This window comes from Staurois parvus, unplaced genomic scaffold (assembly GCF_062004578.1).
Source record: "Staurois parvus isolate SC_StPar_1 unplaced genomic scaffold, SC_StPar_1.0 ptg000673l, whole genome shotgun sequence".
In the NCBI taxonomy this organism is placed as follows: domain Eukaryota; kingdom Metazoa; phylum Chordata; class Amphibia; order Anura; family Ranidae; genus Staurois; species Staurois parvus.
The window spans coordinates 714,510-775,457 of record NW_028318469.1 but is presented as its reverse complement, the minus strand read 5'-3'; the positions used below and the strand labels follow the sequence as shown (position 1 = coordinate 775,457).

The 60,948-nt window shown below is 39.5% G+C and overlaps 2 protein-coding genes across 3 annotated transcripts in view; one reads left to right on the top strand and one right to left on the bottom strand.

Annotated features, from left to right (window-relative positions):
• Positions 1–3,931: 3,931 nt before the first annotated feature.
• Positions 3,932–34,462, top strand: SELENOM (selenoprotein M). Its single transcript, XM_089652205.1, has 5 exons — positions 3,932–4,130; positions 4,362–4,397; positions 24,808–24,842; positions 26,802–26,880; positions 33,252–34,462. The coding sequence occupies exons 1-5, from the start codon at positions 4,032–4,034 to the stop codon at positions 33,444–33,446; spliced, it is 444 nt and encodes a 147-aa protein (XP_089508331.1). The 5' UTR covers positions 3,932–4,031; the 3' UTR covers positions 33,447–34,462.
• A 15,320-nt stretch (positions 34,463–49,782) lies between these two features.
• SMTN (smoothelin) overlaps positions 49,783–60,948 on the bottom strand; it is a 188,172-nt gene continuing 177,006 nt past the window's right edge. The window contains exon 19 of one of the 2 annotated variants that reach the window (XM_089652203.1): positions 49,783–54,722. In XM_089652203.1, the coding sequence (XP_089508329.1) occupies positions 54,572–54,722 (151 nt within the window). In that variant the 3' untranslated portion in view covers positions 49,783–54,571. The remainder of the gene's footprint in view (positions 54,723–60,948) is intronic. The other variant, XM_089652204.1, reaches the window with a different exon arrangement.

The window sequence follows — 60,948 nt, the reverse complement described above, 5'->3', positions numbered from 1 at the left end:
CTCACCATAATTGCGATTTCCTATCAAGTGTGGATAGGCTACGATATCTGGTGAGTGCCACTGAACTGGGGGAGGTCTTTCCTCTGGAGCATGTGGTGATACCTGAGTGAAGTTATCCTTGCACTTTATTCAATCAACTATTGTCATTCTCTCCCGTGGTGATTTCAGCGGATTAGAAAGACTTTTGCACTTTATCACAATTTTTAATTGTCTTTTGGGTGGACTTATTTTGAAGTATTTGTGCATTTGATGAATTGGAATTTTATTTTATTGATCTGTTTCACATATTCATATTCATTTGCTTTCAGCTTAATAGTTCTTTGTTCATCAATTTTTTTGTCACTGTGTTATATATAATATTTTTTCTTTTGCGCTGCTTTCACTTGTTATTATAAAGATTCATGGGGTGATTATTGTTATATTCACTATTTAAGACAGCAGCATTTATATACATTTTATTTACTCATTTATTTATGTGAGGTGTTCACTACACTCTAAAAAATAACTCAAGCGACCTGTTACCACCACTTAATTAAATGTGTATTTCCAAGATAAAAATCCTAATTTATTGGTTTAAATAAACTTTTTCATTTAAAAACCTACTTTCATGAGTTGTGTTGAAATGATAATGTTGGAAATTACATCAACTTAATATTGTATGTCATGTACAGTTACATTTCTGCATTCATTGTTGTACAATTAAATTTAAGTTAAGGTACCTTAATAAATTTGACTTGGTAACTTAATTTTGCTCTACATTGAGAGCTGCATTGCAAGTCTCCACCCCCATTCATTTAACACAAATCAAGTCTCAGTTGTTTCAAAAACTGTTCCTTGAACTTGATGGACTGAAAGCCAGTGCTAAAGTAATGGGTCTCAAGTACAGTATTCTCTGAAGAACGTATGTGTTCCATAGCACAGTCATACTCAGATGACATTTTTCACTTTTATTTCAGTTCACAAAATGGTTGTCGCAGGGTAATGCGGAAAGAATATAGCAAATTGTAAGAAAGCTCACAAAATATCAACTTTCAATATCCTCCAATAGCTTCACTATATTGCCACAATTTGTTGCACAATATAGCAAAGGTCTTGTAGAGAAACACTTTCTGCACCAGACAGACAATATTAAAAAAATCATAATGCAAAGTGCTTACTCATTCATCAGTACAACTTTTAGGATTTGATTTTGGTGTGCAAAAAATGTCAATTGTTTAACAATTGGATTGTTGGGCCTTGGTTCACACAATGAAGTGCATGTGAATCACAAAGGAACTGCAACACATTCCTGTGCAATTCACATGTGGTTCAGTGTAATGCAATTTGAGCCCATTCATTTTGAATGAGCTCAAATCACACCACATCGCACCAAAGACATGCATGCACCAATTTTTGAACCACAGTGCAACCAGATTGCATGTTTTGTTTTGTAACATGCAATCTGGTGCCGGCAAATGCACTGTGTTTGCAACACTGACATCCACTGCAGACTGCAAGGGTAGTGCGATTTGAATGCGGTGCGCGAAATGCACACAGATTGCGGGGTTTCTGCAACACATTCTAGTGTAAGCCTAAACTGATTAATTCATTTTTGAAAGCTAGTATAAAAAAAACAAAGCTAAAAACTAATACAGAAAATCAATTTGGATCAACTTGATTTTTAACTGCTTTTTAACTTTAAAAAACTTGCTCATAATTGTAGCAGTTAAGTACACGTGACTTGAAGGTTTCTTATAAAAACTGGAAAAACTATTTGAATTAACTTAATATGTTTAAGTACTCAACTTAAAAACATGTGTTTATAATGCCAGTAATTAAGTTGGCGGAAAATAAAAATGCATTCATTTCTATCAGAAAAGCTAATTACCTCAATGCAATGTAGTTTGTTGCTTCAACTTAATTTCACCAGACAATGATAAATGGTTTTCAACATTTTTTACAAACAAATATCTGAAATTTGTGGCGTGCATTTGTATTCAGCCCTCTTTACTCTGATACCCCTAACTAAAAATTAGTGGAACCAATTGCCTTCAGAAGTCACCTAATTAGTAAATAGAGTCCACCTGTGTGCAATTTAATCTCAGTATAAATACAGCTGTTCTGTGAAGCCCTCAGAGGTCTGTTAGAGAACATTAGTGAACAAACAGCATCATGAAGGCCAAGGAACACACCAGACAAGTCAGGGATAAGTTAAGAAGAAGACTAAAGTAGGGTTAGGTTATAAAAAAATATCTCAAGCTTTGAACATCTCACGGAGCACTGTTCAATCCATCATTCGAAAATGGAAAGAGTACGGCACAACTGCAAACCTACCAAGACATGGCCATCCACCTACACTGACTGGCCAGGCAAGGAGAGCATTAATCAGAGAAGCAGCCAAGAGGCCCATGGTAACTCTGGAGGAGCTGCAGAGATCCACAGCTCAGGTGGGACAATCTGTCCACAGGACAACTATTAGTCATGCACTCCACAAATCTGGCCTTTATGGAAGAGTGGCAAGAACAAAAGCCATTGTTGAAGGAAAGCCATAAGAAGTCTCACTTACAGGTTGCGAGAAAGCATGTGGGGGACACAGCAAACATTTGGAAGAAGGTGCTCTGGTCAGACGAGACCAAAACTGAATGTTTTGGTGTAAAATCAAAACGCTAAATGTGTGGAAAACTAATACTTCACATCACCCTGAACACACCATCCCCACCATGAAACGTGGTGGCAGCATCATGTTGTGGGGATGCTTTTCTTCAGCAGGGACAGGGAAGCTGGTCAGAATTGATGGGAAGATACAGGGCAATCTTAGAAGAAAACGTTTTAGAGTCTGCAAAAGACTTGAGACTGAGGCGGAGGTTCACCTTCCAGCACGACAACGTCCCTAAAATACAGCCAGAGCTACAATGGAATGGTTTAGATGAAAGCATATTCATGTGTTAGAAGTCCAGACCTAAATCCAATTCAGAATCTGTGGCAAGACTTGAAAATTGCTGTTCACAGAAGCTCTAAATATAATCTGAGCTTGAGCTATTTTGCAAAGAAGAATGGACAAAAATGTCACTCTCTAGATGTGCAAAGCTGGTAGAGACATCCCCAGAAAGACTTGCAGCTGTAATTGCAGCGAAAGGTGGTCCTACAAAGTATTGACTCAAACCATTTATCATTTTCCTTCCACTTCACAATTATGTGCCACTTTGTGTTGTTCTATCACATAATATCCCAATAAAATACATTTATGTTTTTAGTTGTAACATGACAAAATGTGGAAAATTTCAAGGGGTATGAATACTTTTTCAAGGCACTGTATATCATATGCACTGGTTAGCACATACATGGTCTACCTGCACTCTAAAATAATGCTCTAAAACAAGTTCTGGTAAAGAAGTCCAGGCATAGATATGAGTCCAAAAACAGTATCTGATGCTTGTAACATACCCCCAACTTTCTGAAAGAATAAAGAGGGACACCTTTTAGCACACAGTATGCAGGCAAAGGACACATCCCTGCTATGGCCACAGTTACACGTCCACATCCAAGATCTAATATACAGAAAATAACAAATGCAGTAATATAGAGGTTGGATAGAAAATTTAGTGCAGAATAACACTTTTGGTAGTAAATTGGTACATTTTGTATTGAGATGTGCACATCAAATCAAATAGAAGAACAATTGAGGCTGCACAAGAGACAGAGGGATTTGGTTTGAAAAGAGGGACAGTCCCTCCAAATGAAGGACAATTGGGAAATCTGTTGTAATAATATGCAGTGGGCTGCCGGCTCCTGCAATGTGTACTTCTCTATTGCAGCTGACAGCTGTGACTCCAGAAAACATAGTCCTGTGGGGATGCACAGTGTTAATGATATGTTCCTTCCCAGGGGGGTATAGAAAGAGATGTAGGGGATTGCATCTCCTCCCCTCCATGTCCCCTCCTCATTCAGTAGTCTATGTGACGTGGCACACACACAAACATACACACAATCTGCTCTACTTCCTCGTCTGCCTGCTTTCTCCTCTCTAGCAAAGCAGAAATCTGACTCCACCAATGTGGCTTCCATTGCTGCTGTTTGGCCTCTTTCAGCCCTTGCTGGGCTATGAAATTGACTGGAAAAAGTTAGAAAAGGTGGCACGGGGAAAGGTGGAGGTGAGTTCTGTCAAATGATAATGTGAGATGGGCTGTGGGCCCTGCAGGCTGGCATTGTGCCTTCCAAACTCTTGTAGAGAAAGCAGCCCACAGGCTAGCATGGCTTAACCAGTCACTGCCTGACATCTCTGCAAACATCTGTCAGTGAAAGTGTCTGATTTCTCTGACTGTCAATGAATAACCCAGGGAGTGGCTGCAATGGGATCTAACATATCTGTCTTTCCTTTACAGACATGTGGTGGATGACAGCTCAACAGGATGAAAGAGGTAAGATGAAAACATATTGGGGGTTATGAACAGAATCAAATTTGTGTAATAAACAATAACTGATAGTTTTCTAGTTGTCTTGCTGCTGCGATTGTTATGACACTGATGACCCAGGGTTGGATGATGCCTCAAAGCTAATGCTAATGCATGCTGGATGTTCCAGCTGTTACGCTTGGAGGACATGTGGCCTGTCTGAGCTCTGTCATGTTGTAGCAGGATGATGACCATGCATGTCAACAATGTGGTGGGTACATATAACTGGTTGGAATGATCAAGCAGTGATGAAAAACAATCACAAATCATGTTACAGATCTGTGCTTTTTAAAAAAAACTAATACCTGGACCTGGGAGAAAATGATGTTCATGGAGCTATGCACCTTATATGTCAGTGGAGTCAATTCAATCAGCATAAGGCTGCAGTATTTTCATTACTGGGCATTTCCTTTTTTTTTTTAATTATATTTTTATTTGCTAAATGTTATATTGTACTAACCAGTTTACTGTACCGCATGCATTTTTATATTGTTTATGGTGGTACTTTTAAATGTTAGCCAATTCATAAAAGTTATCACAGGAGTGATATCTTGGATGCAATGGGGGGTTTTTTACTAAAAGGTAATTGGCTGTTTGCAAGCCACTTTGCAAGGGAATTTGTAATTGTAAAGGGAATTTTCACTTAGAGAATGAGGTGACTTACATTAGCCAAACACATACAAGCAAAAATGCAGTTTTTTTTTCCTTGCTCATGTTTGGATATTCTTTGCAATATGGCTTTTCACCACATTCACTAAACTAAAGGAGAATTCCCTTTCAAAGTACAAACTCCCTTGCCAAGTGAGCAGGCTGTTTACCTTTAGTAAATCAGCTCCAGCATACCAAGTGTCCAAAGCTGGCCATACACTGTTCAAATTTTGCTCAGTGCACGGGGGTTATTTACTAAAGCTGGAGAGTGCAAAATCTGGTGCAGCTCTGCACAGAAACCAATCAGCTTCCACATTTTATTGTCAAAGCTTAATTGAATAAGCTCTGTCGAGCAGGGCCCTCTGTTTCCTCTTGTAACTGTAATGTCTACCTTCATTTTGTAAAGGGCTGCGCAAGCTGTTGGCGCTATATAAATCCCGTACAGGGGTGGACTGACCATTTAGAAACTCGGGCACTGCCCGAGGGCCCGGGGTCAGTAGGGGGCCCCATGAGATACCACTGGTACCTTTTTCATAGGCTTTTTTGAGATTGGGCAAGAACACAGGAGCCCCATGATCCCCTATTGCCTGGGGGCCCGATGAGTTGTCAGTCCACCCCTGATCCTGTATAATAATATAATAATAATAAGCTGAAGTCAGACGCTGATTGGCTATCATTCACAGCTGCACCAGATTTTGAGTGCTCCAGTTTTAATAAATCTCCCCCAGTGTGTGGCCATTCCTTCTTCACAAAAGCTGATTGATTGACTGTTGTCAAAGGGACATGTTGGAAAATGTTTCTCGATCAGCTGACAGAGCTGTCAAAATACAATGTCCTAGTTGGGGGGGGGGGGGTTCTTCCCTCTTTGTGTGGATGGAAGAATCTGTTAGTTAGGCGTCATTCTCACAGACATTAAGCCATGGTGTAAATTCCAGCGGCAGGAATCCTCTGTTCCTTCTGCTGCGTTTGACAGCTGTGTGCAGATAGCTGTGGCCGCTGAGCCCATACACTGCAATGACAGGTAGTCAGTGGCCACCACTATTCGTGGCTGTTCTCACAGCCAGCGATTACCTGCTGTGATCATGGCTGGATGCACTTTGTGTGGCTTGGCAGCCGCAGCTAGCTGCTCACAGCTGTCAAACCCAGCAGCAGGAATCAGTAGATTCATACCGCTGGGATTTGCATTGTTGCTAATCTTCTGTGCAAATGCAGCTTAACAGTGTGTTGCCACCCTAAGTGGTCCTAATTGTAAGGTTCTGTAGCAGGTAGGATGAACAAGAGCTGCTTTTGAAGGGTAAAAAAAATAACACTAGAAAAATAATAATTTATGAGAATAAAAGCTTGCCTCGTTAAATTATTTGATGTGAAACAGAAACAATTGCTCACTTATGCGTAGGTTAAGTACGTACATTGAACATTTTGATAAGACAACAATTATGAGATTACATAAAAACACAAATATAAAACCTCATACAGCAAGGAAACAGGTGTCTCGAAATCTATGGTGCCTGTTTCTAAAGCTACGAATTGAAATCTAATGGGTTGCAATGGTACATAGATAGTTCCCTTTTTCTGACACATACACAATCTATGGTACCTGTTTCTAAAGCTACGAATTGAAATCTAATGGGTTGCAATGGTACATAGATAGTTCCCTTTTTCTGACACATACACAATCTATGGTACCTGTTTCTAAAGCTACGAATTGAAATCTAATGGGTTGCAATGGTACATAGATAGTTCCCTTTTTCTGACACATACACAATCTATGGTGCCTGTTTCTAAAGCTACAAATTGAAATCTAATGGGTTGCAATGGTACATAGATAGTTCCCTTTTTCTGACACATACACAATCTATGGTGCCTGTTTCTAAAGCTACAAATTGAAATCTAATGGGTTGCAATGGTACATAGATACAGTCATGGCCGAAATTGTTGGCACCCTTGATATTTCTCCAGGAAATCATGTATTTCTCACGAAACGTATTGCATTAACACATGTTTTGCTATACACATGTTTATTCCCTTTGTGTGTATTGGGACAAAACAAAAAAAGGGAGGAAAGAAAGCAAATTCGACATAATGTCACACAAACCTCCAAAAATGGGCTGGACAAAAGTATTGGCACCCTTTCACAACTGCGGATAAATAAGAATGTTACAAGCATGTGATGCTCCTGTAAACTCACCTGGGGCAAGTAACAGGTGTGGGCAATATAGAAATCACACCTGAAAGCAGATAAAAAGGAGAGACGTTCACTTAACCTTTGCATTGTGTGTCTGTCTGTGCCACACTAAGCATGGACAACAGAAAGAGGAGACGAGAACTGTCTGAGGACCTGAGAACCAAAATTGTGGCAAAATATCAACAATCTCAAGGTTACAAGTCCATCTCCAGAGAACTAGATTTGCCTTTGTCCACAGTGCGCAACATTATCAAGAAGTTTGCAACCCATGGCACTGTAGCTAATCTCCCTGGTCGTGGACGGATGAGGAAAATTGATGAAAGATTGCAACGCAGAATAGTCCGGATGGTGGATAAGCAGCCCCAAACATGTTCCAAAGACATTCAAGCTGTCCTGCAGGCTCAGGGAGCATCAGTGTCAGCGCGAACTATCCGTCGACATTTAAATGAAATGAAACGCTATGGCAGGAGACCCAGGAGGACCCCACTGCTGACACAGAGACATAAAAAAGCAAGACTACAGTTTGCCAAAATGTACTTGAGTAAGCCAAAAGCCTTCTGGGAAAACGTCTTGTGGACAGATGAGACCAAGATAGAGCTTTTCGGTAAAGCACATCATTCTACTGTTTACCGAAAACGGAATGAGGCCTACAAAGAACAAAACACAGTACCTACGGTAAAATATGGTGGAGGTTCAATGATGTTTTGGGGTTGTTTTGCTGCCTCTGGCACTGGGTGCCTTGACTGTGTGCAAGGCATCATGAAATCTGAGGATTACCAAAGGATTTTGGGTCGCACTGTAGGGCCCAGTGTCAGAAAGCTGGGTTTGCGTCCAAGATCCTGGGTCTTCCAGCAGGACAATGACCCCAAACATACGTCAAAAAGCACTCAGAAATGGATGGCAAAGAAGCGCTGGAGAGTTCTGAAGTGGCCAGCAATGAGCCCAGATCTAAATCCCATTGAACACCTGTGGAGAGATCTTAAAATTGCTGTTGGGAAAAGGTGTCCTTCCAATAAGAGAGACCTGGAGCTGTTTGCAAAGGAAGAGTGGTCCAAAATTCCGGGTGAGAGGTGTCAGAAGCTTATTGATGGTTATAGGAAGCGACTGATTTCAGTTATGTTTTCCAAAGGGTGTGCAACCAAATATTAAGTTAAGGGTGCCAATACTTTTGTCCAGCCCATTTTTGGGGTTTTGTGTGACATTATGTCATATTTGCTTTTCTGCCTCTGTTTTATATTTGTTCCAATACATACAAAGGGAATAAACATGTGTATAGCAAAACATGTGTTAATGCAATACCTTTTTTGTGTGAAATACTTGATTTTCAGGAAAAATATCAAGGGTGCCAACAATTTCGGCCATGACTGTAGTTCCCTTTTTCTGACACATACATGAGACCTTATCTATTTGGTCAGGAAAGTTATGAAAGAAGGTGTATGTGTATACACATACATACACATCTGTAGATGCAAGCTGTTCTGTTCCGATTTAATGGAAGATAACGCTTAATGCTATTAACTGTTTTATAAACACATCAATAAATTTAAAGTTATACATTAATATTATACATTAATACAGAAATCAGGTATAGTTCTAGAAGAGCCATGCAGAATTTAGGGCTTGTGAAAGGGAGCATAATCTCTGAGTTCTGCATTTGTTTTTGAATTCTGTGCTACCCAGACACTTGGGACTGCTCCAAATTCACTATATGGGTTTGTGTTCAATGGTTTTTAGTGAAAGTTGAAGCATACATACAAGTGAACAATCACCTATATTATTATCATTATTACAGGTACTTATATAGCGCCGACAATTTACAGAGCACTTTACATATATATATATTGTACATTCACATCAGTCCCTGCCCTCAAGGAGCTTACAATCTAAGGTCCCTATCTCACATACACAGACTAGGGCCAATTTAGACAGAAGCCAATTAACTTGCCAGCATGTCTTTGAAGTGTGAGAGGAAACTGGAGTACCCGGAGGAAACCCATGCAGGCACAGGGAGAACATGCAAACTCCAGCCAGGTAGTGTTGCATTTCTGAATACAGTATATTACACAGAAGAGTACAACATAGCGTGGAACCTCATAGAGAGAAACAGCTACTATATTGAGATTGCAATGTTTAGTCAAGGAGGTTCAGCAGTAGATGTAGTGCTCAAATCCTGAACTATTCAAATTCACCTGGAAGGGAATAATTAAAGCTGGCCATACACTAGCTGATTTTAGAGTGAACAGTTGTACGAAAATTCTCAGTACATTGGAATGCCGTTTTATGGTACTTTGCTTTTAACATTTGAGTTTGGAATTAATGGACTTTCCCAAATGAAAACCACATTCACTGTTAGAGATTTGTTAATTCAAGAACGTTTTTCCATCCTGCTCCTTCATATCTAATTGTCTGATCTGCATTTTGGAGAACTTTCAAAGCAGCAAGAATGAATGTCAGTTGGACTTTGCAATACAAAGAAGGTTAAATGCTGCTTTGAAATGGTTATCCACGGTACACAATCACAGTAAATAGATATCTACAGACTTGGGCTTCATGCACACTGGGCGTTAATAGTTGAAGTAAAAACGCAAGTTTTTCAGCTTTTTTTTCAGTAGCATTTAGCTGCGTTTTTTCCATGTTTGCGTTTTTTTACACACACAAAAAATTTTGCTTAAAAAAAGTAAAAAAATTTAGTTTTACCGCATTTTACTGCATTTTTCAGTGTTAGAGTATTTTTACAGCTGAAAAAACACCTCTAGAAACCCACTAGTTCTGGGATTTTTTCCAGCCCAAAAAACGCTGGTTAAAACCTACGTGTGCATGGACACATAGGATAACATGCTGGGGAGTTTACTGGCTGTAGAAAAAAAACGTCAAAAGCCAAAAACAGCAGCTGTGAAAATGTCCAGTGTGCATGAGGACTGATATTAAAACATGCTTCAAGCCCACAATAGATGTGGAAAAACAAAGCCCATCTACTGTAGCCCTTAATATGTGGTAAACTGTAAACATATGGAAGCTCAGCATACATCCTGGTGGACTATAGAATGAGGAAGATTACGTTACTCTGAGCATATGTGATTCTCTGACTTATTACAGCTACAGTATTTTTTGTGATTCAACAGCAAATATTGTGCAGTCTTTAAAAAAAACATGATATTTGCTTAACTGTATTTTCTCCTCAATGCACACGTTGGTGATTCGTTTGTATTTGAGAACAAAAACTGTGAATTTTGCAGGAAACTATGATTTCATGCAAACACTTAACATGTTAATCAGTCTTGTTTTGCTCTGTGGAATTTACCAAATGACTTGTCTTATACTAAACATTCATGCATACTGCATATTTATGAAACATTAAGTACTCATCCACTTCTGAACATGAAATTTCACAAAAGTTTAAATGATGCCTTGGGGGTTAGATTTATAAAGTAGGAAGCAAAATCTATCAAAATATGAATGCTTTTTGACACTTTTCATTGCTGATTTTTCTGCCATAAATAGATGACAGTGTAAGCAGGTGTAGTGAAATAAGACTGCAGTAAAATAAAAGATGGGCAAAATGTGACATTGATAAAATACAGAGCCCTCCTTTAAAAATACTTGGTCATGGTCAAGGGTGGCAGAAAAAGCTAAAATTCTAGAAGTGAAAACAGATGAAAAGGTGAAAATGCCAAAATAATCCAGGAAACAAACTACAAACTCTGTAGCCGATGGTACTATACCCTGACATGGCTCCACACCATTTTCCCTGATGTACCGGACACTTGTTGGCGATGCCAATCTGATAAAGGGCCATTTTTACACATTTGGTGATCCTGTCCTTGGATATGCCCTTTCTTGACCTACATACATTCAACGCCTAAATAGATAACAGACCTTGACCTGCCCTTTGAACCTGCAACTTTTCTCTACACCATACAGACTTGTTTCCCTCTATGTACAAATGATCCTTGACCATGCATTTACTGAATACAGCTAAGACACTTATCCCTAGGCTCTGGAGATCGATTAAGACCCTGGAACTCTCTGATTGGTTTCATCCCATTGAACAGGTGAGAGAGATGGAGGAACTGGTACATACTAGCAAAGAAATGATATCCTCATTTACTACCACCTGGAAGCAGTGGTTCTTGTTTACTGATTCAGACTTGTACAAGCAACACTGTCCCTTTGGACTGATCCATTTTAGGTTCATGCCTCACGTTTTACCTCCCTCCACTTGCCCCACCTGGTTGAGCGACAAGGTGATAAGTACTCTCTGGGGGGCCCCCTTCTTCCCCTCCTCCCCCTCTCCACCATCTCTCTTCTTACTCACCCTCCCTTCTTTCTTTCCCTTTTTTTTTCTTCTTCCCCATCCTGTGACTCTCCCTGTCCTCACTTAACCTTCCCCTTCACTGGATTCCTTACCCCCCTGTTCCTGCTCCTTTTACCCCCTTTTCACCTAACCCCCATTTATTGACTGTCCTACGATTCTATCCCCATGCACTACATACTGACCTCAGTCCATTTTTAAATAGGGGCGCAATCAATGTTATGGCTCATCGTCCCTTGAGTAACGCTTTCATGCATTTTGTTGAGACACTGTTCTAGTTGTTTTCCACAGTTGGGCTTATGCCCCTTTTTATCTAATTGTTGGTTGACACTTTGTAACCTCTGATTGTTCATACATATTGATACTGTACTGCAGATCCTATGTTGGCTGCTGCTTCATGTACCAGATGGTTTTTGTAATGTATCACCAGTAATTTTTCTCAATAAATATTCTGGAACAAAAAAAAATGCCAGAAAAAAGCAGCTAGTCACTGAGGAAGACAAATAGTTTTCAATAGTAGAAATAGATAATAGGGAAGGAGAAAATAAAAAAAAAATTAAATGTTTTTCATCACTTTAATTAGGTTGCATGGTTAAAAATGTTGATAGATACATAAATAGAATTTTGGGACAGAAATATAATAAATATAATAATGACAATAATAATAATACATATACAAATAAAAAAAATCACCAAACCCAGTGAGGGCATTTTATAGATTAGTAAGAATATGGACACAATAAAATTGGACTGTTATTATTGGCAAATTTAGTAATATTGGCATTATCATAATTAATAAAGAACTATTTTTAGAATAATAACAGTAATAATAATAATAATAATAGCATTATCAGCCTTAGCAACCAAATAATATTGGTGAGGATGATGCTGATAAAAACAAAGTGTAGAATTATCATATAAAATATATGGAGTATACTAAAAACCAAAAAATTGATATGTGCATAGTATATGAACTAAATCATACCTAATAAAAATATGCAACAAGCATATGAATGCATAAAATAATAGTACAAATATAAAAAATTACATTACTAATGTAATTCATGTTATATAACATATACTGTATGTAGTGCATGGCTATGTAGTAACTAATCACCTCCATATGTGATCTACAGATCAAATCCTCAGATCAGATATGGGGGAAATCTTTAATATAAAGCACTGAACAACTTATATATTATTTGTTTGCTCTTCTGTGTTTACATTTTAGTGCTGGCAGCTGAGCTGTTCATTTAGGTGATAGGGCTAGCGCAAAAGGATCTCCGCTATCAAGAGCGTTTTTTTTTTAATTCATATTCATATGATATTGATTTTATGTACCATAAAAATAATTATTTTGGTAGTAATGGAAAATAATGTTAAAGACTAGTAAATGAAAATAGTACTATAAAATAGCATGATTTAACATTCCTATTAGAGGAGGTGGTAAAAACTGGAACATATTAGATTCAATATCCCCAGAAGAAACAATGTAAAAGATGGTCTGAAGGTTAAATAAAAAGAATATAAAGTTAGGAAGGACATTCGCATGAATGCTATGGAACGTGCACCTGAATAGAGATACACTGGTCAGATGTCTCCTCACATTTGTTACATATTCCCAAGGAATGTGCATTGTAAAATTGGAATTTTATATGACAACATTACAGTCTTAGACTTGGTATACATAGCTCAAGATTGTCCATTAACCCCCAAACATTATATTTATTTTTTTTAGCAAAGACCATCGTCGCAATTTTTAATGTTACATGGTATTTGCGCAGCGGTTTTTCAAATGCAATTTTTTTGACAAAATACACTTTAATGAATTGAAAAAAAAACACAATATGTACCCCAATTTTTTTGTAACATTTAAAAGAGCATGTTATGGCAAGTAAGCAGATGCCTTTAAAATTGCGCACGCTCGTGGAATGGTGACAAACTGCGGTACTTAAAAATCTTCATAGACGACGCTTTAACATTTTTTACATGTTTAGAGTTACAGAGGAGGTCTAGTGCTAGAATTATTGCTCTAGCTCTGACGTTTGCGGAGATGCCTCACGTGTGCTGCAAACACCGTTTACATATGCGTGCGTGACTTATGTATTCGTTCACTTCTGAGCGTGAGGTATTGGGGCACTGTAAAAAATGTTTTTCTTTTTTTCTTTTTACACTGTCCCTTTTTTTTAATCATTTTTATTCCTATTACAAGGACTGTAAACATCCCTTGTAATAGAAATAAGGATGACAAGACCCCAAATTTGCTGATGTCTTGGCTTCACTATACTAGGCAATGATATTTCCCCACTATCTGAGCGTTCTAGAGAGGACCACACTTACCATATTTTGTATGGGTGTCATAGGGACAGGAAGTCAGGGAAAATCTCACAGATGTAGTCACAGACAGAAATTTCAACTCTTCCTAATGCTATCTAAAAGGAAACTAAAACAAATGTCTGGACTTAAGGTTTAAGTCTATTTTTCATTTAGTGGATGTCTAACAACTCATTTAACGCCAGCAATTTTTAAATGTTGCTAGGCTTTCAAGTTTCATGTTTGGCCAGCATTTTACTTTCATGCAGATGTGGCCATACATAATGCTGATGATTGAAGCCATGACTGAAGTAATACATCAGTGCCTTTGACAGCTATCTTTCGCCTGGCATGAACATCCACTACCCTGTGCTGATGTCCATTAAGTGTTACTAAACCCAGGCCCCTGCTTTCACTGTATATGGTCTCCCACGGTACATAGAACATGGCAATGCAATTATTTTAGTAAATATAAACTGCTCATCAGCAGTTAGAGCAGTCTTGTGACTTCTATCAGTGCCCAGCAGAGCACTGGTTAAAGCTTGTAGGAGGAGTTTTCATTTTGCTCTAGGAAGATGCAGAACCCCTGACCTCTATCTGGACAGTGCTGATTGGCCCTGTGTTGATCACATTCACTCTCCCAAGAAAAAAAAAACCTCTCTAGCAATACACACCAAACTGAGCATGTGCAGAGTGTCTCCACACAATATGTCTTATCAGGAGATAAGAGGGAGACACTGGAAGAAGGGGAGAATCAGAGAAGACAGGACCAAACAGCCTTTTTACACAATGCAGAGGATTAACCCCTCAGGTGAGTATATCAAGCTTGCTTTACTGCATATTCAGACTGATTTTACTGTTGTGGGTTTAGTAACACTTTAAGGATTTTCCAGCCCATAAGGTGACACTCGTCTGCGGTGATTACTTTGCATACCTGGTTTGATTATTGTATCAGAAGTGTTCACATCGTGCATCATGTAATTTGTAGCTTGAAAACATCTTCCATATGTTTGGAGATATCTGATAGAGAAACCAATAGGGACCAAGAGGCCCATGAGGATTAAGAAAAACATGTTCTGATGAACCTATAATTGTAAGTAATACACAAAGGATATTTAGAAAGGCTCACATATGTCAGAGAGAGACTCTAGTGACTGTGAACCATATGGAAGCGATTTCTGCTGCTCTTAGATGAATAATTCTATGCCGAAGGGCTGGGAATATTTTGTAGATTGGTAGGTGCTAACATAGGACCCAGCCAAAAGGAGTTCTGCTGCCAGAGGAAATATTGCTTCTTTTATACTGCCATACTCATATTAGTAGGACTCTACCATTATAATCCATTAGAAGAAATAAAAGCTTCGTACTCAGGTACATGTCCTGGAAACAATTGCTCTTGCTTGCAAAATGCAATATATTTTATGTAAAGCACTATAAAATATTCATAGCAGACAGCTGCAAGACACAAAACTGTAAAAAAAAAAAAAAAGACGTTGAATATATTCAGCAAAATAACCATGTGCGCACTGTATGTATACAATATGTCAAGAGATCATAGATCATTATTTAAAGTGTTACTAAACCCACAACAGTAAAATCAGTCTGTATATGCAGTAAAGCATGCTTGTTATACTCACTGTGGAACCTAAGGGGTTAATCTTCTGCATTGTCTAAAAAGGTTGTTTGATCCTGTCTTCTCTGCCCCTCCTCTTGTTTAGTTGTCCATCTGATAAGACAGACTGAACTAGTAGCCACATGCACATGCTCAGTTTAGTGTGTATTGCTAGAGAGGTTTTTAGTTTTCTTGGGAGAGTGCATGTGATCAGCACAGGGCCAATCAGCACTGTCCAGACAGAGGTCAGGGGATTCACATCCTCCTAAAGCAGAAAGAAAACTCCTCCTACAAGCTTTAACCAGTGCTCTGCTGAACACTGGCAGAAGTCATAAGATTGCTCTAACTGCTAAAGAGAAAAGGTATTTAGCAGTTTATATTTACTAAAATAATTGCATTCCATGTTCTGTGTACTGTGGGAGATCGGATATAGTGAATGTAGGGTCCAGGGTTTATTAACATTTTAACTACCCTTTGTATTACACAGAGTATTGGTGGAAGGAAAAAGCTGTATAAACCATGCTTATGTACTCCAACTCCTGGCTGTAAGTCCCAGTGCTGTACAGGGCTGAGACCTTTGGCCTCTTCTAAATCTTCTCAGAACTAACCACCAGACCCATACAAGCCTATAGGAATTTTCAAAGCCTAAGGCTGCAGAGTGATAAAAACACAATTCTGCTTTGGTGCTTGCTTTCTTGAGGCTTAAAGAATATGTAAACCCAACATTTCATATTCCTAATTTGTGCTTGCTGTACCATGTACTTGCATGAAAAAGTATCCTGTTCCCTTTGTATTGCTTCCTTTGTGTGAAATCCCTGGTAATTCTGCCACTCCCTCTGCTTTCCTAATAAAAACTGACCATACTAAGCAGGAGAGCACAGCATGGTCAGATCTCTAGCTGTGCTGGAACTCAGCTTGCTCTCCTCCTATGATCAAACTTGAGCTGACATGCACCCCCAACCAGGGGCGGACTGACCATTTGGAAACTCAGGCACTGCCCGAGGGCCCGGGGTCAGTAAGGGGCCCCATGAGATGCACCTTTTTCATAGGCTTTTTTGAGTTTGGGCAAAGACACAGGGGCCCCATGATCCCCTATTGCCCGGGGGCCCCATGAGTTGTCAGTCTGCCCCTGTCTATATATATTTATTTATACTGTTAAATTATATGAAGTGTATTACATTTCAATCTCTCAGCAATATATATCCCTATTGCTCAAGGAATTATGTATGGTCACACTCTGCTGGATTTTTTTCACCATTGTGTTCCAGATGACTGCATAGAGTTAAACCCACACATATGGTGTCAGTGTTTGTTCTTTTATGCTCACTAACTAGTTCAAACAGAAAAGGTCAGAGCATATAATGTAGCTTTACAATGTGTAGAAACAAAGATCACAGCACAGTGGCAACAGAGATAAATTATGATAGGACCCTATTTATAAAAAGAAAGGGCTACTGTGCTTGTCATTATACTGCCACTTTCTCTAGATGTATTAGGCCTCCATTACATGGGTAATAGGGTTGCCACCTCATCCCTTTAAAACTGAACACATATTAATCCCTTGACGCCGATGTCACATAAATATGCGGCCTCACAGAACTGGGCTTTTTTCCGTGGGACTGCAAATTTGCGTACCTGTCTTTGTGCTGGTAAAAAGGTCAAAGTCAAGGGTCAGGATTTTTTTTTTTAATTGGTATCAGTGTCAGTGTGTTTTAGGTAAAAAAAAAAACAAAAAAACAAAATGCACACTGTTGTTTCTGGGCTGTAGTACAGGTACAAATAACATATATGGTATCGCTGCGATCATCAAGAGCTGGAAAATTTAGTCTGGATTGTTCTTTAGTGGTAGGTTATGGTAGTAACAAGAAACACACAGCTAAATTTGAAAAAAAATTTTTTTTCTTTTTTTTTACTATTTTTGGCCTGTTTTCCTTTGACAATAAAAAAAAAATCAGGAGATATTCATTACCATTTACCACCAAATGAAAGCCCAATTTGTCCTGAAAAAAACCAAGGTATAATTCACCTGGATGTGCAAAGTAGTTGTGATGATATGTATGGTTTTAAAACATGTCAAAGTTTTTTTACTTAGGCTTTAACCCCTTCACGCCTAAGGGTAAAACAAATCTAAATGCCTAAGCACAATTCTGCACCGTTGACATGTGATAGCAAAACCGTACATATCATCACAACTACTTTGCACATCCAGGTGGATTATACCTTGATTTTTTCAGGACAAATTGGGCTTTCATTTGGTGGTAAATGGTAATGGATATCTCCTGATTTTTTTTTTATTATCAAAGGAAAACTGGCCAAAAATAGTAAAAAAAATCCTTTTATTTTAATTTAGCTATGTGTTTCTTGTTATGACCATAACCTACCACCAAAGAGAAACCCAAAATAAATTCTCCAGCTCTTGACGATCGCAGCGATACCATATATGTGTATGTTATTTGTTGTTTGTACCCTTAGTACAGCCCAGAAACCATAGTGCGCATTTTGTTTTTGTCTTTTTTTTTTTTTTTTTACCTAAAACACACTGACACTAACTGACACTGACATTAAGATTAACTGACACTGATACCAATTTTTTTTAAATCCTGACCTTGACTTTTGACCCTGACCTTTGACCTTGACCCTGACCTTTGACCTTGACCCTGACCTAAACACTAACCTTGGCACTGAACTAGATCAAACCTTGATCTAGGTATTTTTTTTTATTTTTTCTTTTATTTTTTTAATATTTATTTATTTATCTTTTTTTTTTTTTTTTTTTACAAATTTTTTTTTTCCTTCTCTCTGACAGGAGTTCGAGAGATACAATGTATCTCTCTTCTCCATTCATAGAGAGAGAGAGAGAAAAAAAACAAGGGGGCCGGGCTGCACAGTGACTGATCACTGTGATAGCCAATCAGAGGCTATCACAGCGATCATGTGACCCGGAACCGGGAGTCCCGGGTCCCGATCGTTAGAACGGGACCCGGTGCTCTCAGTGACACCGCGGTCTCGGTGCTGGGAGCGCGCTGAGGGGCGCGCTCCCAACACAAAGACAGGTACGCAAATATGCGGCCCCACGGAAAAAAGCCCAGGTCCGTGAGGCCGCATATTTGTGTTACGTCGGCGTCAAGGGGTTAACCCCTTCACGCCTAAGGGTAAAACAAATCTAAGTAAAGTTTTACAACTTTCACGTGTTAGTAAAACCGAGTGTCTTATGTGCAATAAATTAACCTCAGAACCTGTGTAATTAATATGTGTTCAGTTTTAAAGGGGTGAGGTGGCAACCCTAGTACACATGCTGCAGCACAAATTAAACACCCTGTTGCATTTAGTGGGCAGTACCACTACTATACACTGTACAACCCATTAAAGTTAATGAGGACGTGCTGAAATTGCTTTGCAGCTGCCTGGAATGCAAAAAGTTGTGACACAGTGGTTTGGGTAAGAACAGGCGGTGAGGAGCTGCCTGTCAACCACCCTCTGAAGAGTGATTGACACAGGTCGCTTTTCAGAGGGTTAGCAATGGCTGCAACACATAACAGTTGTGATAATGTGTAACAGACTTTCACAGGAGCAGACAGATTGCTTCAAGGAGTTGTGTTTTCTAAATTAACAAAATATAGGAATACGGAATAACACAGAAGATTGGTAGTATCCTATTGCCTTTGGAGATCTGGAAGTATTTTATTTCTGTTAGAAATTGTTTTCCATGCTTTGAAAGGGTCTCTTGTCTATGCATGAAATGGGAATTCAAGGTTTTGCTAGCTTAATAAAGGTAAAGCGCAAAGTGCAGCAGTCTATAGCTACTGCCCCATATGGAAGAAAAATATATTTGAAATATATTTTAAAAATATTCTTCCCAAATATATTGCCATATATTTGAAATGCTATAATTTTGGCCATATTCAATATATATATATATATATATACTTTATGTGGAAATGCGTTTTTATTACAAAATGTATGAAAAATATTTTTTAAAGTACATTTCAAATATACTGCATGTCTTTACAAAATACAAATCTACATTTTTGGAATGCATTTACAAATATATGTAAAAATATATGTTAAAATTACTTTTTTAGATGTTGAAAAAAATCTGAAGAATATATTTTAAAAATATATATTTTTTTAAATATATCCTTTTGATTTTTTTTAACATATAAAAAGGTCATTTTAACATATATTTTTATATATATTTGTAAATGCATTCCAAAAATGTAGATTTGCATTTGTAAAGACATTTAGTATATTTGAAATGTACTTTAAAAAATATTTTTCATATATTTTGTGATAAAAATGCATTTTGACATGCAGTATATATATATATATATATATATATATATGTGTGTGTGTATATTTTGAAATATATTGAATGTGGCCAAACTTGTAGCATTTCAAATACATGGCAATATATTTGTTAAGAATATTTTTAAAATAAATTTCAAATATATTTTTCTTCCATATGGGTGATTTTTCATGTATTCTTATCGCTCATAGCTCAAGGACATATGGTTAAACCTGTTTGGTTGGTGCAGGTTCCAGCACTTTGCATAACCTTAGTGAATACGCTCAGCGAACCTGGTAGGGCCACGTGTACTCTAGAGCAGTGCTTCTCAATCTGTTCTCAGTCAAGGCACCCTTTAATATCCCACACATTGCTGAGACACCCCATTCTACAATGTAAAGACCTAAATTAATAGTTTTACATAACACTGCCGCATCCACATATGTAGGGCACCCAACATTGCAGATCCTTATCAACCAATTATGTCATCGACAATGTGTCAAAAAAAAAAAAACTTGTGTAGCACCACTAAAATATTTAAACAAAAGCAAAATTGTGATCCAAAGTAATTACAGAAATTATATATCCAGAGTGAACGTGCACTCCACAAAATGTAAAGTTCATATGTGAAGACTTAAGAAAATCAATCCACCACAATATCCATAGTTCTTGCTATGAAAAGATTCAAAGATCCAAAGTTGATGGCTGTCATTACAACAGTTTATATGCCCATATATCACAAGCAGAAGCCCAATGTGTATGTGTTGCTGCTTGGCCGCTGCGTCCACAGATACCACTCAGTAGAGCCGGACTAGGACAAAGTAAGGCTCACCAGGGAGCAAGTAAGACTCCAACAGTGTAGTGCTTTATTAAAATATGGTAAAAAAAATTCCAATAAAAGGTAAAAGCCAGCTTACATGTGTAGTTGCTGCTGACCCAGGATCACGCAGCGGCATGACATCAGCACAGGAAACTCCTCCCCGATGCGTTTCGCCCAATGGGACATCATCAAGGAGTCATTTTTTATTTTGATTTTGCATTTGGAAGTGCCCAAGGCTGTAATGCTGTAATTGCTGGCTTGTTGACAATTTTTGGACAATTTGAGGACATTTTTAGGCATTTTTCCAAGGGACCCCTGAAGAACCACAGAAGGCACCCCAGGGTGCCTGGACACATAAGTTGAAAAATACTGCTCTAAAGCTTAGGCTTGAGGACATCACAATCCAGTTTATTCGAGTGTCCCAGAGGCACAGGTGTAGCATCCAGCCCTGCTCCCTGCAGGCTTTCAAGATCTATGACAGATTTTAATACGCAGTGGCTTGATGCTGTGCCATGCAGACCTTTTAGGGACATATCTCTGGAGGGTAGAATTCCTGTGTTCTGGGCATACGTCCCTAAACGCAAACACCACTCGATACAGTGGATGCTGCACCTGTGCCACCCGGGCACCTGATAATGGTAGGATGTACATACCAGCCCAAGCACCAGTGTGCATATGGCCTGAAGATACTGCTAGGGCTTTTTACACACACAAACACACTATATATATATATATATATATATATATATATATATATATACAGTGGGGATCGAAAGTTTGGGCACCCCAGCTAAAAATTTGTATTAATGTGCATAAAGAAGCCAAGGAAAGATGGAAAAATCTCCAAAAAGCATCAAATTACAGATTAGACATTCTTATAATATGTCAACAAAAGTTAGATTTTATTTCCATCATTTACACTTTCATAATAACAGAAAACAAAAAAATGGCGTCTGCAAAAGTTTGGGCACCCTGCAGAGTTAATATCTTGTACTGCCCCCTTTGGCAAGTATCACAGCTTGTAAACGCTTTTTGTAGCCAGTCAAGAGTCTTTCAATTCTTGTTTGAGGTATCTTTGCCCATTCTTCCTTACAAAAGTCTTCCAGTTCTTTGAGATTTCTGGGCTGTCTGTCACGCATTGCTCTTTTAAGGTCTATCCATAGATTTTCAATTATGTTGAGGTCAGGAGATTGTGAAGGCCATGGCAAAACCTTCAGTTTACGCCTCTTGATGTAATCCCCCGTGGATTTCGAGGTGTGTTTAGGATCATTATCCATTTGTAGAAGCCATCCTCTCTTTAACTTCAGCTTTTTCACAGATGGCATCAAGTTACCATCCAAAATTTGTTGAAATTTTATTGAATCCATTTTTCCTTCTACTCGTGAGATGTTCCCTGTGCCACTGGCTGCAACACAACCCCAAAGCATGATTGATCCAACAACCATGCTTAACAGTTGGACAGAGGTTCTTTTCATTAAATTCTGTGCCCCTTCTTCTCCAAACGTACCTTTGCTCATTCCGGCCAAAAAGTTCAATTTTAACCTCATCGGTCCACAGAACTTGTTTCCAAAACGCTTCAGGCTTGTCTATATGTTCATTTGCAAAGTTCAAACGATGATTTTTGTGGTGAGGACGTAGAAGAGGTTTTCTTCTGATGACTCTTCCATGAAGACCATATTTGTACAAGCATCTCTTTATAGTGGAATAGTGTACCACAACTCCAGTGTCTGCCAGATCTTTCTGGAGGGATTGTGCAGTCAAACGTGGGTTTTGAATTGTTTTTCTCACAATCCTGCGAGCTGTTCTGTCTGATATTTTCTTGGTCTTCCAGATGTTGCTTTAACTTCCACTGTTCCTGATGACTGCCATTTCTTAATTACATTCCGAACAGAGGATATTGACATCTGAAAACGCTTTGCTATCTTCTTATAGCCTTCTCCAGCTTTGTGAGCGTCAACTATTTTCAGTTTCAGTTTTCTAGACAACTGCTTAGAAGAACCCATGGTGCTGATTGTTGGGGCAAGGTCAGATGAGTCTGGGCATTTAAAACCTTTGAGATTGACATCACCTGGTCTTCCCAGACGATGATTGAGAACAATCCATGACACTGGCAGGTCTCAGCTTTGCAAAGGGGCAGTGCATGCTATAAATTCTGCAGGGTGCCCAAACTTTTGCAGACGCCATTTTTTTGTTTTCTGTTATTTTGAAAGTGTAAATGATGGAAATAAAATCTCACTTTTGTTGATATATTATAAGAATGTCTAATCTGTAATTTGATGCCTTTTGGAGATTTTTCCATCTTTCCTTGGCTTCTTTATGCACATTAATACAAATTTTTAGCTGGGGTGCCCAAACTTTCGATCCCCACTGTATATATATGCATCTCACTGCCTTTTTTGCATTTCTGTTTCATTAGCTCATTTGAACTTGGTCAGAGATTGCTGCCAGGTGCTTCTCTTTTCAACACGTAATGACACAAGTGCCTGCTATGGCAGTATATATTACTATGATTTTACAAGAAAACTATTATAATTTTGTACATTTTTGCCCGTGTTGCTATGCAATCTAGAAAAATCCTGTTAATGGATGATAGGCTGAATATGACCTTCTTGGCAGCGTCACAGCACAGTATTTCTGACACTGGTGGAAAATAGTGTTGTATAGTGATAAAAGGTAAGCTCTATGGTCCAGTAATAGAGACTGCAAAAAGTGTGCATATAGCTCAGAGTTGCAGGACTAGCAAATGTCCATTTATTTGAACTATCATTTGTCACACAAACCAGTTCCATCATCCTTATGCATGGATACACAGAACAATGCTGTTCTCAACTTTAGGTTAGCCCAGCATTATATAATGTGGTATTTAAGAATTTAATTATTATGAATAATGCTAATCAAAGCTCATGTGATCTAAAACACAAAAGTACACCCTCTGGCCAAAAAAAGATTTGGTCCTCTATGCATACTCCTGGTTGGCATTCCTACTGCTCTACTTAGTGTGTCGCTGACCTGGAAAAAGCATGCAGCCTAGCAGCATATCTAATATGTTGTTTCAGGGCAGTGACTTACCCAGCTATACATGAATGACAGATCTGGAATTCACAGCTTTAAAAGATTTGTTTTTCTATTATACTGTAGTTACTATAGCATTCCCATTTTGTATGGTAATTATTATTATTATTATACAGGATTTATATAGTGCCAACAGTTTGCTCAGCACTTTACAATATAAAAGGAGACAATACAGCAACAATACAGTTCAATACAAGAGGGATAGGAGGGCCCTGCTCCTTGGAGTTTACAATCTAAGAGTATTATTATACAGGATTTATATAGCGCCAACAGTTTGCTCAGCACTTTACAATATAAAGGGAGACAATACAGCAACAATACAGTTCAATACAAGAGGGATAGGAGGGCCCTGCTCCTTGGAGTTTACAATCTAAGAGTAATGTGCAATCTGAGCATCTTGATGTTCTTATTGCTGGATTAAATTGTAACCAGAAGACTCCTGTTTATACACATATACAATACATACAGTGTACGCTTTTTGCAGGCCAAAACTGGATCATACATCAGTTGCAAAATTCTGTCTACGACCAAAAGACACATTCAGGACAGTAACTTAATTTGGTCGTGTCTGCAGACGCTGTTCAGGTTTGACGTGTGATCACAGCTTTATACCACCAAATTGGAAAAATGTTTAACTTTCCTGAGTTCAATGCCTGCCCTCTTATATATTAGCCAGTATATACAGTATGGATTATACTGATGGGCGGCACAGTGGCTTAGTGGTTAGCACGTCTGCCTTGCAGTAAATGGGTCATGGGTTAGATTCCCGACAATGGCGCCTCCTGCCTGGAGTTTGCATGTTCTCCCTGTGCCTGCGTGTGTTTCCTCTGGGTACTCTGGTTTTCTCCCACATTCCAAAGACATGCTGGTAGGTTAATTGGATCCTGTCTAAATTGGCCCTAGTATGTGTATGTATGAATGTGAGTTAGGGACCTTAGATTGTACACCCCTTGAGGGTTAGGGACTGATGTGAATGTACAATATATATGTAAAGCGCTGCGTAAATTGACGGCGCTATAGAAGTACCTGAAATAGATAAATAAATATAGCATTCATAATGGTTGAATAGTTTAATTATTGATATTTCTCTACGAATTTAGCAAGCATGTAACAGTTTCCTCTCTTTCCAGGTGAAGACCTTCGTCCAGGAGGACATCCCTCTTTAGTATCCTTCAGAAGAGTATAGGAACTTGAATTTGATGGCTTCTTAAATGTTTCTGGTTTACAAAGACTTAAGAAAAATGAAAATCACGTGTGTCTAGAATTATACTGTAAATCAGCTGCTCCGTGTAAGATTATAGTGAGCACTAAAAACATTGCTTTTATTCTTCCATTGTAAGGATTTCTCTTTCTTGCCAACTACACCATACACATTTTTTTCATTGAGCTCCTTCACATCTATAGTGAATGCAGATACTAGCACGCACTGAAAATTGTAGCATGATAGGCTGTAATTAGTACATATGTCATTGTACTGATGTCGGTGGAGCATTATAGGATCAGCGCACTCAGAACAGATGTTTCAATTGTGGGTGTAAATTGGTTTCATCAGTTACTAGCTGGCTTCTTCTATCTCTGTTGGAGTTCCTGAATGCCCAAGATAGAGATGTTGTCTACCAAAAGAGAAGATGGTCAGTGACGTATTTTCAGAAAATCAGCAATGAAAGTCATATTGGTATTAGAAAGGGTTTACTTTAACCGCTTGCCTGCCTCCCTATAGCAGAAATACTGCTACAGGGCAGCAAAGCTGCGCAAAATCATGTATATATACGTGTTTTTGCATTTCCGGGTAGAAATTTCCTTCATTGGCGGCTTCAGCTGTCGATCACTGCATCCCGGGCGGTGATTCTCCGCCGGCACCCAGCAATCGCCGATTATCACTTACAGGAGAGAGGTCTGTATGTAAACAATACAGATCTCTCCCCTGTCTGCTTCTGCACACTGCTTTGTATTGCTCTGCATAGCAGAGCAATACAAAGCAATGTACTTACACTGTAAAATACAGCACACAGTAAAACATACACAGCCCACAATTAACCCTTTGATTGCCCCACATGGTAATCCCTTCCCCTTTTTATTAGCACTTATCACTGTATTAGTGTCACTGGGGATGTCAGTAGCAGTTAGTCAGTTCCCACCCAGTGTCAGAATGCCTGCCGCAGTCCAGCTATAAATCGCTGATCACCACCATTACTAGTATTAGAAAAAAAATATATATATATATAATATATACTGCCATTTGTAGACACTATAACTTTCACGTAAACCAATTAATTTACACGTATTGGGATTTCGCTTAGCAAAGACATGTAACAGAATACATTTTGGCCTAAATTTATGATGAAATTTGATTTTATAATTTTTTTTACTGGACATGTTTAATAGAAAAAGTAAAAAAATATTGTTTTTTCTCAAAATTGTCAGTCTTTTTCAGTTTTTGGTGCAAAAAATAAAAATGCAGAGGCTATCAAATACCACCGCAAGAAAGCTCCATTTGTGAGAAAAAAATTGCATGACTGCGCAATTGTCAGTTAAAGTAAGAGGGTAGCACTACATAAGCTTTGACAATAAAACCTGGAAGCTGATTGGTTTCCATGCAGAGCTGCGCCAGATTTTGCACTCTCCAGTTTTAGTAAATAACCCCCTGTATAGGGAGCTGAATTGACTGCAGCATGAACTCTTAGGAGATTGGGTGTGATTGACTCCATTGTGCAGATAGGCTACGTAACTTAATACTGAATGTGTCTATGGGGGGGGGCTGGGGATTTTCCCATGACCTAAGCACTTGTACAAATACAAATAGTGGTCTAAATGTAAACCTTTGAGCATAGCAATGTGGGTGCTGTCATTGTTAACAAATGTTCAAAAGGTTCAGGTTGTGGGCTCAACTGCATAGTAAGTCAGTGATGTTGAACGAGCATGCTGGACTGGAGCACAGATTATTTGGATGTCACTGCCTGCATGATTAATCCAAATCAGCAGCACATTAACAGTGCATCTAGAATGAGGATGACAGCCATGAAGGCTTTACTTTCTTAAGTCATATTTACATCCTCGAACTCTTTACGAACAGCTGGTAATAGAACATAATGATATTTTGCCTTGACATGGTGTCTTTCCCCAGCCACAACCTTCAAATGAAGCATATACCTGGTGCAGACCCTGAACTAGTACTTGTATCGTCCCACTATGAGGAGTTGGAGGTAAGTGATGAACTGTATAGTATTTTTCTAAATGATTTGACTATAGTTCTTGGCCTTTTCCTTATTGGTACAGCTTTAAATTGAGGACTATACCATGCCTACCATACTATTTGTTTTCAGTCAATGCCATTTAGTAAATCTCAGCTCTAATTAGGAGTTGTTATTCAGGAATAAATAGACCTAGACAGAAAAATGCTTTATTTGGACAACTTATTTGGTTTTCCCCAAAAGACCAGAATATTGGATCATTCTCATCTTTGGTATTTTCTAGGAGTAGCTAGATTGACAATTTAGGCTGATCTCCATAGCTAGTGTGAAAAAGAATGTTATGGCACTTTCACATTCAAAAATCATATACTGTGACGTTCCCTATAATCCAGGGAGAGTCCTTTAACAAGATCTTTTCCATATTGTCTGATGTCATATAGCCATCCGTCAACTGTTTTTTTGTAAAAAATATTTTATATTGTGATGTAATATTGTATAGACAAAAAGGTCTTTATGGGTGCACAAGAAACCACACTTAACAGACAACCATAACATTAATATATTTATTTCAGGTACTTATATAGTGCCGTCAATTTACGCAGCGCTTTACATATATATTGTACATTCACATCAGTCCCTAACCCTCAAGGGGTGTACAATCTAAGGTCCCTAACTCACATTCATACATACACATACCAGGGACAATTTAGACAGGATTCAATTAACCTACCAGCATGTCTTTGGAGTGTGGGAGGAAACCAGAGTACCCGGAGGAAACCCACGCAGGCAAAGGGAGAACATGCAAACTCCAGGCAGGAGGTGCCGTTGCTGGGATTTGAACCAACGACCCTAGTACTGCCAGGCGGAAGTGCTAACCATTTAGCCACTGTTCTACCCATATAACTTCATTATTCTCAAATGGAAAAGATCGATAAAAAGAAGCATATTCTGAACATTTGTCAAAGGACTCTTATACTCTGATAAACATTGATATGCTGCCATATAGATAAATCAATGATCAAAATGTCATTTTATATGGCCAGTTTGCATTGTAAATACCTAGATGCCCAGCCTATGTGTCTTTTTATTGATCTTTTTAATTTGACACTAATAAAGATGTATTCATTTTATGGTTGTCTGTTGAGTGGGGTACCTTTTGGGGCTCGTTCACACCATGATGCAGAGACGTTTTTCTGCACACTTTCTGAAAGGGCGCAATGAAATCACTTGCTCTCTATGTGCCCTGTTCACACCACAACACTAGCATTGCATGCAGGTTTTTTCTGCGCAGGAATCTGCAACGTGTATAAAACTCATTGAAGCGTGCATGAAAACTGATGGAAACTGATGTCTCTGCCTGTCAGTTTTCATCAGTTTTTATGCACGTATGGTGGGAGCGAGACCTTAAAGTCCTGTACACCCACAAAGACCTTTTTGTCAACTCATTTTTATAGACTAGATGTAACAGTGACATCTGAAGGCTACAGTAAAATAGTGCAGAAGAAAATAATTCCGATAGATGAAAGATACAATAAAGTCAGTGTTTTGTTAATTCAGGAATGTAATCGATACAATTCTCAAGAGAACATCACTTAAAGGAAAACCAATTGTTTTAGAAAATTATATTAAATTTTTTAGCTTTAGCTGTTTAGATCTTTATTTTATCAATAAATATTATGTACAGGGTGCATAGAAATCGTAACACATTATTTTTTCTTTAAAGAGAAAAAAGTTTGCCTATAAACTCAAGTGTGTGTGGTGGGTTACTAGGCTGATTTGTTCAATTGTGGCTGTAAATACAGGTAGGAATTGATCTACTGAACTCACAATAGAGGCGGCTAAATTCAACAGGATTTCTTTTAAGTAAACCAGTTGAGGATAGCCTAGAAAACATGTAAAGGAGCTTTGAGCTCCACCTGTTCCCTGACTTAAAGAAAATCGTATATTTTTTTTAGTCCTTAACATTATAAATAAACACAACTATTACACGTTCCCAAAAAGGGAGGGCTGTCATGGAGGCAAATAATTAGGCTTTCACTGCTGGCTTAGCTATATTACAGAGCACTCACTCTTACATTAGACCAGACCAATGCCTGCATAGTGTTTGGGACATCATCACTTGGCAGAGTTAGTGGCATCTCTTTACCTGTTTGTAAGGGTGGCAATATTTTCATTAGACACCAATGTAGGAGGCACTTCTTGGAATCCCTGACCACTGTAAAAGAGTCTCTATGTGTTTCTTCCTTGGCCATTATTATTTTTCATTGTACTTTTGTTATTTCTACTGTTAATAATTTTGTAATTGTACCTAAAAATAGTTTTTTCATTCACAACATTTTCATGTTAAAAAAGATCCACAGTGATGTTAAAATATTTTTGTTTGCCATAGACTTTATTATTTTATTTATTGCTATTATATATATATATATATATATATATATATATATATATATTGCCAAAAGTATTGGGACACCTGCCTTTACACACACATGAACTTTAATGGCATCCCAGTCTTAGTCCGTAGGGTTCAATATTGAGTTGGCCCAACTGCACCTATAACAGCTTCACCTCTTCTAGGAAGGCTGTCCACAAGGTTTAGGAGTGTGTCTATGGGAATGTTTAATCATTCTTCCAGAAGCGCATTTGTGAGGTCAGGCATGATGAAAAGGCCTGGCTTTTTTTTTTTTTTTTGTCTCTTTTACTCCTCATTCCCCCTTTACCTCACTCTATATCTTCATCTTCTTCTCTATTTATTCTCTTTTTAGACTTTTCTTTCTCTTACCCCTTTTTACACACCTTCATTCTTCATATATTCTATACGAATATTGCATTTAATCTCCCATATAGGCATGACTGATTTTACATGGCTCTCACGTCCCTGCAATAGACCCACATATCATATCATATACATTTTCCTGTGCTAGCAACACCCAACACATCGCACCCCCTTAACATAAGAACCCACAAATGCATAGGTCGTTAAGCAATATACCCACTTCAATTTACCTATTGTACTCTTGGTATATACTGGTTTGCTATATACATGTGCAATAAGGATATATTTCATACCGATGTGTATTCTGGTTTAAACTCATGGCCCATCTGCGTAACGGGATGTTACATGGGGTGCCTATGTTCGGACTGTGATACGTTTTTGTATGTACACTGTATACCCTGCTTTTCTTCTAATAAAAATATTTTTGGAACAGAAAAGGCCTGGCTCGCAGTGCTCTAATTCATCCTAAAGGTGTTCTATTTGGTTGAGGGCAGGCCAGTCAACTTCCTTCATCCCAACCTCGCTCATCCATGTCTTTATGGACCTTGCTTTGTACACTGGTGTGCAGTCATGTTGGAACAGGAAGGGGCCATCCCCAAACTGTTCCCACAAAGGTGGGAGCATTAAATTGCCTAAAATGTCTTGGTATGCTGATGCCTTAAGAGTTCCCTTCACTGGAACTAAGGGGCCAAACCCATCACCTGAAAAACACCCCCACACCATAATCCCCCCTCCACCAAACTTTCACTTGGCACAATGCAGTCAGGCAAGTCCCGTTCTCTCGGCAACTGCCAAACCCAGACATGTCCATCGGATTGCCAGACAGAGAAGCGTGATTCGTTATTCCAGAGAACACGTCTCCACTGCTCTAGAGTCCAGTCGCGGCATGCTTTACACCAATGCATGCAACGTTTTGCATTGCACTTGGTGATGTAAGGCTTGGATGCAGATTATCGGCCATGGAAACCAATCCCATGAAGCTCTCTACGCACTGTTGTTGTGCTAATCTGAAGGCCACATGAAGTGTGGAGGACTTTAGCTATTGACTCTGCAGACAGTTGGCGACTTTTGCTCACTGTGAGCTTCAGCATGCGCTAACCCTGCTCTGTCATTTTACATGGCCTACCACTTCGTGGCTGAATTGCTGTTGTTCCCAGTTGCTTCCACTTTGTTATAATACCACTAACAGTTGACAGTGCAATATTTAGTAGCAAGGAAATTTCATGGATGGACTTATTGCACAGGTGGCAACCTATCACAGTGCCATGCCAATTCACTGAGCTCCTGAGAGCGACCCATTCTTTCACAAATGTTTGTAGAAGCAGTCTGCATGCCTAGGTGCTTGATTGTATACACCTGTGGCCATGGAGGTGATTGGAACACCTGAATCTAATGATTTGGAGGGGTGTTCCAATACTTATACACACCATATATACATAAACAGATTACTGATATTAATAACATACTGTAAGCTGTAGCTATAATTTTTTGTAGTATCTCCATAAACTGGAAACTATGGAAGCTGTATCGCTTTGGGGTAAAACGTTTGAGAGAGACTACCCTAGAATGACCTTAGATAGCTAGCTACCTCACTAAGAACCTTGCTTGCACAACATTGTTAAACCCACAGCTTGCTGTCTCTCAGTGGTGTCCCTGCTCCATCCAATTATCATCTTATGCTCAGATTTGCCATGTTGCCTGTTTGTAGTGCTCAAAGCCAAGGAACCAAAGTGAAAACACTAGTCAAAACATACAGAAAAAAGTCACACAGAGGAAAAATAGCTACTTTAGACCCCAGCTTCTGGACACTGCCTAGGTGAGGGTGGTTGCATTCTGATGAGACCCCCAAATCCTGGGAGAATCAGCTGCAGCATGGTACAGGTTCGCTTTCCCATAATTACGATCCTTGGCTTTCCCAGGATCCTGTAATGAGACAGAGTGATGTCAATCTCTTCTAGGCAAAGTGGCTGGAAGTTAGAGTATAAATGTAAGTAGCTTTTGCCCTTAATTTTTGGAAGGGTGTATAGCAGGAATTCTCAACCTGTGGCCCACAGAGCCCTCTGATGTAGCCCTTGACCTCAAACCAGGGAAGTTGATCACAATCTGGGCTTGCTGACCCATCATCACAGAGCATCAGAGTGCATCAAGCTGACACTGGCAGCAGAGGAAGCAGGCAGCTGTGGAAAGAGCAGCAGCTGCATACGCTGATGTTTCCTCTGTAGCGCCATCTCTTCTTCCAGGTAGAGCAATACCAAGTGTACTTTGCCTAGAACCTTTCTAACAGCCTGGAGATCGATGCCAGCAGAAGCTGGAAGATGAAAGGAAGATCAGTGTATTAAACAACATACGCTGTGCTTTTTCAATGGGCATATTAGCACCTATAAAAGGGTTAACTGTTAGGCTGCTTTCACACTGATTCGCAGGTGCAGCGCAGTGCGCCTGTGGCTTTCCTGAGGGTTAGCTGCACTAAGCCCTAGACTTAGGTGCACTGTAGCACATCAGTGTGAAAGCAACCTTATAGTGCGCTCAGGACACTAAGGGCTTATTTACATTTGCAATTTGGGGGTGGCAAAATCCCATAGTTGAGATGTGTTTTTAATCACACACCCCAACCACTGGTGGATAGCATCAAGGGTCAGAATGGTGACCCCAACTCATGCTCCAAGGGGCCCGTGTGGCCTCCCTGTCACATTCTATTTTACACTTGGACAGGAGGAGCAGTGGGGGAAGCATATACAGGAACCGGTCCTCTCCATTTTCCCCCTGCAACAGCTGAAATCTGGCTTCTCCTTCTCTCCCTTCTGTTATTCAGCAGCTGCAGGAGAAAAATGTTCATTATGCTCTTCAAAATAAAAAATGTGAAATTCTGAACCATTTAATTTCATTGTGGCCCGTGACTGGTTACCAAATCACTTAAGTGGCCCTCGCTCTTCAAAAGGTTGAGCACCTCTGGTGTATAGGCTCTTGTATTCAGGGTCAACTAAATGCCGCCTCTGGATGCAGCAGCACTCTGTGCTACAAAATGGACGATTTGCTGCAGTTAAAAATGCTGTCCCTGGATGCAAAGGGTCTGCGTACAGGACCGGTCAAAGTCCCAAATCACATGTAGCCACTCAGATGAACAGTTACACATGAACAGCAGCAGTGACCGATTTGTACTGAGTACATATGTGCACACATCGTCTGCATGGGGTGAAGCTTCTATCTTATAAATAGGCACCTACTCTTGCAATTTCTTTTTAATCCATGTTTTACATAGTGGAGTTCTGAATAGGTAGTTCCTTGATTTTTTTTTTTTTGCAAAGCCAGCTTTAATAAGCAGAGTATCCCTATCCTGAATGGGTTAATTCTGTATTCACAGTATGTGACACCTACAAGTCACATTAGTCATATATGCATACCTTTTGCTTCAACATCTCATGGAAATTGCTTTATTCCAGCTATAATTTCTCTAACAGGATGATTAGCTGTTTACTTGTGACAAGCTATGTTCTGCCCCAACGACTCTGAAAGTTATAATTAGAAGCAGTTTTATAAATAATGGAAATACACTTGACCTTTCAGAGCATAAAAAAATTCTTATACTGTACTTATTTATGCTTTTCAGAGAATCCCACTATCTGAAATGAAGAGACATGAAATCAACCAGCTCTTGAAGGATCTAGGGTTTTATAAGAAAGAAAGTCCTGATGCCCCTGTGCCCCCAGAATTCCAGATGGCACCTGCAAAAACCATTAAGGAAGAAACTCCGGAGGTTGAAGATGGGAAGGTCAAGGTGGAGGATACCAAGGAAGAATTGTAGGAGCTGGGCACACACACACTGATTCTTTCTTTGCCACAAGTTGTGTTCCATAGAAAGGACACATACAGTCAGACACTAGTAATTAACTTAATGATTCTTAGTATAGAGTATCAACATTGCAAATGCTAAAACTGCAGAACCTACTGAAAGACCCAACTTGTTATCTTCATAGTGGAGCTTACCAATTGTATGGCCCTTATTCATTAAATACTCAAAAGCAATAATCTAGCTTCAAGCAGCTCTCTCATAGCACTTTTCAGTTGCAGTTTGTGAACTGGCTTTGGGAAGCTTCAAATGTGTATTACAAGTTTGATTAAAATAACAGTCAGCACTCCCTTTTTTTTACATTCATTTGTCAGAACTCAAATCTATTTTTACTTCAACCTACACTTTTTTGTAGGATTCATGCAACAAATGTTCATATGAACACCTTTTTTAAAAAAAACAAGTTTAAAGGTAATACGCATATATTAAAAGCCTCTTCAAAAGTGTGTTAGTTAAAAAAGCACCCACAATTAAATGCATTCTACAAGAAGAAATGCTTACCTAAATACTCACTGTGAACAGATATGAAAAATTGATTGTAAAGTGGAGCATGTGCAATCTGGTTGAGTTTTGAAAATTAACAGGTTGGGATTCTCAAATTGACTACTGTGGGAGCTGGGCAAGTATAATGATAGCTAGTATTATACTTTGTGCTATAGATTATTAGCTGCTGGGTATGGGATGTATCAGAATTCAATCCAAGCCTTAGATATTCCTCTTACCATCCTCAGCATCTGCAACCTGCCTGGTGCAGAAAGTGGGGGAGGAATGTAGTTCAAAAACTAGATGACATCAGAACTTTTTCATATTATCTGACCATTGTCTTTGGGGACATGAATGAAGATCTCAGCTGTAAAATGTCCTGGTTGGGAACTGATGTAAATGGTCCTCATAACAATGAAAGGTCAGCTATTTTACACCTGGAAAAAGTTACCTATGTTTAATAAAGAAAACCTTTTAATGAAAATAAACGTGTACTTTAATTTTTTATTTTTAACTTTTCCATTTGACAGTACAGCAAAACATGGTAATAACATATAGAAATATACATTCAGCTTAGTACATTTTCTGTAAGACAGTAAATGTGTTCATTATGCTCATGAAGGTATCATCCAGGGGTCTACGGGTATAAACAAATAAATGGCTTAGTAGATATTAAAGCAGTATTAAACTTAAAATCAAAAATGATATTTATTGCAGGCTACAAATTCTTAAATGTGGTAACTGCAGTAGTTTTCTTTTCTTAGGCCTTTTCACTTGGTGATCTGGCCAGCAACACGCTTACTGACTTTGCGTGGCTACAGTCACATCTAACTGACAATGTAGGCTGTCAGCTGAAAAGTTTGGAGGAAGGAAAGATAAGGATTTCACCCATAGGTGTTACTTTAACATAACCGCTACAGCGATCACCACTTGCTTGTGGATCCAGTATCGAACCACTATTCTTCTGCATTTTGAACAGAGGTCAGACATTCAGCACAGGTACCATTTAGAGATCACTTTGCATTTTCTCAATGAATGCAAAGTGTTTTCTGATTGGACAAGGTGGAGATGCGGGGCATTGACAGCATGCTTTCCACCAAATTCAATAAGAGTATGCTTTGCCCGTGCCAAGTGTCTGACTTCCTGTGTTCGCTAAGCAAGAGGGCAGCCACCTGGCACGGGACTCGGAAGCTAGTGGAGATCACTGTAGTAGAGCTGCCTACTACAATGTTTTCCAGATTCTAGAGGGATCCCAGGGTATGGTATATGTGCAGCTGGATTGGTCCAAGCTGGATCAATCTAAGTATGTTAAAGATCCATACCAAAAATTCTTTAAAGGCAACCACAATTTATTTTTTAAGGGAACCTGTAATTAGAGAACCACATAGGCTTACATTCCATTAATCTCTTATAAAAAAACTAAATGTCTGGCAGGTCTTCCAATGGTTTCAGTAGTTCACAACCAGAACAAATGTTCCAATCAGCATTTATGACCTCTCTCAGACTTTGCTTGCTGCATGTGTATTTTAAAAAGAGATCAGCAACAGCAACCAATATGTATTTTTCATTAAAGGTTTTCTTAAAACAGACCCTCCATAGATTGTAAGCTCGAAAGAGTAGGGCCTTCTTACCCCTCGTACGTTGTTTGTTATTGTTGTACGGTGCCATGTATTGTCCCCCTATATTGTACAGCGCTGAGCAAACCCTTTGGCGCTATATAAACTCGATGTAATAATAATAAGTGTCTTTGCTTGAAAAACCTGACCTGACTAGATACAGGTCCAATCTGAAGTGCAGAGTTAGGGAACCTCATTACTTCTTTGCATGTGCCTGAGGAAAAACAATGTTGACAAGAAATTACAACTACCATATGATACATTCTACAGGAAAGCAGGAGGCCACATGAGGTTTAGTTGTAGGCTGAGGCTGGTATTGGTATTTTCCCATAGAAAAAGACAGCAGGTCAATCAATATATTGGGAGCTGGAGTTTTGTGCATGTGAGCTGTAAACCTAACTACACACTGGGCCAAAACCTTGAGTGCAGAGGAAGAAGTGGTGTACATAGGGCAGTTGTAGGGCACACTAATGCAGAGGTAAAAAAAAGGAATTCCTATTAGGCAATGAACTACATGATTGTACAAAGTAGCATAAGAATAGTAAGTCTTGCGTTCTGCCTACAGGAGAATTGGAAACTGGTAAGCGATTAAAAAAAATGTATGCCAACCCAGGACCATCACCATCATGCCTCAGTTTTATAGCAAAGCAGTACCAAAAGCATGATCATAAACCAAGAGGAGTGAGACTGGTGTCCCTCAATTGGCTCCAAGAAAAAGATTTTACTGTGAGTACAAAAATCATATTTGCTTTCTTGTCCATTGAGGTACTCAAAACCCTTTAACTTGTAGAACATCCAAAAGTAGGCAAGCTGGAGGGTGAGCAACACAGCAAACAAACTTTAACTGGCGCAAGAAAACAACAGAAAACCAAGCTGACTGTAGGTCAAAGAGCTGCCTGAGTGACCTTGTTTTATGCCTAAATCTGGTATCAGATGAGGCCACAACGTTCATCTGGTAGTACTTAGAGTGTTAAAGAATGTATTAACAGAAGACCACGTGGCAATCAAAGATTGAAGCTTCATGCGGCTTTTGCAAGCAGCAGCAGCAGGGAGATGCATTCTCATCATTGTATGGTGGGAAGGAGAGCACGGAAGGTGTGTGCAACACTCAGCCCAGCAGATTACCTCAGGGCTCAGTCCCACAGTGTTTGCCCCTTCAGCTGTAAAACTGTTGGGAACACAAAAATAAAGGCATCCAGTGGCCCACGTAGGTGAGGTATTCTCCCACTCCCCTGGCTAACTGAATCAAGCTAAGTGCTGGAAGTGCACACAATTTTGGAACTGGACAGATCTTAGCAGCTAAATTTTACCAGTATGGAGTCTGGAAAGCACTCCATATGGAACCTAGTGGTCAAAAGTGACTTCCCTTCTAACCTTACAATGTGCAGTACAGCAGGGGCTAGACACGGTGCTCTAAAAGCCAGCCTGAGGACAATCAAGCTGGTAATCTGCAATAGAAGAGTCAAACCTCTAGACAAGAACAGTCTTGATTGAAAAAAAAAAAAAGATTACAAAAAAATAAAAATTGAAGCCAGGTGCTACCAAAAATAAGTATTTTAGTACATAGTTGTAATAGAAATAGAACATTTAAAAAAACTACAAGGGGTACAAGTGTAGAGAAAAAAAAAGAACATTTCCATTATATAAAAGGGAAGAAAAGGGAGATATTTAGAAACATAAGAGAGATCCAGGGATTGCAATGTTCATTGTTCAGTTTATGTGTTATAGATCAAGAAAGACTGCTCAGACAAATTACACCAACAGGTGTGCATATAAAGGTAGAACGTTACACAGTTAAACCTTGTACAAACTGAGAAAATCGGACAAACGATCGTCCGATTTTTCCCGAAGTACCATGAGTACCATGATGTAACTGAGAATGATACTAACTTGTACAAAAATTCTCAGACAAAAGCAAATGTAGCTATGTACTGTGTTTCCCCGAAAATAAAACATCCTCCGAAAATAAGACCTACTTACAGGTTTCCTTCTGGGTGAAATATAAGGCATCCCCCGAAAATAAGGCCCCCCTAGGCTCTGTCTCGGAATGAAAATTAATTTACCGTAAACTGGTTGCTAGGGCCGCCCCAACTGGCGTCTAGCAACCAGTGACGTTACGCGGAGTCCTGACGTCACTGCTGTGTTGAGGAGGAGCGGAGGTCGGAGTGAGCGGTAAACGCGGGGCGGGAGAGAAGAGGAGACTTTCGCAGATGCGTGTAAAAGAAAAGGAGGATCAGAGCGGACGGGACGTGGCAAAGGTGGTGAGTGCTGGTCTGTCTCTGGTGACACTGCCTGATGCTCGCGGCCACCCTCATGATGACTGAAGGTTCTCAGTCAATGGCAGACCCTGCTCCAGCCCAGGTCCAGGCCCCAGCCAACCCAGTGACAGTCCCCAGGCAGGCCCCAGGGGGGAAATGTCTGATAAAGGGGTGGGGGGATGTCTGGTGAAGGTGTTCAGTGGCACAGGGGTGGGGGGAGGGGGATCACTTAAAATGACACAGGAGGATCAGAGGGGACAATCAAAATGACACAGGAGGATCAAAAGGGGTTACTAAAATGGTAATCCCTCCTCTGATTCTCCTGTGCCATTTTGATTCCCTCCTCTGATCCCCCCGTGTCATTTTAAGTGATCCCCACCCCTGTGCCACTGAACACCTTCACCAGACATCCCCCCCCCCACCCCTTTATCAGACATTTCCCCCCTGGGGCCTGCCTGTTATGATGATGTTCCAGAAGATGATGACATGATTGTCATTGAATAAATGAGTTAATTCTTGATACTGTAGGATTCACAGTTTGTCTGGTTTGTGTTGACAACTACCGTACTACCGTACCGTATACAGGTAATAAATTTCCTTTATTTTCATTTAACAATAAATGTGTACCGTATTCTTCTTCATGGAAAAATAAGACATCCCCTGAAAATAAGACCTAGCGCATCTTTGGGAGCAAAAATTAATATAAGACACTGTTTTATTTTCGGGGAAACAGGGCACTAGCATAGCAGACTAAGTGATATAATGTACTGTAGTTGTAATACTGTATGATCGGGAGTAAAAGGTCATGTTAGTAAATTTTCAAGTGGTGTAAGTATAGAGGTAATGCTAAAGTCGTGCTTAAAGTGGAGCTCCAGTCAAATTAAGACAAAATAAATAAAAATCAGCAGCTACAAAAACTGTAGCTGTTGACTTTTAAAATGCAGATACTCATCTGTCCCTTGATCCAACGGTGTGCTCATGGCAGCTGGGTTAACTGGCTGTCCTTTCTCCCTGGTGCCGGCATCTTCACTGTGGGCACCCGGCTTCATAGCCGGGTGCCCACTGTGCATGCACAAGTATCGCTGCGCTTTGTGAATGGTCCCGTAGTCTTCTGGGACCTGTCACATATCATGCATAGTGCAGCCCTTTTAACTGAATGGGTTGCATTATGCGAGTTTGTTGTGTCAAAGAAGCTTAGGCTTTTGTTGCATCAATAGCAGCAAATCGAGATGCATTTGGGGTGCCATTCAGCATTGTTTTGGATTCCAAATTTCCTATTTGTGAACAGGGCTGTAAAGTGGTCTATCAGAGGAGAATAACTCCACACAGAAAGAGTACTGAATCATGCATCAAGCAGAAGCTGATCAACTAGAACCCAGCAACCAGGTGAGGCAAATTTCCCATGTAGGGATCAAAACCACCCACACCCTGATGTGGCCAACAAAGAAGGTGTTCAACCCGTTGCAGAAAAAAGGCTGTAGAATGAACCCATGAAGGAGGTTCTGGAAAGGAACGGACCAACCGGTTCTAAAAGTAAGGCCCTACGTTTTTAGCTGACCTCACAGGATCAAGGAATAAGAACTCAAGATCTATAGATGGTTGTTGGGACATACAATTGTCTCACCAGGCAAGATCAATCAGGGTAGATCCATGAATCTGGATAGAACAACCTACTAAGGGAGAGAATTCCAATCTGAACACAGCAGAGAATTCTGGCTTAATTCCCCCTGAAGTCACCATGACTGGAAGGAATAAGGTGCACGAGAAGGTAGGCAGCAATCCCAATCTTAACTGGGGCATAGAGCTGGATACAGCTTCTCTGATCTGCAAGAGGCATCTCTGGGGTGAACCTAAAAATGAATCTAACCAGCCTATCCTTGAACTCAAGAACCAGAAGACTAGAAATGCTACTATATTCCCCATGACCATTAAAACATCAACATATATGGAAGCAAGGGAGAGTAGTTTTATAAGTAGGGTGAAGAAATTTTGCCTAAGTGAATCTTGAACAGGAAAAAGTGCCCAAAGGGGAAAGCTGCATGAATCAGCCAAACAAAAGGGACTGAACTCCATGTGTACAAGTCTCCTTAAATCAACAATCTCAGTTCTTTCAGAGGAGAGGTGAAGCAGGTGACTGGGGTATAACATCCAAGACTGCCCAGTCCTTTCCCTTCAACACAGGGTCTGAGATGCAATTTAGTTCACGAACCTTTCCTTCCTTATGAGAAATTACCAGTTAGGAAGAGCTTGTTTTTAGGTAACCACCTTTAAAGGGAATCAGTACAAGCGGGAAAAAGTCCACAGTACTGTCCTCAAGAACCACACTACCTCTCCTGACACAGGGAGGACTCAAGCCTCCTTGATGGTGAAGACACAGTTGCATTTAGGTGGTGTCCAGCAGAGTCCTTCTGAGGAAAAAGGGGATTACACTGAGGCAGAGTTTCAAAACTAGGGTTCCTTCAGAGGTTGCGAGAGGTTTATTGAGCAATAAGTGGTTTCTGCCTCTCAAATATGTTCTCACTGACACCACTGATCTTTTTAGCTATCCGTAAAGTGGTAATTCTCCCCAATGACCACGTGTATAAGGAGCATTCTTCCCACTGAACATTACAACATTATCAGATGAAGATATGGTAACTTTTAGCAGAGGTTCTCAGAAACCAGAAAGTTATTTTAAGGGTTCCACTGTGTTGGGGAGGTTGAGAAATGCTGCACTGAGGGTACAAGGTAACACTGCTGACCTTGCCTACCACAAGCAAAGCGAATTGTCATAGGAGGGTGGTGACCAAAATGGCATATTGTTCAAACAAGCAAGTTGACAGAGGAATCTAAGCTAGTTACAAAATTTGGGGGGCACCTTAATTCTGGATGCTTCCTTAAGGATGTAGCGTTTTTTTTGTTTTTGTTCTTTTTTCTTCTTGATTTGCGGGCTGACTGAGGTCTGGGTGCACATACTCTAGAAATAGATTAAGGGACTATGTGTACTTTTAATTAGACTTACTCATGTCTAGGTAAAGACATATAGCATGGCAGTGATGCAGGTAGGCTCAAGGTAATGGGCAAGTACTTACAAATCCAGGCAGTTGTGGCTAATGAGGAGCAGTAATTACAAAATCACTATAGGTAGGCAACTAGGCCCAAGGTGCCAAACAAGGTCTCAGTACTCACAAACCCATGTTGGTTGATGATGGTCAAAACAGTCAACAGTCCCATTAGGAATGGACTTGAGATTGGAGTTACATAGTTAGTCTGGCTGAAAAAAGAGAAAAGTCCATCCAGTTCAACCATTAAAAAAAAAAAAGTTATAATCCTACACCCAGATAATCCAGAGGAAGGCAAAAAAAACCCCAGCAAAGCATGATCTAATTTGCTCCTGCAGGGGAAAAAAATCCTTCCTGATCCCCATGAGAGTCAATTGGATATTCCCTGGATCAACCTAAAAATGTTAGTAACCAGTTATATTCTGTGTATCTAAGAAATAATCAAGGCAATTTTTAAAGTAAGCCACTGAGCTGGCCAGAACCAACTCTTGAGGGAGTCTATTCCACATTTTCACAGCTCTCACTGTGAAGAAACATTTCTGTGTTTGGAGATTAAATTTTTTTTTTCCTCCAGACGTAAAGCGTGCCCCCTTGTCCTCTGTGATGACCTCAGGGTGAATAACTCTCCACCGTGTTCACTATATGAACCACTGATGTATTTATACATGTTGATCGTATCCCCCCTTAATTTCCTCTTCTCAAGAGAGAATAAATTCAGTTCCTCTAATCTTTCCTCATAGCTGATCTCCTCCATGCCTCTTATCAGTTTGGTTGCCCTGTTCTGTACTTTCTCCAGTTCCCCAATGTTCTTTTTGTGAATTGGTGCCCAAAACTGAACTGCATATTCCAGATGAGGTCTTACTAATGATTTGTACAGGGGTAGAATGATATCTCTCTCTGGAGTTCATATCTATTTTAATACGAGAGAATTTTGCTCGCTTTAGAAACCGCAGCTTGGCATTGCATGCCATTATTAAGCTTGTGATCTACCAGAACTCCCAGATCCTTCTCCACCATTGATTCCCCCAGTTGTACTCCCCCTAGTATGTATGATGCATGTATATTCTTGGCCCCCCAAGTACATAACCTTACATTTATCAACATTAAAACTCATTTATAAATAATCAGAAATCCTCCTGCGCTATAAATGGTGAAAGACCAACCTTAAGCTGCCAACACTCCCCTGTTGATACCTAATACAGTGTAAACTCCATAAATAAATAGTGTGGCGCTCAAAATAAATAAATAAATAAATAAATAAATAAATAAATATGAAAATATGTGACCAAATAAATAAATGAATAAATGCACATGAAAATATAAATATGTGACCAATTCATATAGTGTAATCTATGAAATACTCCCAAAAAAAAATGACAAAATAAATATCAATACATAATGAATAACTGTGTATCATATAAACCTCAAGTGATCACATATACAATTAATCTAGTGTCTAAGATAAATGATCAGAATCATGCTTATACATAAAAAATATATTATATTTAGTGACCAAGTAATATTGCACCCTATACAAAGTGAAAAAAGTGCTAAAGTGCCAAAACAGGTGCAAAAAACATATATTCAAACTTCTGGATAATCAATGGAAAACACAGTCCATCCCGAGGAAGTCACGAGCAGACAGTGACGTAACGCGTAGGTTCGCGAGTCCGCAGTTTCCGGTGCGTGGTGACGCACTTCCGGCGTGCGGCGCCATCTTGCTGCACCTAGGAAGTCCCATTCACATGCAGTGTACCAACACATCGGTGAGGAGGGTGGATTGCCAGGAAATGTGAGTGTTGCTACTCTATACTTTCAAATAAAGGAGTCATTAATACTGCACTTAGAGGGCATTCTCTTTCTTGGCTCACTGGACTGGTGAGCCATTGTTCTTCAGAGACATCTTGGCTGAGTAAGAGAAATAGGAGTCTCACAAAGGAATCTAATGAAGGAGAAAAGCTGCTGGCCTATTTGAATTAGGGATCCAGGGTGATCCTGCAAGCCTGCTGGCCCCTAGGGGTCACCGGGAGGAGGTGAGGAGGCAATCTAGCCACCTTTAGGAGAGGAGTTTGGCACAAATCACGAATTTTTTATCACCACACATCGCATGGTTATACCTATCACCTGATGGACTGTGTTTTCCATTGATTATCCAGAAGTTTGAATATATGTTTTTTGCACCTGTTTTGGCACTTTAGCACTTTTTTCACTTTGTATAGGGTGCAATATTACTTGGTCACTAAATATGATATATTTTTTATGTATAAGCATGATTTTGATCATTTATCTTAGACACTAGATTAATTGTATATGTGATCACTTGAGGTTTATATGATACACAGTTATTCATTATGTATTGATATTTATTTTATGTCATTTTTTTTGGGAGTATTTCATGGATTACACTATATGAATTGGTCACATATTTATATTTTCATGTGCATTTATTTATTTGGTCACATATTTTCATATTTATCTATTTATTTATTTTGAGCGCCACACTATTTATTTATGGATTAAACCTTATTTGCCACACAGTTGTCCAATTAAACAGTGCATTGAGGTCGGCTTGTAAATTGGAGACATCCTGGAAGGACGTTATTCCACTGCACGGCTTGGTGTCATCTGCAAAGACTGAAATGGGATTTATAATCCCAGACCCTATATCGTTTATAAATATATTAAAAAGTAAGGATCCCAACACTGAACCTTGGGGTACACCACTGATGACCCTAGACCATTCAGAGTATGAATAATTAACCATTTCCATACCGGGCACTTTTACCCCCTTCCTGCCCAGGCCATTTTTCAGGTTTCAGCGCTGTCACACTTTGAATGACAATTTCGCGGTCATACAACATTGTACCCAAACTAAAATTTTATCATTCTTCACACAACTAGAGCTTTCTTTTGGTGGTATTTAATCACCGCCGGGGTTTTTATTTTTTGCTAAATTAAGAAAAAAAGACCAAAAATTTTGAAAAAAAAACCCCACATTTTCTTTGCTTCTGTTATAAAAGTTTGCAAATAAATAATTGTTCTTCATAAATTTAGGCCAAGATGTATTCTACTACATGTCTTTGGTGAAAATAACCCAAATTAGGATGTATTTTTTAGGTTTTAGGAAAGTTATAGAGTTCACAAACTATGGTATAGATCTGAAAATTGATCAATCCTGAAGTACTGACAGCCAATCTAATTTCTTGAGGTCCAAGAATGTCAGAACAGTACACAGTCCGACGTACTTCATAAGAGGAATGGCGAGTTTTTTGAAGTTGTATTTTTTTTGTCAGAATTTTTCGGAAAATGAAAAAATTTAAAAAATTATTTTCACTATTTTTTTTACATACTGTCACTAGTGCAGTACAGCGTCATCATATAACTGGCATGGCAGTGATCAGGGACAGACTGGTGACAGTATGAAAAAAAAAAAAAATTTAATTTTTTTTAAATGTTTTATAATTTTTTTATTAATTTTTTTTTCTTTTTTTTTTTTAAGATTTTTTTTCATATTTCACTATGACCAAAGTAGTACAATGTTACCATAGTAACATTGTACTACTTTGGGGAAGTGATCAGTATTTTATTTTTTTTTTTACACAATTTGCTTATAGCAAAGAATTACTTTACTATAAGCAAGCATTTACCTAAATGGCATCGATTCATTCAGGGCTTTTTTTTTTTTTTTTTTTCGTGCCTAGCTGTGATTTGGCCACGGCTAATCACATGACACAGCTGGGCTGTGATTGGCCCAGCTTGTGCATGTGATCGCTGTGACCATTCACAGCTAGGCACACTAGTATACAATGGATGGCATGAATGAAGCCATCCATTGTATACTACTGTCATGTGACCTGCTGTGCTTGGTCACAGCAGGTCACATGGTACCGGCAACGGGGGCAGTACTCAGATCTGTCATCGGCCATGTCCGAGGTACGCGGCTGGTGACAGATTGCGCTGCTGCGCGGCTCTACAGGGGCGCAAACTCCGCATGCCCGGGAGGACGCCATATGGCGTCCACCTGGAACGCTGAAGGATTTTGCCGGCCGCCATCTGGCCATAGGCCGGGAGGGAAATGGTTAACCACTACTCTTTCAATACGATCTTTTAGCTAGTTTTCTATCCATTTACATACAGATTTTTCCAGACCTGTAGACTTTACCTTACACATTAGCTGTGTGTGGGGAACTGTGTCAAATGCTTTTGCAAAATCTAAGTATACCACGTCCACCCTGTCCAAGTTTTGGTCACCTCCTCATAAAAAGAAATCAGATTTGTTTGACATCTTCTGTCTTTCATGAATCCATGCTGTCTGCTGGTTAAAATATTTTTTCCAGCAAGAACTCATCTATGTGGTCTTTTATTACACTCTCCAGTATCTTCCCAACTATAGATGTTAAACTAACAGGTCTACAATTACTTGGTAAAGATTTTGACCCCTTTTTAAACATTGGCACCACATTGGCCTTTTGCCAATCCAGTGGTACTATGCCAGTCATTAAAGAGTCCCTAAAAATTAGAAACAATGGCTTTGAAATGACAGAGATCAATTCTTTAAGGACCCGTGGGTATATGCCATCCGGTCCAGGTGCTTTATTCACCTTTATTCTGTCTAAATATTTTTGAATCATATCAATTGTGAGCCGCTCCAGTTATTTTAGCTTCCACGTGTTCCATGTGAGACTTTTGTAAAACCATAGCAGCGGCGGGCTGATGCTTCCTTTACACTGACTTTTGGGAAATCGTGCGCCGCACATAACACTCCACTGAGTAGATGTCAGTAGTCCCTCAATCTTAATTCTTTCTGTGGTGAAAACAGTGCTGGTGGGAAATTTATTTGCACCATTTCAATTAGGTGGCTCTTGGTGCCCTACCTGAAAAAGTGAGTCTTCAGAGACAGGTCAAGCGCTAAGGCAATGCCACAGCTCTAAATCTGGAAGCAGAACCCAGTGCCAACCTGTCACATTGCAGGTTAGCCAGGTTCAGCACCCCAAAGCCAGGATGAGGTAAGGCCATTCCAGATACCTTCCAGCTCAAGCAGTGATGTAGCGAGGAACACGGTTGACTGATGACAGTTGAAACAAACATCCAAAAACAAACCAAGCCAAAAACTCTAGTAAAACTGCTTAAATGTTTCTCAGGAGAGCCAGAGAAAATACATCTTTCCTCCTAGTGCACTAGCAAAACAGAGAAAAAAAAACTGCTGCATGCTGGTTAGAGGAAGGTTTATCCTGGGCTGGCTTACATATTTTATGTTTGCCAGTGTCCAGTCCTCCTGTAGCTGGAAATATAACCCAACAGTATCTGGCTTCCCTTGTCCATCAATTAATGAAAAATAAATATGTAGTTAAAGTTTACCTTCGGTAACATGTTACACCCACATTCAGGGTGTAAGATGTTACAGATATACCAGTCACCTCTAGCACTAAAAAACTTCCCCCTGTAGTCCAAAGCACAGATTATGTGCTGATGTTCAAACAAGTTCAACCAGGCTAGCAAAAACAGATCGGAAAACAAAGGGTAGAAATGTGGCACATTGGAACACAGCCACTATATAGATACTGGTTAGGCTCCTCTGACATGTTTTGCCCTCCGGACAAGAATTAATCATAGAGAGCTCTATGTTCTCTATGATTAAGCTCTGTAGCCCTGTAATATGCAGCGTTAGAGTAAGTATCTATCATAATGCTTGCAATAGCAAGTGCAGACATGTGACCATGCTGACCAATGAGCAATGCATCTGAGGCTTCTTTTTTTTTTGGTAAGGTGACACAGAAGGAGGAAGCACTCCTCACTGCTTAGCTCGGTCATGCTGAACGATGACAGATTGCCATTTAAATAACTTTTTGCTTGGTCAACCCTTCCCAGGTGTTATCTAATCATCCAAGAAAATGGCCACCCACATTTTGACCACATCTAGATGGCTTATGCCAATGCATTGGAGGTCTACTGTGCCCCCGTCCCAGAATCAATTTCTCAACACTGTTCTTGAAGTAAGGAGAACCTTACGATGGGTTTTCATATGTTCAAAGTTTTAAATAAAGTGATAATTTTCTTCTTTTATTACATGTGTCAGGACATTTCTGGGTCTTTTACATACATACATACAGTGGATATAAAAAGTCTACACACCCCTGTTAAAATGTCGAGATGAAAACTTGTCTGGGAGGCTGCCAAGAGGCCTACAGCCACATTAAAGGAGCTGCAGGAATATCTGGTAAGTACTGGCTGTGTGGTACATGTGACAACAATCTCCCATATTCTTCATATGTCTGGGCTATGGGGTAGAGTGGCAAGACGGAAGCCATTTCTTACAAAGAAAAGCATCCACGTCCGGCTAAATTTTGCAAAAACACATCTGAAGTCTCCCAAAAGCAGGTGGGAAAATGTGTCATGATCTGATGAAAACAAGGTATAACTTTTTGGCCATAATTTTAAGATATGTTTGGTGCAAAAACAACACTGCACATCACCAAAACAACACCATACCCACAGTGAAGCATGGTGGTGGCAGCATCATTCTTTGGGTTGTTTTTCTTCAGCTGGAACTGGGGCCTTAGTCAAGGTAGAGGGAGTTATGAACTGTTCCAAATACCAGTCAATATTTGCATAAAATCTTCAGGATTCTGCTAGAAAGCTGAACATGAAGAGGAAAATCATCTTTCACCATGACAATGACCCAAAGCATACGTCCAAATCAACAAAGGAATGGCTTCACCAGAAGAAGATTAAAGTTTTGGAATGGCCCAGCCAGAGCCCAGACCTGAATCTGATTGAAAATCTGTGGGGTGATCTGAAGAGGGCTGTGCACATTAGATGCCCTCGCAATCTGACAGATTTGGAGTGTTTTTGCAAGGAAGAGAGGGCAAATATTGCCAAGTCAAGATGTGCCATGGTGATAGACTCATACCCAAAAAGACTGAGTTCTGTAATAAAATCAAAAAGTGCTTCAACAAAGTGTTAGTTTAAGGGTGTGCACACTTATGCAACCATATTATTTTAATGTTTTAATTTTTACTTCCCTCCATGTAAAAATTTTCAGATTGTTGTTCAACTGAGTTGTACAGTTTACATTAAAAGGTAGAAAACGTTCTGAAATTATTTATCTTTGTCTCATTTTTTAACATCACAGAAGCCTGACATTTTAAGGGGGTGTGTAGACTTTTTAGATCCACTGTATCTATTTAGGGACACATTAGATTATGATATATTGAGGTTGTGCTTTAGTCTGGTTTTTATGTTTTTTTTCTTGCAACACCTTACAGCAAAAGTTGGGGATAAACTTGAGTCTTTTAATAGAATATTGGCAACCATGGGACACCTTTTGGCCCTCCTGCATTACATTGTACCATACTTTCTGACCTTACCTCTACATAATTTCTGCAGACTGTATCAGTGTTTATAACCTGGTGTGACCTTGTTCATGTTTTTTCTACTTAATCATATGGTTATGTTTTTTTAATAATTTTTTCCCATGTCCCTCTGCTTCCTTACCCTTTTACCTTGTACGGCACTTTCTGTATTTGATGTTGTATGACATTTATGCTTTAACTAGGTTACATAATAGGCCGATTCCCTTTTAGCTCTCTAAGTGGTGCGGTAGGCCAGCTGAAGTGATATATTCTCATTAAGAAAGCTTTAGCAAGGATTAATTTATCTGTTTGCTACATATTTGATCTGTCTTTACGTGCTTATTTGTTGCACAGTGTTTTTATTTTTGTTTTTTAATTCTCATCACTACCAGGAATGTTGTATGCTTTTGCTAGTATATTTATGCTATGCTGTATTTTTTATATATTTTGTAAACTTTGAAAAACTTTAATAAAAATACAAATATAAATAACAGTCTAAGGGCCCAATCACAGGAGAAACTGCACAGTTTTTACACATTTCCACGGGCATTTACAGTGCATTTTTTCTAAGAATTTTTGACATAGGGAAGGACAGAGCAAAGGAACCAAATTAGTTTTTTTGTTCCCAGTCACATTCATAAAATTTTTATTTGACGTGTTTTTGCACATTTCCATTGTGAAAAGAAAGCAGCTTTCTGTACTTTTTTCACTGAACTGCACTGGACCACAAGGTAATGGTGTTAACAATTCTTATAAGCCAACATTGATTTTAGACTGTCTATGCCAGTGTTTCTCAATCTTTTTTCAGTCAAAGCACCCTTCAAAATTATGGACATTCCTGAGGCGCCCTTTAAAATAATGGACAGTTTTGAGGCACCCCATTTTGGAGACTGTTCATAATTTAAAAAGGGCGCCCAATTCTAAAATGTGAGAAACTATTCTAATAGTTTTATATAACGCAGCGACATCCTCACATGTAGGACACCCAACATTAGAAGTGATTTATTCTTCCAAAGAAAACACACTTTTGCACACTGGTACTGACTAGTATTCCAATGTTTCTCTTATCCCTCAGTTTTTCTCCATCACTGAGCTAATGTGACCCCAGCACTTAATGGAGAGGGGCAGGGGAGGGTCAAACTAGGATGCTGTGCAGGCAGCTGACATCCTCCTTATCAAATGATGATGTCATTGGTGGTCAGGACGCCGGTGGCTAGAAGGTCGTAATGGTGTACAATGAAAACCTGTGGCTTTGTGTAACTAAAAGGCAGGCTTGTTCCACCCTCTAGCTTGTATACAAGTTTTGGGCAATTTTTAGAGATTTGCCAAGTCATTCCTGAAGAATCCTCAAGGCACCCCAGGGTGTCTGGGTCCCTGGTTAAGAAAGGCTGCTCTATACAGTGAGAATGTGTTAAGAAATGCATCCCACTGTATCTGCTGTGAATGGGAACTAAGATACATCAGCTATGTTTTGTATGCAGAAATCGCTGCATGTCAAAAATAAACCAAAAAAAAACAAACCACAAAACACACTCAAGAAATAAGTCAATATAACTTTATTAAAATAACACGCTGGTGTATAAAAATAGTTGTACACATAAGCTGTGTATGAGGAGTGATATAAGCTTTCTGTTCACAACAGACAGAACGATAAAACCCGTTTATTTTTTTTTTCTTTGTTAGGCTCTGGTGAACTGCATACATTACAGTGCTCTTCATTGGTATGTCAGTCAAGTATGCATAATAAAACCAAAAGCATTTGAGGGCGTAACATACACAATAAATGTAGGCACCCAAACTCCTGAACTTTTAGGCCTGGGTACTAAAATATTTCTGTGTTTAAAATGTAGCCATAAAACGGGGTCAAAGAAAATAGACGAGCATAACCCACAGACCAAATATTAATAAAAACCTTTGCTGCACTTCAATTATTAAAAACAAATTAAAAGATCCACAGAGTGTTGAGATTGTTACATTAAACAGGAAAAATTGGCCACCTTCTTCTTCAGTGTTTGGGTAAGCAAGAGTTTTTTTCATGTTAAACCTTTGCACCTGGCAGTCGGTGTTAGCAAGGAAGCTTAAAGCCAAGGGCAGTATGCATGGGTCTGTAAATTTGAATACACACTCCATGCACTTTTTGTATGTTTGGGTGTGCTAGCCATGATACAATAACTTGTATGGCGAGAAAGGAGGAGAGCGCCAAGCTGTAGGAACTGTTCCAGATATACATTTGTATTTGTCACAATAAAAGGGTCTATTGAGAGTCGACAGCCAACACTAGAGTGGCTCTGCAAGAAAACAGGAACGTTTATTCATATAAGTGTAATGCACTTGAAAATGTGTCAGAATACCACTGGATGTAAAACAGTTGTACAGTATTACATACCTGCACCGTCTTACAGTTCTTCCAAAAAATGGCAACTATTTGGCCTATTAGTCTAAACAAACTCCTCACTTTATGGGAAAGGGGTCTTTTGGTCTTATGTAATAAGAGTTATTTTGATCACGGTAACATATAATAGCCATTCAGAATTTATTTTGCACTGGTCCAACATCAGCAACGTCAATTCTGATTGGTTTCTATAGTTTACTGCAAAAAAGAATTTGCAGGAACTCTATTCAATAAAGTTCTGGACTTCAGAGGTGAAATTTTCATTAAATATTGTGGTGAAGTGTGACAACTGGAGCATCATAATTTGACCTATTTTTGGAGAAGATCCTTCCTTTTCACCACATTTTAGATGTATGTACATTTCTGTGATAGAATACCCTATTCAGATTTTTGATGGCTTGGTGTCGTGAATTTACACAGGAAATATTTTTATTTCTCCTAGTACTAACTAGAAAATCAAACATCTACTTTTCATACGGTTTTCTTTTTTTAAATAAAAAGGTAACTAATGGACACCACTGAACCAAAGGATAAGATGAAGCTTCATGTGCAGTTTGGGATGTGTGAGTTTGGTAGACTGCTGGGGTATATTTCGAATGCTTTTAAAGTCTTCATCTTATTGATGGCCAGGGTTGTGGAAAACATCCTTTTACATTATTTTAGCTAGCATACAACATCTAAAAAACAAGAAGACACAGAAAGCCAAAAACGCCCTGCTGCTCTAGGTTATATTATACTCTTGGTATTACAGGTTGTTCATGGATACACAATACAAAACTATTTGGGGCATAAGAAAGTTGACAGCTACATCAAAAGTCCTGCTTTTAATAAAAAGCATCTAATAATCTATTTTTAAAAGTGATGAATCTGAGTATTTCTTACACTCCTCTAAAAATGGAAGAATAAACAAAAGAGACTCAATACTGTAGAACAATACATTAAAGTGCCATTCCTAAACGTAGAAACACTCAGTTGTGCTCAGCAGGAGTCCTACATTTATACAGATGGTATCTCAACAACCTAGCATTATCTGCAACTGCCTTATCAAGCATTTACTGTGCACTAATGAAAATTCCTCATAAGTGAACATTGAATGGTCAGATACAGTGTAAAGAACAGCCCTTTGGCCAGTCTGCAGCATTTTATTGTGTAGCCATCCAAGATGTTCACTGTAGGCCTCTCCTGATAGAGAAGAAGCATTCACTACCATGTCATGGCTTGGTTAGGACCTATGATCAAGGATTATTTTTTTTGTAGGTATATTAGTGCCTAAATAAAAAGGCTCTGCTCAGGCATGAGTTATCAAGGCTGGTCATGCACACAGATTTCCTCCACCTATGCTCTACACAGCACAGATGGACAATCTTTTGCTGTGGCCATTATATTCTGACAGCAGGTATCAAAATACCCAAACTTTGGCTGCATCTGATTGGATGCAACTGCTGTTTGTCTGACAATTTTCTGCCTGGCTATTTTGATTCTTCAAATGTTGGCTAGGGGTAAACTGGCAGGGCCTCACACTAAGTTGGGCTGGTTCATTGGGAACTGTCTGAAATTCAAAAACTGTATGAGCAGCTTAAGGCTGACACGTGGTCATTTATCCTACGGAGACAAACATAGGTACATTACTAGGTAAGCACTTCTATGAAAACGGAGACTGAAAGTCATCAATGAAAATTTGTCTTCCATCCATTATAGAATTCAGGAATACCAGTTAGCTGCGATCATTTTAAGAAATTTGACAGAAAATGCTATGCGCACAATTATACAATATCACAGCACACTGAAAAGTGCACCTGATAAACACTAGGGAAGTTAACTGTCACCATCTGTGTATCCAGAATTCTAAGGGCTTGTTCACAACAAGGCTTTAAAGAGTGAAAAAGATCCTCTGTCTTCACATTCCTAGCGCACTAAAAGAGTACTCCAAGGGCTGCATTCACTGCAGTGAATGGGAAACTTATCACAAATCTGGAAAGCGGTTTTCTTTTCTTTTATATCTGTGTTAGCACGGAGCTGTGCAAGGTGCAACATACTTAAAATTGCAACAACGTACACTGTACTTCCCAACTCACTCTGTGCACACTCATCGTACACAGTCTACTTTGCTATAGAGCTTGGGTAGGACCAGGGGCAGACTGAGAACTCATGAGGCCCCCAGGCAATAGGGGATCATGGGGCCCCGGTGTCCTCGCCCACACTCAAACCACACCCAAAAAAAGCCTATGAAAAAGGTACTAGGGGCATCTCATGGGGCCCCCTACTGATTCTGGGCCCTCAGGCAGTGCCCGAATGGTCAGTCCGCCCCTGGGTAGAACTTACAAATATTACCAAGAACACTCTGCAGGTGAAGACCAATACTCAAATGTTAACTCAGACACTCACTTTGTCAATTTTGGACAAAGTTGGGGAGAAAGGGGGTTCTTGCTGGGGTGGATAGAGATCAATAGACTGAAAATACCCATGCAAACTCCATCTTCTGCATGTGGTCATGTGATCCCTGAAGATCAGAGATTGTCAGATTCTCGCCTTCAGCAGAGTATCAAATGCCTGGCATTGAAAGGAGCCTGGTAAATAATTTCTACCCTTTTATTACCCCACCATTACATTTTAAGTCATTAAAAATTTTAAGTTAAAGTGGAGCTTCACCACAAAGGGGAAGTTTTGCTTGTTTGCAAGCCCCACTCCTTCCACTGCCACATTTGACACTTTTTTTGTTGGGAGGGCATCTGAGCAAAAGTTAGTCCCCCCATCTTACAGCCTTCTGAGACACCTCACAAAGCACAGCGTTGCTCACGCATACGCAGCAGGAACTGGCTGTGAAGCCAGAAGGCTTCACTGTCAGTTTCCCTTGCTTAAGATGCCGGCGCTTGGACCTGAAGTCAACTGAAGAATTGGCTCGGGTGAGGACATCGCTGGAACCCTGGACAGGTGAGTGTTCTTATATTAAAAGTCAGCTTTAAAGAGGAGCAACAGTTTCCCCTCCAAAAATACTGTAGTTGCTATGTTAGTAATATTGGATACGCGATCTTTTTTTCTGACTAGAGATAGTGTAGTTGTTTTCCTGATTTTAAAGGCCAGTGATGCAGACTACAGTATAGCTCAGCCCTTTGGAACGTAGTGTTATAATGAGCGCCAGTTCGCTGCAAGTATATACATTATTCTTTGTATGTGCATGTTGCTGTTCATTCAGCATATGTAGATTACTTTGTGTTAGCTAAAAAGTGTAGGTGCCAGGTTGCCTGAGCCTAAGGCACCTACATAGCACTACTTTTAGCAATTTTCATGAAAAAAGAAAAAAACGCACAAAAAAACAAAACAAAAAAAAAAAAACACAACAATTGGCTTTACTGTTGAACAAAATTCTGATTAGATATTCTGTATAGTTGTTACCTCTGTCACGCAGTTTCAATAGTAAATGAGGTTATTTCTGAGGACCTGAGTGCTTCTAGCTCCATTCCAGAGAGACCTGCAGCGCAGACAACCAATGAATTGTGCAAGATAATGGAAAGCTATGAGACTCTGGTGACCATTCTATAGCTTGTGGTTGTTATAAAGGTCCAGCGCTTACCTGGTGCTATATTTAAAATACTATCTAAATATATTAATCTGTGGAAGGGGAACGGGATGGAAGGTAGTGATAAATTCCTACCAGCACAGCACTTGATAACAGCCTAAGTATTTCCATAGGGATACAGTGCATTGCATGGCAATGTATTACAAGGCTCTGGCCACACGCAAGTTAGGGTGAAGAGGCGTAAACAAAAGCAGAGTCATATATACAGTCAGTAACTCCAAGAAACATGTTAACAGTACAATATAACCCCAACAAATGTCTTTCAAGTGATCCTGGGGTTACTTGTGAAGTTGTGCAGTGGCATTAGCTGCACGGTGCTGGTGCTGTGCCAGGAGACGTCAAGGGGGAATAAAGGACTTTATTAAAATTCACTCTTGCGTAGACGCATCTCATGCCGCCTCAGATGGTTGTATAAGGACTGGACATAGGTGAAAACGCACTTTGAATCTGGCTTCTTCCCCATTATCATCATGTCCTCAACTTCCACCAGAGGGACGCAGTCCACAAGATACCTGTTATGAGGAACACTATGGTGAGAATACAGTAGAAGATGCTCATAAGGGTGGAAAATGGAAGAATTTGAATAGGGGCAGAAAAACACAAAAAGGACAGTGAGAAGACTATAAACATGACTAAATACATTTACAAAAATAAGGATGACATTGAGAGCAGAACAATCTATAAATGTATAAAAAAAAAATGTAATTTACACAGTTTTAGGTAAATCTAGTTTTTATTTTACCCTTTGAAAGAAGCCATAAACATTTTTTACCAGCTGAAACTGGAGGACATCATTAGCTCTTTCCCAAAGCCTATCAAAAGGTATATTTAAAAAGCAGACAATGTAAAAATCACGGAACATTTACTGCAGGTAAATCTGCCTGGAGCATGTGTTTTAAAATTAGTGATTGATTCATCTGCAGTGAATGTTGGGTAAATGGTGCATTCACTGCTACATAAAAATGCTCTAAGCAAATAGGACATGAAGTACCAACACATTACTTCTTTTAAAAATGCTGACTGTACATAGATTCTCAATAAAATGAGCAGATAACTACACTCATCGGCCACTTTATTAAGTACACCTTGCTAGTGCCAAGAAAATATCCCCCACACAGTTACACCACCACCACCAGCTTGAACTGTTGTTAAAAGGCAGGATAGATCCATGCTTTTGTGTTGTTTACGCCACATTCTGACCCTACCATCTGATGACGCAGCAACTGGTCTGCCCGTTCTCCTCTGACCTCAACAAGGCATTTTTATCCACATAACTTCCGCTCACTGGATATTTTCTTTTTTTCAGACCATTCTCTGTAAACCCTAGAGATGGTTGTGAGTGAAAATCCCAGTAGGTCAGCAGTTTTTGAAATACTCAGACCAGCCCATCTGGCACCAACAACCATGCCACGTTCAAATTCACCTAAATCCCTTTTCTTCCCCATTCTGATGCTTGGGATCAAGTAGTCTTCACCAAAATCTAGATGCCTAAATGCATTGAGTTGCTGCCATGTGTATGACAGATTAGCAATTTGTGTTACCAAGCAATTGAGCAAGTATACCTAATAAAGTGGCCAGTGAGAGAATATATAATACTTGGAGGGAAGACTAGTATGTCTACAGTAGCAGAGAAGAAAATCAGGTTTACAGTTCCAAGAATAGTCTCACACTGTTAAAGCTGAAGTTTAACTAAGAAAAAAAAATCCCTACAGCTTTAGACACATTACTGAAGTGTGAAAAAAATAAATAAATTTATATATATATATATATATATATATATATATATATATATATAATGTCATGTGGTGCCGGCAACTGGATCCTGGATAAATCTTCTGTGGAGGAATGCCTGTCTTCTTCCTGCCCCTGAACTTCTGGTGTTGCAATGGTTAACAGCTTCAAGTCTTCGGGAAGAACAGGTGATATGAAGGGGACATGCCCTCCCCTTCCTCCTCTTGTCAATGGAAGAGGAGGAAGGAAGGTACCATTAGACCAGCCTTACTGCTGTTCTGCCTGAAGATGCTAGCCCACTACATCTGCAGAAGTTCAGACACTTGAAGAGGACAGGCATCCTTGCAGTGGAGATTGCTCCAGGATCCAGCTGCCTCACATGGTGGGACATGCTTCATTGCAGGTAAGTAATGTGAGCAAAGCTATAAGGATATATATATTTAGTTTTTTTTGCTAAACTTGAGCAAAGATGCATGATATGGGTTTGTCATCCTGATCCTGGATTTGCTCAGAGGGCCACTGGCCAGGACCAAGTATACAAGCAGAATTCCTGGCATGAATTTTTGATCCAGTGACTCTCTAGGTTATTAAGGCAGAATAAAGATGACAGCCTAGAGCAAGCACCTTTTTTTTTTTTTTTTTTACATTTTAGAGGAATGTAACCATATGCAATAAATTCTTCTCGGTGAACCCTCTGAAGAATGCTATAACTCTTTCTGGCAAATCTTGCATTTTTTTTGTTTAAATATTAGGGATTCTTGGTAAAGCATCAACAATACTTTCTGGGCAGTCCCTACATAACCAGCAAAATTGCAGGTAGACACTTTCACATACAAATAAATGCCCATATAAAACCAGTGGATTAAACACACACATATACACACACACACTGAATCCAAGCAGACAATCGAAGTCTTTTGCAGGTCAGTGACCCGCTCTGCTCTATCAAGCCTGTTCAGAGCACTGACAACATGTGATCGTTCCTGGGCATTCATGCATTTAAGTGTTTGCACATTCGGGTATTGGGCATTGTACCAATAAAAGACAAGCCAGGGAGAGATTTCTTTGTTGCAGTTGGCCGGCTTGAACAAATTTTGCTATATATGTGATACAAGAACCCCATACTCTCAGAAAGTTCCATTATTTATTTTCTCACAGGCATTGCTAATGTGCGTGTACCAACCTTTGAAGTTACTTACCTTGAACGATGCCTGTTCCAACCATTTGCAATGCACCTCCACAGAAGGGCTTAGCATGTATGATCTTTCTTTAGGGGAGCACAAAGGCAACACAACTGCCTTCCAACAACTTGTCCAGATATCGATCATACAATCAACTTCTGTTGAGAAATGACTGCCATACCCTTATTGTCCATTTAGCTTGTTCCTGCTGAACCAACCAAATTTCAGGCAGTGTATGGCCAGCATAAACTTAAAACTGAAATAGAGGGGTTGTCTCCTTGATTAAAAGTGAGATTTCCACTTAAATAGAACCAATTCAAACAGGTTTCAGTGGATACTGATGGGAGCAGCCATTCTCCGATTCAAAAACCACAAACTAGTTCTGGGCAGCCACCTCACCTTACAGCTACCTAAATGGGCTCAATTGTACTGCCTTGATACTAGTATGCAACCTACAAAACAAAGTGGCAGCTTTTGTATGAAGCTTCTGAGATAGATATACTCGTCTGCAATGGCCAAACAACTATACTATCGTATGACATGTATTGCCAACCAGCATGCTTTAGTTGACAGCGTGATACCAAATGAAATGACATCAAGTCATCAGCAACTCTTTTGTACGGATGTGAATAATTACAGTGGGAAAAATATGGACCAAAATGGAGGGTTCTTGTTCTGCTATCCTTTTAGTTAAGGTATACCACTATGACAGCAAATACACTGTATATGCCCAGTACTGGGGCCCTGGTATTAAGGTGATCTCTGCCTGGGCACATACACAAGCTCTGTGACTCATAATTTCCACACTCTAGTTTATGTATCTACAGAAATAACCTCCTTACGTTCCATATAAGTGCATAACAAATCTCCTGGATTTAACACTCTTCCAACACAACTGTGATCTGATGAATGGTTCAAGCAATCTGCTGAAGATCTGAGCACGCCAGAGGACAAGCAATGAGATACCTCTAGCTGAGGGACATTAAACAGATATGACTATTGGTTGTAAACCTCAAGACAAAAATCAGCTGTGGAAACATGCCGGCCAATTAAAATATCACATATGGATATTTTTCTCTACTGTTCACCGGACGATTAATCTTTTATTCTATAGCTATTTCTGAAAAAGTGGAAAGGTCAGCGGAGAACTTTTTAAAGCAATGATTATAGACTTGCAACACTCGCCCACCATAAGGAGGACCTAACAGGGAAATCAGTACATGGCAAACACTTCTCACGTACCTACATCGTGGTTTTCTACCAGCATGCTGAAATGTTTTTAAAGCTGGCCATACACTAGTAGAATGTAGTTTGACATTTTTCATTTTGAATACTTATTTTTGAGTTTATGATTGTTAGTGGAGTCAAATCCTTATGTTATTTTTTGCTTGGAAAATTAAATTTATTCCAAAAATCAAATATTAACCACTGGCTGCCTGTAAACAGGAGATTTAGTGCTAGCGGGCTGCAGCTATAGGCTCAGTGACGTACCTGTGTGTTGCTAAGCTCATGCACACTGGCGTGCCCCCTGGGGGCGCAGTGTTGAGAACCAGTGACCGCTGTGTCCAGAGGACACAATGGATCATGATGTTTGTTACCTAGCTGCTCTGAACCGCAATGACCAATCAAAGCAATCACATGATTACAATGGAAGCAAAATAGTCATCAATGGCCATTAATGACAACTCGCTTACTGTTGTAAAGCTATAATTGGCCCACAGTTATCACATGGTACCTGGCATCCTGTATCATGTGACTAGCTGTAGCCAATCACAGCATCACAATAGTAAGTAAGCAGTCATGAATAAAAGCCATGACAGTTAAAGTGATTGTAAATTTTTTTTCTTCCTTTGTGGTTTTTTTCTTTTTTTTTTTTATTAAAATAATAGACGTGTCATACTTATCTGCTCTGTGCAAAGGTTTTGCACAGAGTAGCTTCGATACTCCTCTTCTCGGGTCTTCTGCCAATGCTCCTGGCTCCTCCTCTTCATCCAGTGCTCCCACAGGAAGGGCCTTCCTATGGGGGCACTCATGAGGACTCACTCCCAAGCCGTGCTGTCTGTGTTTATGGATGCAGATAGCGGGGCTTGGGAGCGAGCCTGCACGAGTGCCCCACCCCTGCCTGCTTGTCACAGAGCTTGATTGACAGCAGTAGGAGTCAACAGCTCCCACTGCAATCGATTTGCTTTATGAGGAGGGACAGAGCTGCAGCTCTCATGCACAGCGTTGAATTGCGATGGGGCGCAGGCAGGGGCGGACTGACAACTCATGGGGCCCCCGGGCAATAGGGGATTATGGGGCCCCTGTGTCCTTGCCCAAACTCAAAAAAGCCTATGAAAAAGGTACCAGGGGCATCTCATGGGGCCCTCTACTGACCCCGGGCCCTCGGGCACTGCCGAGTTTCCAAATGGTCAGTCTGCCCCTGGGCGCAGGTAAGTATAAGAGGGGCTTGGGGGATCCCAGGCACAGAAGGTTTTTTTTTTACCTTAATGCATAGAATGCATTACAGTAAAAAACCGTAAGGTTTTACAACCGTGTTAAAACTATTGCTTATAACCGTGATCATCGCTGTTATAAGCAATAATAGTGTAAAAACGTGTTAAAGAAAAACAATGTTTAAAATTTTTTATATATATAATTTTTTTTATGTACTGTCAGTATCCCTTGATCACTGCACCACCAGTCATATGATTATGCAGTACTGGACTGGTGACAATATGTAACAAAAAAAAGTGGAAGAAAAAAATTAATTTCTTAATTTTCCAAAAAATTTTGACAAAAACTTCCAACTTGAAAAAACTTGCCATGCTTCTTACTAAATACCTTGCACTGCCTGCTGTCCAAAAAGGGGTTATTTGGGGGGCATTTGTACTGTCCTGGCATTTTAAGACCTTAAGAAATTAGATAGGCCGTCAGTACAACAGGATCGATCAATTTTCAAATATATATCCCATGGTTTGTGGACTCTAACTTTCACACTGACTAAATTATATACATGGATTTGGATTATTTTGCACCAAAGAAATGTAGCAAAATACATTTTGGCCAAAATTTATGAAGGAAGATTATTTGTTTGCAAGCTTTTAAAACTGAAACTGAGAAAGTGTGTTTTTTCTTCAAAAATGTTGGTCTTTTTTCCTTTATATAGCAAAAAATTTGGTAGCAGTGATTAAATACCACTAAAAGAAAGTTCAAATTGTGTGCTTTTGGGTAGAGTGTTGCTTAACCAAGAAATTTCCAGTTAAAATAGCCCAGAGCTGAATAGAAAAAAAAAATGCCCTGGTCATGAAGGGGGTAAAACCTTTCAGAGGTTGGGTGGTTAAAAACAAACAAGAATTTGAAGTACTTCTGAACAACATTTGTTTAGTCATCAAAAGTACAAAGAATTTTTGTACGAATATTCATTTGAAAATCTACTAGTGTATGGCAAGTTTAACCAGTTCAGCTCTTTGGTTGTATGCAGCAGTAGCCATCAGCTTGTGCCCATTTCCCTCAACCAGCTCCCTCAAACCCTCCCTTGTTGTTCCCAGGCTCCCCTGCTTTTACCATGAAGTCGGGACCTCATTGAAGGGCTTCAAAATGGCAGGCAGGAGGAGACAGAAGAACGTCCATTCCGCAATCTCCTTTGCCTGGAATAAAACCGGGAGCAACAATGATTTCAGAGCCCTCATTCTCTCAGCATGTAACTTAGCAAATCTTGGTTTGGTTAGATGCTTTGGAGGGCAGGGGAGACACTGCGGTCTAATATACCCCCCAATGTCTCCATAAAGAGTACTTGTTACATGCCCAATGCTATCACATGGGGGTTTGTTAAACCTTGTGATAG